Below are 72,089 nucleotides of genomic sequence, written 5' to 3' on the forward strand. Positions count from 1 at the left end.
CCCGTGATGTGGGAGGCCACAGCGGTGAGAGGCCCACGTACCACAAAAAAAAAAAAGAAAAGGAATCTTCTCTTGGGACCCAACATCCCTCCCTGAAATCTGGCTTCCACAGCTCCCTGGGATACCACCTTCGTCAGCAACATCCATGTGGGTCTGAACCCATTGTGGCGTGGGTCAGGTTTCATTCCCAGAAGAGGAGAAAAGATACAAACAGATGCTTAATGGAGAGAGTCATTGCTGAACTCCTGACCAGATGTGCTTGCCTCTTGACTCTGGCTGAGGAGCCCTGGAATATATTTTCATTTTGTTTTATGTGTTGATGCACCTGTCCACTCTGCTCAACCATGAGCCCCTTGACCATATATTCCCTGTACCCACAACCTAGTAGAGTGCCTGGCATAAAAAGATGCTAAGGAATGTTTGTTGAATGAATGCACTTGTTGAAACTGGCCTAATAATCTCAGCCTCCTCCACCAAAAACGCACAGCTCTGGATTTAACTAATCAACAGCTTCAACTTCAGTGGAAGTTCTGTTAACTGTTGAGAGAGAAGGGTTGAGTTTTATGATTGATTTTAATTCACAGAAGTTAGTAAATCTCTTCTATAATCTTTGGTTGAAAAGGAGGAGAACCCAAAATGTGGTATGCCTGGTCTAAAGAAGTGAGCTCTAAATCCTACTCATGGGTTGAATGAGTGGGATTCATAAGAGATGGAGTTTTAACCACATTTATCACTGAACACCAAAATTCAAAAACCATGACTGATGAGTGATATATTCCATTTCTCCTGCTTGACCTGGAAATGCCTAAAGAGAATATTAAAGGTTAAGAAAGGATGAACTGCTGACCACTGAGAGCCAACTGGTAAAAATAGGCCATTCACCTTTTCCCTCTTCTGGGAGAAACAACTATCTATTTAGTTTTGCTTTATTTTGATTTGTTGGGTGGGGAGCTGGCTAATGCCCATATAGAGAGGAGTGAGATCCATATTGTAGTTGATGCCTATTGTTTCAATCATCAAACATGATTTATAAAAGTTATAAAAATAGTCTATCATATATACCCACTTCTACTCTTTCCATTGTTTCTTCTTCCTTCCTGATGTTCTGATTCCTCCTTTTATCAGCTCCTTTCAGTTTAAAGAATTTCCTTTAGCTAATCTTTAAGCTAATAATTTTTTTTTAGTTTTACTTCACGTCAGAATGTTATTTTCCTTCATTCTTGAAGGATAGTTTTACAAGATATAGAGTTTGCAGTTGACAGTTCTTTTCTTTCAGCACTTGAAAAATATTGCGCCACTTCTTTCTGGCGTCCAGATGAGTAATCTGCTTCATTCAATTTGATGTGTTCCTATAAAGGTGTTGTTTTTCTCTGATTGCTTTCAAGAGCCTTCTTTTCTTTCCATGTTTTCTTTCTTTCTTTCTTCTTTCTTTCATTTTCAAAAGTTTAATTATTACATATCATAGTGTGGATTTACTTGGATTTATCTTTTGGGGGATTTTCTTGGCTTCTTGGATCTGTAGATTTGTGTCTTTCCCCCAATTTGGGAATTTTTCAGCTATTATTTCTCTGAATATTTTTTCAACCCCATTTTCTCTGTTTTGGGATTCTATTGATGCTAATGTTGGGTTATTTGTTATTGTCCCATAAGTTCCTAAGTCTCTGATTATTTTTTTAATCTATTTCCTCTTTGTTCTTTAGATTGGGTGAATTTTATTTTTCTTTCCTCACATTCATTTACTGATTCTATTCTTTGTTATCTCCACTCTTCTACTGAGCTCACCCAGCAAGTTTTTATTTCTGTGATTGTATTTTTCTGTTCCTTAATTTCCATTTGGTTCTTTTTCATAACTTCTATTTTTTTGCTGAAATTTTCTGGGGTTTTTTTTCATGTGTTTCAAGAGAGTTTGTGACTGGTTGTTAAAATATTTTTATGACAGCTAGCTACTTTAAAATCCTTGACAGAGAATGCCAACATCTGACTCATGTCAGTTATGGGTTTCTGTTGATTGTCTTTTCTCATTCAATTTGTGATTTTTGTGGTTCTTTGTATAACAGGTGGGGTTTTTAAAAATTGAATTCTGCACACTTTTGTCTATTTTCCTTGTAGACTCTGGATCCTACATAATTCTTTTATTTTAGCAGGAAGTCACTGTGTTTAGGTTCAGCACATGTGTTTATCCTACTTTTGTGTGCTGTGGTTCCAACGGCAGTTTAATTTTCAGAGCATTTGTAGTATTATTTTAGTCTTCTTAATTTATCTGGTACCACTGGGGCTTACGCTAGTCCCTGCTGGGGCTGTCTGAGGGAACAGAAAGGATATCCCAAGACCTGGCCAGTAGCATGCCTCATGATGGGGAAAATGCGATGGGATTCCCCCTACTACTGTCTCTTGGCTGCCCAGTGCCTCTTGGCAAAGGAGGAGATTCCTGTACTTATAAGGACAAAGATGCTTCCTGGGCCAGGCTGCCTTCTGTAGCTGGGTCTCTCTTGCCAGCTCCTCCCACCTTCCTCTGGATCTCTCAGTGGAAAAGGGTGTCCCAGGTCTGGCAGGGAAGGAGAGTTCTCCTTTATCCTCTTGCGTCTGGCAAGGGTCCCAATCAGTCTCTGTACTGGTGGTGTCAGGCTCACTTTATGTTGTTAGAGGGACTCCCCTTTTGATCCAGGATGGAATGAACCTAGCCTGGCTGCCTTCTGTTGCTATGTTGGAGGTTGGGAAGTGCCAGGTCCAGGTGACCTTCCTCTGTTGGGTGGTGGAGACACAAGATGCCCTGCCCCTGTGCTTTTCCTCCATTTCTGGGATCCCAAACCAGCTCATCTTCTTTTTTACCACCTTTCAGGGTTCTCCTTTGGTGGCTGTAATAGTAGGCTAGTCAGGGTTCTTGAGAGAAACAGAACAGGATGGATGGATGGATAGATAGATAGATAGACAGATAGATAGACAGACATCCTATATAAAGATATCCTCTCTCTATATATATAGATAGATAGATAGATATATTTATTTTTGTAGAGAAAGAGAGATGTATATATGTGGATAGATAGATAGGTACAGAGATAGAGATAAAAGTATAGATATCTCTATCTCTGTGTGTATGGAGAGAGAGAAAGAGATCTTAAGAAATTGACTCACATGATTGTGGAGGCTTGAAAAGTCCAAAATCTACAGGCTGGCAGGCTGGAGACTCAGGGAAAAATTGCCATTCAAATCCAAAGGCTGTCTGCTAGAAGTATTCCTTCTTGCTCAGGGGAAGTCCGTCTTTGTTCTATTAAGGCCTTCAACTGATTGTATGAGGCCTATACATAGTGGAAGACAATCTGTTTTGCTGAAAGTCCACCAATTTGTATGCAACTTCAAAAAACATTCAAAAAACAACTTCATTGAAACATCTAGAATAATGGTTGACCAAATATTTGGACACCAAAACCCAGCCAAGGTGATGCGTAAAATCAACCATCACAGTTGCCTTTTGGGCCATTTTCAAGGTTTATAGTTATAGTTAGCAGGAAAGAGCAGGGGAAAATATGTCTATACTTTCTCGGCTGGACTGGAAGTTAAGAAACACTGGAAAGGCAATTTGTAGGGAGGGGGAATGACGCTGACCCACAGAGGGAAACAGGGATGAGCACGAGTGAGGAAGTGAGTTCTTTCCTGGGAGCATCTGTGTCCCCAGCCCAGCTGCCCCTGCCTTTACTGAAACTTGGTCTTCCAATCACTACTTAGATGCTGGTAGCCTGTAAAGTGCCCCCCACTTTTTTGTTTAGTTAGTTTCACTTGGGTTTCAGTCACTTCCAATCAATTATGGAGCCTGGGAGGATCAATTAAAAAGAAGTTGCTGGCTGGCTCAAAGGTTCAGCTATCCCAGCAGCTGGTCATCTTCTCCTGATGTTAACCCTGTTTTGCTCCCTGCAGAAAATAGTGTTGAGGTGGAGAATGAGCCCTTTGCTGTGCTGGGGGTGGATTCCCCACAATCAGGCTGAATCAGGGACTTTCTCAAAGGAGGGAAGATCAATCTAGGAGAGCAGTCATTGGGGCCCTGTCTGCTGACTAAATTAGGGCTGTTCTAGGGTGCAGGATCAGGAGATGAGGATCCAAAATAGGCCAAGGTGTCACCATAAAGTGGCAATGCAGAGTGCAAATTTCTTGAGCATGGCAATTTATGGGTAGAACATCTGTCCAGACTATAAACCTGCAGGTTTATTGACAGATTCATATTACCCTCAGTGCCCCAATCCACAGCTTCAATTGTTGTGAGGCCGCACTGAATGCATCATAAGAATTTTTCAAATATCTTCAACTTTGAACCCAGGGCTATTGGATTTCCTTTGACGGAAAAGCCAATATCAATCGCTTTGCCCAGGAAAAACTGTGTATGAGAAAATATCCCCAAACCAGCTGAGTCCTTGTAACCAGACTTGCTTCTGATGAGGTGAAAAACCATTTGGAAATGGAGCCTTTCAGACTGTGCTTGACAATTGAACATTTACGTTTCAGCTGAAAACACTGAAGGGAAAAGGGGGTAAAAAAACCAGATGTCCTTCTCCAGAAGAAAAAAAAAAGGAGAGGGAGAGAGAAAAAGAAGAAACACACCATTCTAACCTCAACTTTATTTGCATATTATACATTTTCTATATTTCATTTTATAAAAACAGTCAAGCCCCAACCGCAAGATTTCATAGATAAGAGGAAAAAGCCGGACTTTGCTTAATTCAATATTTTAGAGAAATGCTCTTATAGGCAGTGAGCAAATGGCATCCCAGCCAGACCAAGACTGCTGACGACTCTGAAAAATGTGACCGTGATTCACACTGGGACACCACATCTCATAACACACTGCGTGTGCGAGAGGCTGTAATTACGAAATGTTTGTATTAAGCAACGTGGGTGCCGAAATACAGATGTTCCTCATTGACTGTAATTGGACCTGACGTGGCTTTGGCCTGCTTTATAACAGCTGCCGGAACATGCAGCCCGCTTCAGCCTGGTCCTCTGAAGGCCTCTGTTTCATATCACCTTTATAGGGGGTGGGGGCGGGCTGGGGTCGGGAGAGGACTGTACATTAGCGCTGGGCCCTCCTCTGTCCCAGAGCTTGGTGAAAATGCCTTTCAGCCTGCTTTGAGGGGCACTCTTCTCAGGGGCTGACTGTGCTATTTTATTCAGCAATTTCTCTTTTTATATAAAAGGGAAGGTCTTTTTGGATGTCCCCTCCTCCCCCACGAAGACTGAGTGAAGGTGCCATTTGTTTTCATGCTACTTCATAATGTGTCCAACATGTGCTGTCTCCTAAAACACATCAATGAAGAAAGCCCTTCTCTGAAACTTCGTGCTCTCTCTACCCACTGGCCTCCACTCCACTGCACACACTTGGAGTCCTCAGATGCAAAAGGCCATCCTCCTAGAAGTGTTAATAATTGACACACACATACTGCACACCTACTGTGTGTAAACTCTGCTGTGAATGGAAAACTAAGATAAACACATGCAGACCAGCTGTGGCTTAGTGTGTAGGAACCTATTTCCCATTATTTAGAAAGAAAGGGATGGGGGCATTGGTTGAACATCTCGTCTGCCCCAAGCAATGTTCAGAAGAAGGTCACAAAGGCCCACCTAGGCTCAAGGGGAGGAAACATCAACCCCACCACTCAGTGACGGGAGTGACATTGGCACATGGGAAGAAGAGCCTTCCAGGTGGAGGTAGTGAGGAGAGGGGTTCAAAGGGTGGGCTTTGGAATCACATTGCCTAGAGTCATCCAGCTTAACCACTGGGATACGTGACCTGGGCAATACTGACCTCAGTTTCCTTATCTGTAAAAGGAACTCTAATTGCATAAAGCTCACAAGGATTTGGGTGAAACAGGATATAAATGAGTTGCATATAAAGCCTTTACTGCAGTGTTTGCCATATAGAAAAATTACTAGTGTTCAATAAGGCCATCCTCAACCTTAAAACTATATTCCTAAAAATATTGTGAAACATCCTTAGAGGCATGGATCTATCTACCTACCTCTGTATATGTATGTATGTATATATGTATGTATGTATACATGTATGTTAGATACATGTATGTATCTAACTACCTATTTGTTGAGCTTCAAGGAAAGATCTAGTTATTCTGGTAAAAGAAGAAACCATAACCTATATATTGATTTAAAATTAATGGACCTTTAAATTAAAATGAGATTCTATTCAAGGTAACATGAAAACACATTTTTACAAAGCAAATGAACCAAGACTTTAGAGGCATACAAGAGAGATAAAAGGTTAGAGTGAAAGCAGGAATCATACAACCTAGGCTATATGGAAAGATGCAGTCAGACCTTCCTGGGTCTGGTGATTTTTTTTTCCAAGACCCGCCATCCATCCACTGAATTTCCCTGCATTCCTGCTTTCCCTACAGCTCTGCCCTTTGACCCCTCTCTTCCATTTATCTATTGTTGGGTAAAAAACCACCAAAACTTAATGATAAATCATACCAACAGTCATCTATTTTGCTCACAGTCTGAAATTTGGGCAGGGCTCAGTGGGGTCAGCTCTATTCTGCTCCTCCTGATGTCAGCTGGGGCAGCTCAAAGGCTGGAGTGATTTTGAGACTAGAGGCTGGGGTCATCTGAAGATTCACTGGCTCACTTACTCTCCCATCCTGTGGTTGGTGCTGGCCTGTCTGTGTGGCTGCCTAACTTCCTTGCATGTCGGTGACTAGATTCCTAGAGCAAGTATCACAGGAGGACAAGGAAGAAGAGCATAGCATTTTAATACCTTGCCTTGAAAGCCACAGTGTCTTGTCCACCATATTCCATTGGTTAAGATGGTCACATAGGTTCAAAGGGAGGAAACACAGAGCCCACCACTCAGTGGTAGTAGTGACAATGGCACATTGGAAGAAGAGCCTATGGGATGGGTTCTTTTGAAAATACAATTTATCATACACTTTTCTTTTAGACACACTTTTAAAAAACTTTCAATCCAAAAGCTTTAGACCTGAAGCTGCACATATTTCCAGGGCATTACTATTTTGTTTGCTTTTCAATAAGCACTTATTAGAAACCCTTGTCCTTGAGGAACTCACAGTCTAGTGGGAGAAGCAGATAAGTAAACAGATGACAAAACAGTAGGCAGCAAGTGCTTTATTGGGGGGAAGCAGAGGAAAATGATAAAGTTCTGCACACATCATTCTAGAAGTACCAACTGAGTAAATGCCCCAAGGTTACACATCTAGGAAATGGCAGAGCCAAGGTTCACAACCAGGTCTGTTTGATGTCAAAAGCTAAGGTCATTAACCCCAGAAAGTCAAGCAGGTTCCTCACCTCCATCAGCAGCTTCCAGGCTCTTTGAACACTAATGAAGTGACACAGCAAGACCACCTATGTGAAGACAGGTGAGCATCCATCCCTCTGTCTCCTACCCATTTCTACCTTCTACCCCTACTTATACATAAGGAAACCAAGCTCTAGAAGCAGTTGCCATCTGAAGATCCAAGGAAGCTTAGGCATGGAACTTTGGTTACCATGTTGCTTGTGGATAGGGAATGGTGTGTGGATTCTGTTGCTTTGCTGAAGACAAATGCTGAAAAATGACTTTGCTCATTAGGGAAAAAGCATGTTTGCTATTAAGACTCTGCCCAAACAAATGAAAAGAGACCAGACGTTGAAGCAATGAGTTGAATTATCATTGTTATTGATTCAGGGAAGGTGGGCAAATCCCTTTAACCAGTTATTACAGGCAGAAGGACTTTTGGACTTGATGATCTAGCTACTTGACTCAATCCTCCATTTTGTTTGAAATACACAGATGGTCTCTTTCTATACCCACAAGGATAAAGTTGTGGATTGAGGGAATTTTCAAGTAATTTCAGTAACAAAAAGTTTTATCCATTAGTGTATGTATTTGACAAATATTTACTAAATGTCCAATATATGCTAAGGACGGTCAGTGAGAGATGCTGAAGATGGAGCAGTAGAAAAGGCATAGACCCTTTCTTCAAATTTTCACGATTTATTGCAGATAATTATGAAAGAGGCTGGTTATCTGTTCACTAGACCTGTTTTATTTTTGTCCTGGGTGCACAGCTGGACTCTGTTTCCCATTCTGCCTTGCAACTGGGTGAGGCCACGTGACCAGGTTCTGCCAATGCAATGTGAATGAAAGAGATTTGTCCCACTTCAAATCTCACTCCATGAAATTTCCTACATGTTTCTCTATCCCACCTCTTTCACTGGCTGCTGATTGGGTGTCTACACCCAGGAAGGTCCTGGAAGCCATCAGTTGCAGAGGCAGGGCTTTTGTAAGTTGGGTCCTTGAATGGCTGATGACATGGAGCAAATCACCCTCCTAGCCCTGGCTGATGATTAGATTTTACAAGAGTGAGAAATAAATTTCTATTGTGTTAAGTCCTGAGATTGGGGATACATCTGTTGAAGCAGTTAGCACTACCTTAGTTAATACTCCAGACAGTTGCAATGCAGTTAGGAGAGTGTTGTAATGTGGGTCTATGCAAGATTTTGTAGAATAATGAGTGGAATTACCTCCTTTCAAGACCGAAAGACTTGAACAATTTTCCATCAAACTGAATGAGTTGTTGGGTGTTGGTGGAGGGGTTGTGTCAGAGAAGACTCCTCAAAAGAAAAGATGACATTTGAAGTGTCTCTTGAAGAGGGAATTGTATAGTTACAAGGAGGGAGTGAGGGCAGGACACCATAAGCAGAGGGAACAGCCTATGAACAGACTTTGGGTCTGAAAGTGCATGGCATGTTCAGGAAAAGCCAAGCTTTCCTGAAGGACTAGAATTAAATCTGCCCAGTTGAGACAGGAGGGAAAGAGGTCAGGAAAAGAGATTGAGACTCTGAAATACAGAGTCATGAATGGCATGGTAGAATCCTCCTGAAGATAATGAGAAAGTAGTGAGAATTTAAAGTAACAAAGAAGGGGATAAATAAGATTGGTTCTTTGTCTTATTAAGATAACATTAGTATCTGGGTAGTGGAAATTAAAGTAGAAAGAGGTATTTAAAGGAATTGAATTATCTTAATTCAGCACTTTACTTTTTCCATGCTTACATGTCCATAAGACAGAAAATGATTTTACAATTCAGTTAAATTGAGGAGTGGGTGGGAATGGTCAATTCAATATTTAAACCAACTACAAAAAATTGTTTGGCATAAAGTTAGCAAGACGTTTTGATTTGCGGGTGGTTAAACTTAACCCTGGAGGAATCCGTATTTTATTGACTCTTTGGCAAAGCATGTTTTTGAGAAAAATGGGCCTCGCGACTTTCACATGAAATTGGAGGATTTCTTGGCCATCTAATCGTTTCTGCTAACTTGAGTTTCAATACTTTTATGTAAAGGAATCGAAAACATTTAAATCAAATTTCCTTTTAAGGAGACATTAACTTGAAAATGATGGGAAAAGTGGATTGGCAAAATGTGTTAAGGGACTTGGTGGGCTAAAATTATTTGGGGGAAAAATAGATATTTTGAAAGGTTCATGGTGAAAGCAAAACATAAGAGAGTTCACCTAAGCCCCGATCCAAATGCCAAGAAATCCAATCCTGAGACCACTACCTTTCCTTGAATTTCAATATCATCATCTGAATCCCAAAGGTAACTCTAATGATTTTGTTCAGTTGGAACTGATTTTTCTCACCTACTCTTCACTGTGTGAGGATTAGCAGCCAAGCAAGAATCCCATTTTTTGAGATTCTCTCTGTAGTAAGCAGTGTCCAAGGTAGTCCCCAATGGTCCCTGTCTTCTGGTTCACACTCTTGTGCAGTGGCCCCTCCCATTGTACCAAGGTTAGTCTGTGTGACCAAGAGCAGATGGTGAGGATAGACTAGGTCATAAATGACAGTGGCTTCCATCTTGGGGACTGGCCGGCTGTCTTTGACTACTTACTCTGGGGGAAGCAAAAGGTCATGTTGTAGGCATGCCTATGGAGAGGGCCATGTGGCAAGGAATCCAACAGCCAGTGAGGAGCACCCAGTGAAGAACATGACTACCTGCAATAAATCATGTCAGTGAACTTGGAAGCTTCCAAGTTCAGAGCCTACAGCCCCAGTTGAGTCTTCAGATGACTGCAGCCCCAGCTAACAGCTTCATTACAACTCATGAGAAATCCTGAATCAGAACAACTTTGCTAAGATGCTCCTAGATTCCTGACTCTCAAACACTGTGAGATAATAAATGTTGGTTGTTTTATGCTGTTAAATTCTGAGGTAATTTGTTATATGGCAATAGCTAACTAACATACTCTCTGTAATGAGAGTTGTTTTTTTTTTAGCATTAGCATAGTCTAATTTCCTTTAGAGCTGTTCTAATTTTCCATCAGACCCAGCCCACTTTTCTTTGCCTAAGTCTGTTGAATGTGGGACTGCCTACCAGTGAGGCTATGTGAAATAACATATGTTCCAGGTGTGTTCCATGCTTAAATCAACAGGCGTTAATTTTCTAACTTTTGAATAAAAAGATTATTTCATTAACTTTCTTATCTGTTTTCTAACATCTATGTTTAAGGCTATAGATTTTCCTCTAAGTGCCACTTTAGCTACAATCTGTATCTTTCAGTAATAATATCTTCATATTCATTATAAGTATTTAGTAATGTTCATTATAATTTCCTCTTTGACAAATTATTTACAAGGGCTCTTTTTTAGTTTCTAAATGTGTATTTTATTGGTTTTGAATTTTATTGTATTGTGGTTAGAGGATTATCTCTGTAATATTGATTCTTTAATATTTGTTGAGGCTTCTTTTGGGCTTAATACCTGCTAAATGTTTGCAAATATTCCATGAGAGTATGAAATACATACATATTCTGTTTGTTGGATGCAAGGTTCTATATATGTTCATCAGCTCAAGCTTGCATGTGTTTTTACTGGTCAAATCTTCCATATGTTCTTAATTTTTTTCTTTTTTGGTCTTTCCATTTCCAGTAGGTATATTAAAATCTCCATTATGATCATAAGCTTGTCAATTTCCAACTACATCTCTAAGGTTTTTTTATTTTTTTCTTGGTTGAGTAAATGCATATTCATTTATTTAAATTTGACTCTGTTAAAAATCATTACTGAAGGACACATGGTTAAGCATTATGTTAAACAGAAGCCCAGAAAAATATTGAGATTTGTTATGGGGGGGAACCTCACTCCCCAAATCTTCTGGGATGAGTACACATCATTTCAGTCCTCTAAATCTCCTTATTCCGAGATCAACTTCTTCACCTGCTTCTCACCCCAGCCCCAATCTCACAGAAGTAAACGCTCATTGACTGGAATTACATAATCATTAATATTTGGAACAATGATCTAGAGGCCAAAAAAGATGATGGGTAATCATTGTGTTATTAATAGTGATTTTTACACAAAACAACAAGAAAATTCAGTTAATGGAAAACCCCATTGCTCAGGTGCTCTGGTTTCGCATGAATGTACCATACAACAGTGAAGAACAAATTTGTTTAACAAAAATAATGTTTAACAAAAATAAGGTCCTAGATATTGGTCACTTACTTTTAGCAAGATTCTAAATAACTAACTCCAGTCTAATAATGAATAGATTTGGCAAAGTCATTTAATGCTTACTTAAGTAAAACCAGACTCAATATTATTACTACGGTGATTTTATTATTATTACTCCTACTGTTGTACCCAACAATAATAATGATCAATTATTAGGGTTTCATTTACTGAACATACTTTATTGCTAAAATTACTTTCAGTTCTAGGTGAGTCAAGCCGCTCACGTCCTTTCTCTACTCCAAGACTACAATATAAGCTCCATGAGGCAGGTGTTGGTCTTCGTTTTTCTTTTTCTTTTTTTTATTTTTGTGGTACGCGGGCCTCTCACTGTTGTGGCCTCTCCTGTTGCGGAGCACAGGCTCCGGATGCGCAGGCTCAGCGGCCATGGTTCATGGGCCTAGCTGCTCCACGGCATGTAGGGTCTTCCCAGACCGGGGCATGAACCCGTGTCCCCTGCATCGGCAGGCGGACTCTCAACCACTGAGCCACCAGGGAAGCCTGGTCTTCGTTTTCTATTACTGTATCCCCAACAGCTAGAGCTGTGAATGCTGAACACGTGTCAGTTAAAGATCTGAATCGTTGAAGGTTTAAACATGCATCTTACCAGGAGCACTTGTGTCCAGTTTTAAAGGCTGTATATGTGGCAGTTGTTTTGACAACTCTTGGTAAAGGAATGACCCGGCATGCATTTCTCTATGTCACATGTCTCACTGCAGCATCCATGAGAGTCCAGGGCTGGAGAGGACAAGAGAAAACAGCAAAGGCTGTTTCAAGTAAAGAAAGTGAAGCTCTAATTATCTTGAAACAAATCGTCCAACAGTGAACAAATGGTGATTATCCCCAAATAAGAGGCCTCCTCTCCAAGCCTCTAATTTACAGGACCCATAACATAATCCGGTTTCTTCAGGGTCCTTGAAAAGAGGCTTTGTTCACCTGGGTGACCTAACCCTAAGGGAAGGGAACAGAGGAATGAAGCAAACCGCTATGAATCAAAGAACCAAAGCAGGAGAGGAAAACTGGACAGTGTCTGGAATTAACCACTGGCGTCATTCTCCCTGGATCACTAGCATCCTCAAAGCCTGGCTGTCGGCCTCGGGGGCAAGCCTCCTATTCCCTTGGAGCCCACCGACTGGCTGCCTTGCTCATTCAATATACCTGTCAGGCAACTGACCTGATGCTAGCTAACAGTCTGCTCAAGTGGGAGAATGGACACAAGGATGAATTTTATTTTTATTTATTTACTTATTTTTTCAAAGATTGATTTTAAAAAGTAATTTCAACTCTTCAGTCTATAAGCACTTCTTCAGCATATAAAATCATGATAAGGGGCCTGGATTCCAGACTCAGACAGAACTAGGCTCCTCCCATCCTGCCTCTGCTGGCCTGACTCCTTGGAAAAGTAATTCACCTCTCTGTGCCTCTGTTTCTGAGTTTTAATACAGGGAGAATAATAGGAGCAATCTCATGGTGATGGTGTAAATATTTAAGAGTTGGTGCTTGTAACTCCCTTAGCATAGTGCCCAGCACATAATTGTAAATGGTGGGTCCAGGCTGAGTTATCCAGCCAACTGTCTCTGTCTAGATACCAGTTCAATACTTCCTTGGCTCTTTAAGGGGCCCATGTGGAAGGAAAGTAGAGGAAAAGAGGATCCCCGCTCCTTCTCATGTAGAATTTTCATGGAACCTACATACCCTTTGGATCATTCAATGAAGTTTCTGAGCTCCCACCAACTGAAAGCCAAGTAATATCCACTGTAGAGGCTTTTACCCAAGGATGGAAAGATCAGCTGGCCAGAGACAAAGGATTAGAATGAATAGCAAAGGCTTTGAAGACAGGCAGATGAAGGAACTAATCCCAACTCTGTACTTTACCATATATGCCACCTTGCTCTACATAATATGCCTTTCAGAGCCTCAATTTTCTCATCTGTAGAATGGGATGATGATATTTATCTCTTGGTTTGGTAAGACTTGAACAACCTAAGGGTTGCAAGATGCCCAGGATGGTCTCTGATTCAGAATAAGTGGTCAGTGAATGGATTTCTTACCTTAAGATATAAAGAGATACAAACGTAATTCCAAATCAAGTTTTGTTTAACAAGAAGTAGGAGCATACAGGATTCCTAGCCTATAGGAAAGCGGTCTTTTACTTGTCATTTGTAGCCCAGGTGCCCTAGCACATAATAAGAGTTAGTAAGCATTTATCCAGTCAACAGTTGGCTCACCTAGTAACTTGGGCTTACCCAACTCCTCCCTGGGCCTCATTTTCCCAACTTGCAGCAAGGTGGTGACCTCTATAAGGACTCATCAGTTCCAAGTGACTTTGCTCTAGTGACTTGACTGATCTGTAGCTGTGTGGATGCACGTAACCATGGTGTGACTATTAGAAAATTCAACACCAGAGCCCTCTCTCACAGCTACAAAACAGAGAGCAGTTCATATTCTCCTGAAATGCAGATCTTACTGCTGATAACAACTAGATTCTAAATGGAGCCTTCTAGACCCAAATTCTTTATAGAATGCTCCAGGGGAAATGGATGTGATATACCTGAACAGGGGGTGGGGTGGGCATGTGAGGATCTGTTAGAATTTTGTAAAATGCAAATCAGACTGTCAGTGTCTAAGCTCCCAAATCAAGTTGCAACAGCTTCCAACACTCCCTTTCTGGCTCTCATCTCCCGGGCTCCCTAACTATGACTGTGACATGATAATTCAGTGGCAACTGCCACCAAACTTATCAGAGAACTTAGCAACAGGGAGCCTTCCCGAAAGACAGATGATGATGGCCCTTCTCTCCTACTTCTTGTGGCACGCACAATGCCATGCATCCTACACACTGACAGAGCCCATGCTGCACGCTCTTTCTTTAAATCCTCCTGGAATCTCTTACGACTGGGCCATGGGATTCATGAGGCACCTGTTAAGTGCTTGGCACTAATGAGTAATGCCAATATGAAGATGTGGGGAAATAAGCCTAACTCCCCAAAATGTAGAAAGTGGCATACTATGGTGAAAAATAGATGAGGAATGTTAGAGGGGAATGTGAATTCCATCTTGGCTCCTGTCTCAGCTCTGGCTGCTATAACAAAATACCATAGACTGGGTGGCTGAAACAGCAGAATTTATTTCTCACAGTTCTGGAGGCTGGAATTCTAAGATCAAGATGCTGGCTGATTTCATTCCTGGTGAGAGATCTCTTCCAGGCTTGCAGACAGCCGTCTTCTTGCTGTGTCACCACTTGATGGCAAGAGAGAGAACACATTCTTCAGTCTCTTCTTCTAAGGGCACTAATCCCTTCATGAGAACCCCACCTTCATGGCTTAATTACCCCCCTACAGTCCTCAGTTGCAAACACCGTCATCTTGGGAGTTAGGGCCTTGGTGTATGAATTGGGGGTGGGGTGCACAATTCAGTCCATAGCAGCTCCTAATTTAATCCCTGCCCACATTCTCCCCACTTTCATTTCATTCTCCTGGGCACCCAGAGAAATGTTTTAAATTCATTCCCCAGTTTAAAACCCATCAATGACCCTACTACCTTTAGGATCAAGTGCAAATTCCTTAGCCTGGCCCATAAGGCCCTCCATAATCTGCCCACCCCTGACTCCCCAGCCTCCTCTCTGAATACCACCCTCCCAAGCTCACAGTCCAGACCCTCTTTCAACTTCCACGTCTGTGTGACCTGCTTATGTTGCCTGTTCTCCGCATCCCACCTCTTATCACATGTTCCTGCAGTGACTTACTTCATCGCCTGCTTTCTCCACCAGACAAGGAGCTCCTTAAGGCCAAGGGACTGGTCTCATTCATTATCAGAGCCTCAGCACCTAGTAAAGTGCCAAGTTAATGGTGATGCTCAATAAATCATTGTTGAATGAATGAATAAAATGTGGTCCTTAGCAGGCTACTTAACCTCCCTCTGGGCCCCAGATTCTTCTTCTGTAAAACAAGAAATGTGGTGAGGATGAAATGAGGGGATGGATTCAAGCCACCAGCCCCATGCCTGACACACGACATCCTTTTTGCCCTAAGTTCTCATTGGAAAGCCCAGACTCACACATGTGACATGAATGCAAGACAGCATAAAGCTGGAGATCATATAATCTAGTCACGAAGAGGTTTAGGGAAGGTTTTCTGGGGTTGGTTGAACCTGTAGGAGGCAAACTCATTACTGGTGTCTATTGGATTACTACCCCACATCATTTCTCATATTTAATATTTTTTTATTATGGCAAATTATACAGAAAGTTTACCATTTTAGCCCTTGGTACAGTTCAGTGGCATTAAGTACATTCACAGTGTTGTGCAACCATCACCACCATCCATCTCCAGAACTTTTTCATCTTCTCAAATGGAAACACCGTCCCCATTCAACAATAACTCCCCATCCTCCTCTCCCACAGCCCCTGGTAACCACCATTCCACTGTTTGTCTCTATGAATTTCACTACTCTAGGTACCTCATGTAAGTGAAATCATACAATATTTGTCTTTTTATGACTAGCTTATTTCACTTAGAATGATGTCGTTGAAGTTTATCCATATTGTAGCATGTGGCAGAATGTCTGTCCTTTTTAAACACTGAGTAATATTCCATTGTATGTATATACCACATTTTGTTTATCCACGTACCCATCAATGGACATTTGGGTTGCTTCCAGTTTTGGCTTTTGTGCATAATGCTGTCATGAACATGGGTGCACAAGTATCTTTTTGAGAACATGCTTTCAGTTCTTTGGGGAGTATACCCAAGAGTGGAATGACTGGATCATATGGCAAGTCTACGTTTAATTGTTTGAGGAACCATTATACTGTTTTCCACAGCAGCTACACCATTTTACATCACCACCAGCAATGCACAAAGGGTTCCAATTTCCCCACAGGCTCAAAAACATTTGTTATTTTCGTTTTTCGGTTTTAGAATAGCCATCCTAAGTGCATCTCCCAAATGTTAAAGCATTACTTTAGCAGTCCTCAAAACCACTGTCTAAATTCACCCAGCAAGTATTTCTTTAGAACTTCCAATGCGTGGACACCATTGTAGTTGGGATAAAGTAGTGAACAAAACAAATTCTCTTTGCTTGGGAAGCTGACACTCTCACTGAGAGAGAGAACATTAGCAAATCTGAACAAATAACATGTCAGATGCTGATATGTTCTTTGAAGAACAATAAATCCCAGGGCAAGGGGACAGCATGACCACAGGATGGGGGAGGAGGCGAGGGCATAGGATTTCAGATTTGTTTGTAATGAAAGCCTGACTCTCTGAGAGACTGGTTTTTAACTCCATTTGAGAATTAATGAAACTAAAGCTCGGAAGGGGTATGTGACTTGGCAAGTTTGGGCAGCGAGGGTGGGAATTCAACGTCAGATGTGCCTTCGAGACAACTCAGTGAACTGCACACCTATGATTTGTGGACTTCTATGTATGTGTGCTATTCTTCCAAAAAAAGTTTAAAAATTACCATGTGCTCGACTTCAGAATTCGTTATCTTCAAGGACACCACCCTGTCGTTAATCGAGAGGAATTGAGGAAGTGATGTTTGGGGTTCAATAGGCAGAAAGATTGAAATCAAAATGGTTTGGAATCACTGGGTGACTCAGTGAATGGCTTCCTGGAAGGGAGCCATGGGTGGGGCTGCAGTGAACTTGGCTATTCCCTTTGATTGCCTGCTGGGCTGTGTCCAGGGTCCAGCTCCTTGCCATAACTGCTGAGTCCAGCAAAAGAAATCTTGTTCTCACAGACCACTCAGGGGACTGCAAACGGTGAAGGGCTTTCCTCCTCTCTCCAATCCCACTCCCAGCTGGCATATCTGGCCCCATATCACTGGGCAAACCCAGGGGAGACACGGTTTCCTGAAGAGATGAATCATTGTTAGGGCTGTGAGGTTACCAGTGGGGTCAAGTCAGTCACTCAGAAGTTGCAATAAAGTTTGGAATCTGAAATAAAGACCTCCTCGTGCTCAGGAAATCAAATGGCTGCCCACAAAGGTGTCTGCAGACAAACTCTCTGCGGGTCACCAGCCCGTGCAGGCGATGACCAAATGACTGGTTCTCTAAAGCACTTCTGGCTGCTGCAAATGATTTACCAGGGGGTCCCCAGGGTTCATGTCCCACTGAAAGATTGACACAGCGACAGAGGCAGATGTCTAGATAAGATCTCATGGTCGAGATTGGCGCAGGAGCAGGGACAAAATATTTCAGAGCCTTTCCTCGTGGTAGAGCCAAGTGGAGTGTCAGACTCTGTACTTGTTCATTCATTCAGGAAGGCTTATTTGTACCAGCTATGTGCCAGACACAGAATACAATATTGCAGAAGATACTGCCCTCAAGCTCAGGGGCCCACACCTTCCAGAAGGGGGTTCAACGTGTTCACGGGCCCCTGTAACAGTGGGACAAGTATTACAGTGGAGGGAAGCATTTGGGGCTGGGGACACAAGAGATGTCTTGGGTGTATGTGAGGCGTGGAAGCAAGGTGTCCCAGCAGAGGTGAGGACTGGCGTAAGTTTGGAGGAAACATTACTTTCAAGACACCGTGACATGAGCTCTTGGTGCGTTTGGTAGGGAGGATGGAAGGGGGGGAGAAAAACAGGGCCCCCCAACATGGAAAGCTGTGATGCCAGGCTGAAGATGAGACAGGAGAGCACTGTGAGTGTGGAAGTGACACGGTGAGATTAACGTTTTAGGGTGATTGATGCCAAGGGTGGATGGAGGGGGAGAGACTGGAGTCAGGGAGACCAGAGAGGAGGCTGGTCCAGGAGGGGTCCAGGGGCTTGAATGGTGGGAACAGAGATGGATGAAGAGATAATGAATTTGAAGAGCTATAGTTGACATTCTTCGATAATGACTGAGAGGGGTCCAGGATGTGTGGGGAGTTAGCAAAGCCACCTTTGGAACCTGGAGCAAGAGTGGGTTTGGGGAAAGCAGATGATGAACCTGGGTATGGACACCTGGATGACAGGTGAGGCCTGTTTGCAGCAGCAAGATGATATTGTGTGTCATGGAACCTGTCAGGGGCCTGTGACAGTCATAAGATGGGGCACCGGTGGGGACCCAGCACCTGTGCTTGAAATGACCACATCATTACGGCACGGTGATGAACGAGAAATTACAAAGCCAAGGTGATTAAGGTGAGATCTGATTTGTGTTTCTTCTCCCGCGATCTGGACCATGTTTTCATGGCCTAGAAAGAGAAGGGACCATCCTGAGGATACAGACTTCCTGCTTTCCTTGGGCATGGAAAGGGTAGGGTGGCTGTAACTGCCTGTTCCCATGTCTGGCTCCCTCACTGAACTCTTTGCCAGTCAAGAAGCTTGTCTGTTTCACTTGAATCCAGAGCACATGACAATACCTGCACTGGTAGGCATGCCATAAATACCTGCTGAATGAACCGATGGATGAGGGTGGAGCATCCAGAAGGGAGGTTGGTGGATACGTGGACCTACTCCCGACATCAGGAGAAAACCCTGGAGTTATGAGTGCAGGAGTCATCAGCATACAGTGGTCAGCACCCAGTACGTGTATATGAAATCAAATCTGCTCTGAATTCTTCCCGCAGATTTCTGGCCATGAGGGTGTCTGCCTGTTCACAGCATTCCCTCCTCTCCCTACAAGGCCATGCCTTCCCTCTAGCGTTGGCCAGCACTGGACTTCTCCTAAAGGTAAAATCTGATTCCAGTTCCCTTGAGACAACAGATGAGTTTTTATGTCTCTTGCTTCTCCCCAGAAAGGCAACATCAGGTGGAGAAAAGGACATAGATTTTGGAGGTGAGCAGATGTGGGCTGGGACCTGGCTCCACCTCTACCAGCTAAGTCTTTGAATAGGTGTATTTACCACTCTGAGCCTTGGGTCTCCTCCTTATAGAATGGAGATATGAATGATCACCTGTAGGCTTGGTAGCAAAGTGGGGAAGCATGCAGGGTCTGGAGTACATGGTCCTTCCTCGACCTCAGGTAAGTAACTCCTAGCTCTGTGTTGGCTTCCTCGGTGGGAATGTTAACAGCAGCACCTTCATTGGTTATTATGAGATTTTGATGAGTCTGTGCCCCACTCCTAGTCAATATCACTACATGTCAACTACTGTTACCATTTAGACCATTTAATGGGATTATATATGTAGATTCCATGGTACTTAGTAAGTGCCCAATAAATCATAGAATTCCCTTCTTATTATTAATGGTGAATGTTATCTTCTGATACAATTGACTGTCCACTCCCTTCACCAACACACCTAACCATACAAGAATTTATCAGTGCATGCCAAGGCTGTTGGAAAATTTAGAAGCCAAATTACTGCGGAATGTGGAAGGCTGCTGGGGACAGTGGAATATGTAGTAAACTTGGGGTGGGAGGAGCTGAATTCAAATCCCAATTCCACAACATCCTCCCTTCAAGATGTTTATCCTCTCACTTAAGGAGTTTTGCTCCTCTGAGGTGTCAGTCTCCTCATCTGTTAAATGGGGATAGTAATTCCTACCCCACAAAATGGTACAGGATGGTATAGACTTGGTTCTCCTGAAACAGACTGAGATGGAGGACTCTTAGAGCACAAGGTATTTGTGCTCTAAAGATCAATGCCTTTGAAAGGAAGACAATGCAGCAGTCTAGGGTACAGGGAGAAGACACATTGTGATTCAGGTCTGACAGAGCCTTGGTCAACATAGCAGGGGCCTGAGATGAGGGCCATCCAGTGTTCTGAGTCAGCATGCCTAGGTCTTCACTCCCCTGCCCTGCTCAGTCACCATGGACACAGAGGGGAAGGGTGTGACGTCGGGTCAGACCCTGAACAAGCCGACAGCAAAGGATCTGCTGACCACCATCCCCACAACTGGGCAGCAAGTCCTGCCTTGAAGGGGGATCTGTGTGGCACCTCTCCTTGTCCACCACCCGAGGTGAGCTCTTGGCACAGGGTAGGTATCAGTTAAGGTCAATGAATCTTAATCTACATGGATTGTGTTTTGGTGAATATTAGCAACTGATATCACCCTTTAGAGCCCAAAAGCTATTAAAACCATTGTCTGTTTATTCCCTATTGAGTTTCAGCAGAAGACCTATTAACGATCTCCATTCCCACATCCAAGTACTGCTGCTCCCCCTGGAAGATGTGGTTTTATGCCCCAGCTTACGTGCCAGAGAAGCTGTGTTCCACCCACTGCTGGTCTCTGTTGGGCCCTGATGGTTTCAGTGGTCAAACCCTTCTTGGTAACAAACAACCTGGAATAAACCATGGAAGAGGGCAATGTAGAGTATTCCTTCACCCTAATCTCCACCACCACCACCACTACACACCCACCACACCACAAACTCCACAACATCCCACCCCAAATGAACCAGTGCCCCCAAGTCAAAAAACACATCGTTCTAAACTCACATCTCAAGCACGCCCACCCAAACTATAATCCCCCAAACAGGCCCAGTTTGGGGTTCGTCAAAAATACTAACTTTTTTCAAGAACAGTTTGGGTTTGAGAAAACCCCAAGCCAGTTTTGCCAAACCATTCGAATTATTTGGTTCATGCATAATTTAAAGGAAATTCAATCCATGTGTTACAGATTTGCCATTAGATCGTCAGAGTACTGCCGTTCAAGGAACATTTTCTATCTTCAACGCTGTATCTGATGCAGATGCTTTCCAGACAACACAAAGTAGCAGTTCTTCTATTTTGGAGGGGGTGGTAGAACTGGGAGTCATCCTTTTAGAAAAAGCACATGCATGTCAAGCTCTGGATCTAATTCCAAAAGGCTTACAGGCTTTCCCAAAGCCAGGTGAAGAGGTCAAACTCTAGAAGCCAGGGTTTGGAGAACAATATTTGTCTTAGAAAATCAAGGGGGAAATCACAGGAAAACGAGGTTTGAATTGTCATCCCACTGCTGACGAGGTGCACTACCCCAATCATAAAACACCTCTGCACCCACCTGCTCCCCCACGGTCTCTGAGGTTGTTTCCTCATTTTTAAATTATGGCTAATAATACCCTGTACAGCTGCTGTGAGGATTAAATACAGTAATGACAACTGTAAAGTGGGGTATGTTCATCAGTCAGGATTGGGAACATCCAACTCATATCAAAACATTTATGACTCTTCAGTGCTGGGACATCACCTGGTCAGCTTTCCTGGATCTGAACATCCTCCAGACTCCTCCGTCACACCTTTGGAAGTCAGTTCCCCAGGTCACTCGTGAAAATGTCTGACCTCATCAATCATGTATTTTTAAAATAATATAACTTAGACTTTCTTATTATGAATGTAGTATCTGTTCCTTTTAGAAACAAAAATGACAAAAGATAAAAACTATCCAGGGTTTCCCTGGTGGCGCAGTGGTTGAGAGTCCGCCTGCCGATGCAGGGGACACGGGTTCATGCCCCGGTCCGGGAAGATCTCACATGCCGCAGAGCGGCTGGGCCCGTGAGCCATGGCCGCTGAGCCTGCGCGTCGGAGCCTGTGCTCCGCAACGGGAGAGGCCACAACAGTGAGAGGCCCGCGTACCGCAAAAAACAAACAAACAAAAACTATCCAGCAGAAATTGAAAGTCTTCTACTGTTCTACCACCCAAAGAAACTGTTCATATTTTGATATATTTATAATGGGTGATATCAAGGCAAATATATCCTCCAAGTTTCCCTACTAGGCTCTGTGTCCAAATGAGGTCACAGTCACTAAATTAACTGCCAGTTCCTCCATCTGCCAGCCTCCTTCAGTTATCCCAGGGAGCCCCAGGGGGGTCTCATGTGAGCTCAAGATTAGAGCCCTCATGTTCTGCTCTCCTGTGCCCACCACTCTGTGCCCTGTTGAAAAACACCTCTAAGGCAGTGCCCATCTTGGTCACTGCTCTCCATATCAATGTCCACTGAGACAATGGTGACATCTGGGCCAAAAGCCCACCTCCTGATGCCCTTGAGAAAACCAAAGGGATCCTGAGTTTCTAGGTCCTTCTCTAGACCTGGGCCAGGGTACTGAGCAAAGAAGTGGGAAATGTTCTCTCCTCCACTCCTTGTCCCATCTTGCCATCTGGGGCTGCCACTGACCTGCCGAAGGTCACACAGAGTCCTTGAGCACAGCTTTTTCAGCTTCTGCCTGAGGCCCCCTGTCTCACGAGAGCCCATGGGGCTGGCCAGGGGGCCGCAGGTACCTTGCTGTCTGCCCCATGCCCCTCCCCCCATTTCTTTCCCACATCTCCCCTTTGATGTTTCCTTTCCTCCACTGAGATAAACTCATGCCATTAGACACTTGTTTAATGAGTACGTTGAACACACAGACATGTCTAGGGGTTCGGGCTCAGCTGGGACACAGGGGCTTTTTATGAAATTGGAATCGTATTTCATATGCACGTTTCTGCCTGTTATCAAAAATTCTTCTAAAACATGATTTTTTAATTTGTCACTTAGTATAGTTGTATCTAGTTCCTTTTCCACAATTTATTTAAGCAATATCGTATTTTTGGATTTTCAGGGCTTTTTGTGTGTGTTTATAAAAAGGGTTGCAATAAATGCTTTTTGTATGTTTTTGTATGTTTTCATGCAGGCATTCAAGAGTCCAGTAGTTCTACCAGCTCTCTCTGGGACTGGCAAGACATGTATCTTCCACATGGGTTGGCTTTCTAATTCAAAAGTGGGTTTTTTCAAAAGTCTCTTCCACTTTTCCAACTCTTAAAATGAAAATCAGATTTTTTTAAAGCTCTTATAACAAAATTTTATCTAAGAAGGAAAGACATGCCCTCAATGAATTGTCTGGTCAAGCCCTTATAACAAGGATTGCAAACTAGTGGCCCTTTGGCTGAATCTGGCTCAGAAATTGGTTTTGTTTGGACAAGATTACCCTTTGAAGTTAGATTTGAATCCTTTAGCCATGCATGCTCCAGTCTGCCCCATCACCACCACGGCCCTATGTTTTACATTGTGTTTCCATTATGTTACAGGACTTGGCTCCCAAAGTCTTTTGAGTTGCCTGCCCCTACTTTATATCTCAGCCAATTACTCTTGTCTTTCTCATTTGGACATCTAATCAATTAATCAGTTAATCAAGCTGATCAGGTGTTTATTGAACCCTCCTATGTGCTGACTTCTGTGTGTGGTGCTGAGGACGCAGCTGTGAACAGCAGATCTGGGATTTCATGGAGTTTATATACAGGAGGGAAAGCCAGACAATTAACACACAGACACACATATGCCTCCACAAACAAAAAAACATTGGGTAGTGATAAGGGCTGTGATGAAAATAAAGCAGGGTGACATGCTAGAAAAACATGGAGAGGGGTGTGTGCCTTTAGAAAGGGAACTTAGGGAGGGCTTCTCTTAGGATGTGACGTAAATTGGGACCTGAATGATGAGAAGGAGGCAGCTAGTGAAAACCTGCAGCAGTGATTCTCAAACTTTGGTGACCATCACACTCACCTGAGGGCTGGTTAAAACAAAGACTCTGGGTCCCACCTTCAGAGTTTCAGAGTCAGAAGGTCTGGGCTGGGACCTGAAAATGTGTATTTCTAACAAGGTCCCTGCTGACGTTGATGGTCCAGGGACCACACTTTGAGAACTACTGGACTAGAGAAAGTGTGTTCTTAGTAAAAGGAGCAGTTGGTACACAAGGTCTAAGGTACAAATGGGCTCAGTGAATTGAGAGAATAGATGGGAGGTCGGTGTGTCTGGAACATGGTGGGCAGCAGGGAAAGAGGCGTGGTCAGAACACTGGGCAGCGGGCAGAGCAAAGAGGCCACTGGAGGCCGGGGTAAGGTAATGAGTTTGGATTTTATTCTAAGTGCAAAACAAACTCTTTGGAGAATTTTAAACAGTGAGTGCTATGTTCTGTAGAATGGGGAGAATAGTAGTACCAGCTTCATAATGTTGTTCTGAGGATTAAAAGAGTCAATGCATGTGGAGTGTTTATAACAATGCCTAGGACATAGAGTACTCAGTAAAAGTTAGGTATCATCACCACTATCATCCCCATCACCACCACTGTCATCATCACCATCTCCATCCCTGTCATCATTATTATCACCACTACCATCATCATCATCACCACCATTATCATCACCTCCATCTCCATCACCACCACCATCATCATCACCACCATTAACATCACCACTACCATCATCATCACTATCAATCACCATCACTACCATCATTATCACCACCATCATTATCACCACCATCTCCATCACCACCACCACCATTATCATCATCACCATCTCCATCACCACCACCATCATTATCATCACCATCATTATCATCAGCATCAGCACCACCACCACCAGATGGTGACCCATCTGATGCATGATTCAGGAAGGATACTTTTGCCACTGTGTAGATAATAGAAGATGAGGTGAGGGTGGAATCAGGGAGACAAGTCAGAACTATTCCAGTTTTTCAGGTGAGGGATGATGGTGGCGTGGAAGGTGGCAGTGGACACAGAAAACTGGAAACATTCAGGATGTTTTGGAGGTAGAGCCAAGTGGACTTGCTAAGGAATTAGATGTTCTGGTTGGGGACAAGTGACGGAAATCAGACTGAAGGATGACCCCTTCTCACCTAGGAATGTGGCAGGCTCTTGGGATATACAAAAATAACATAGATAGGTGAAGCTTCAAGCTCCACCATCTTCCATTCCCTTCCCTCCTCTCCCTGTAATCCATCTCTTTTCCCCATGGGCCCTAGTCTCTCAATGATGGATTATACCAAAAAAAAAAAAAAAAAACCCACCCAGAATTGCTGGAGATGAGGAAGACTGGGCCCAAAGCCTCACTTTCCCAAACCAACGCATTACCTTTCCCTGGGGCCACACACCCTGTCAAAGTCATGCGTAGAAACTCTGTTCTTGTTCCTCTCTTGTTTTCAAGCAGCACAGAGTCAGGCTCCTAGGGATATGAGCAGGAGACAGGTTTCCCATGCCCACAAGTAGGCCCAGCAGGTGGTTTACCAGGCCCACCACCGGGTTCCCTAGGTGGTGCAGCACAGAATTGCAGAAGTCCTTGCTCATGCGGGGACCATTACCAGCCTGTCTGAAAAACAGAGACAAACTTGGGGGGTTCTCTTTGCTCTTGCCAGCGATGCCCCAGAGAACATCCTTGTGCCTGTTTCCTTGAGCATGCAGGCTGATGCTTCTCTATGGTAGGTGCTTAAGAGAGGAATCACTAGGCTACAAGGTGTGCCCATTTTTTATTTTCTACCTCTGAATGTTTTCCTGCAATCCCTGGCCATTGTCACCTTAGCAACAGCCCAGATTCCATCAGCACTAGGAGAATTCTGGGAGATAGCAACCCGGGTGATGGCTTCTCCGGCAAAGGATGCACACTCTCGTTTCAAAGGCTCTCTGATGGGATGCTGGGTTCCTGATCATTCCCTAGAGAGACTCTGGCTTTGGCATCACTTAGGCCCAGTCCCTCTTCTACCTGGCTGGGTGATCCTAGATTGCTCCTTAGCCCCCAAGAGCTTGATTTTCTCCCCTGTAAAATGGGGATGGGAATCACTAGATCTGAGCCCGAGAGGGGCTAGAATGAGATCATGTGTGTAAAGAAATCATCAAAAGGTCAGGCACAGAGGAGAAAACAGAGTCTTCCTGCAAACTCTTAGGGAAGGTCTCCAGGGTACCAGGCCCAATGCTAGGCATTGGGACCACAGCAGTTGCCAGGACTCCAAGGCCCCTCCTTTTGTGGTCTTTATACTCTGGGCAGCTGCATTTTCCTGCCTGCTAACAAGGTCAGTTAAGCATCATTTTGATGGGTTTTTATACCATCTTGCCTCCTCCCAGCTTGCACTCCCGATGAATGAGTGTGGGACTTCACATGAGCTTTGAAGAATATCTCTACAGAAAACTCTCATTGTAAATTAAATTTTATTTTCCACATTTATTGTTTCCTAATTCATTCATTTTTTATAACTCTTATGATGGTCAACCTAAAAATAATTTTTCTGATCTGTGCTTTCTTTATGATCCATCTGGAACTCTTCTTAGAGGGGTGTCACTCTTCCAATCTGTCAATTGGTTGTGATAATCGCTCACACTTACTGAGTGGGTACTAGAAGCTAGGCATGGTACTCAACCCTTTTTATTCATTCTCTCCTTCCCCGCCCCCTCTTTTACAGACAAGGAAATTGAAGCTGCAAGAGGTTATGTGAAAGACGCAGATGTAGGGCTTCCCTGGTGGCGCAGTGGTTGAGAGTCCGCCTGCCAATGCAGGGGACACCGGTTCATGTCCCGGTCCAGGAAGATCCCACATGCCGTGGAGTGGCTGGGCCCGTGAGCCATGGCTGCTGAGCCTGCGCGTCCGGAGCCTGTGCTCCGCAACGGGAGAGGCCACAACAGGGAGAGGCTTGCGTACCGCAAAAAAAAAAAAAAAAAAGATGCAGATGAAGAGAATGGACTTGAGGACACGGGGAGGGGGAAGGGTAAGCTGGGACGAAGTGAGAGAGTGGCATGGACATATATACACTAGCAAATGTAAAATAGATAGCTAGTGGGAAGCAGCCACATAGCCCAGGGAGATCAACTAAGTGCTTTGTGACCACCTAGAGGGGTGGGATAGGGAAGGTGGGAGGGAGATGCAAGAGGGAAGAGATATGGGGATATATGTATATGTATAATTGATTCACTTTGTTATAAAGCAGAAACTAACACACCATTGTAAAGCAATTATACTCCAATAAAGATGTTAAAAAAAAAGAGGTTATGATCCAGGGTCACAGGAATTCAAATCCCAGCAGGCTGCTTTTAGAATAGGCACTCTTAACCATTATTGGCCACAGACTTCTGGATGAAATGCAAGTTATAAGTAATTCTTTTATTTTGTAACAGCTTCGTCAACATATCCCCTTTAAACTGTAGTGTGCAATTCAATGGCTTTTGGTATATTCACCATGCTTTTAGTGCATCCATCAGCACAGCCAATTTGAGAACACTTTCATTTCCCTAAAAAATAAACTTTGCACTTCGTAGGTATCACTCTCCCAATCTCCTCATCACTCCCTGCCCCTGACAATCACTAATTTACTTTCTGTCTGCATGGATTTTTCTGTTGTGGTCTTTCCCATAAATGGAATCATACAATATATGATAATTTGTTGGTTTCTTTCATGTAGCATAATGCTTTCAAGGTGCATCCATGTTGTTGCCTGTATCAGTATTTCACTCCTTTTTAGGCTGAATAATATTTCACTATATGGCCATACCACACTGTGCTTATTCATTTGTTTGTTGGTAGACATTTGGGTTGTTTTCACTCTTTGTCTCTTATGAATAAAGCTGCTATGAACATTCCTGTACAAGTTTTCATTGGGACATATGTTTTCATTTCTACTGGGTATATACGTAGGAGCAGAATTGCCAGGTCATGTGTTAACTCTATATTTAACTTTCTTTTTAGAAATAACCAGACTGTGTTTCCAAAGTGGCTGTACCATTTTTCAATCTCACCAGCAGTATATAAAGGTTCCAATTTCTGCACAACCTCACCAACATTTTGTTATTATCTATCTTTTGATTATAGCCATACTAGTAGATAAACAGTGGTATCTTGTGGCCTCCTGGGTACCTAGCATGGGGCCTGGTACCTGGGAGGCCTTCCCTAAGAGTGGTATTTTTGATGGCTAATGATGTTGACCATCTTTTCATGTGCTATTGGCAATTTGTGCATCTTCTTTGAGAAATGTCTATTCAGGTCTTTTGTCCATTTTAAGTTATTTGTTATTTTTCTTTTTATCATTGAGTTATAATAGTTCTTTATAGTCTAGATAACAATCCCTTGTCAGATACATTATTTGCAAAAATTTTCTTCCATTCCATGGGTTGTCTTTTCACTTTCTTGATGGTGTCCTTTGAAGCACAATTTTTAAAATCTTGACCATATCCAGTTTATCTATTTTTTCTTCTGTTGCTTGTGCTTTTGATGTCATTTCTATTTTTTCATTTTTTCCCCTTTGCTTTTAGGCACATTTTCCCCTTCCCGCTTTCACCTCCTACTCATCCTTCGGAAACTCAGTGTCAAAATCCCTCCTCCAAGAAACACTGTCTGGTCTCCAAGACAGAGCTAGGCTCTCTTCATGACCTCACAACCCCCGGCACCACCCCTGCTGTACTTACCTGTCCACTTGCCTGTCTCTCCCGGTAGACTGGAGTTCCTCGAGGAAAGGACTGTGTTTTCTTTTCTGCTGAGTCCCAGGACAGGGACAGAGTAGCTCTCAATAGTATTGAAAGAAAGAAGGAAGAAAAAATATAAAGAACAGCTTGAGCAGAGTGTGGGGACCAGACAGGACAGAGTGTGCCTGGGGGTGAGAGAGGAGCAGAGCCCTTTAGCTAGATGGTCATATTGGTCCAGATCCCTGATTGAGTTAAACATTAAGCACATCGGGCTTCCCTGGTGGTGCAGTGGTTGAGAATCTGCCTGCTAATGCAGGGGACACGGGTTCGAGCCCTGGTCTGGGAAGATCCCACGTGCCGTGGAGAAGCTAGGCCCATGAGCCACAACTACTGAGCCTGCGCATCTGGAGCCTGTGCTCCTCAACAAGAGAGGCCACGACAGTGAGAGGCCCACACACCGCGATGAAGAGTGGCCCCCGCTCGCCGCAACTAGAGAAAGCCCTTGCACAGAAACGAAAACCCAACACAGCCATAAATAAATAAATTAATTAATTAATTAAAGTACGCTTAATTAAAAAAAAACTAGGCATGTGATGGTTATTAATTCCCTTTGTTCTATTCTCTCTTCATTTCCATACTCCATAAACATTTTAAACTCTGTAAGCTGTTAATGAAGAACAAATAACATGGGTAACTGCATAATCTCAGCCTCCAACTCACCTCTGGCCCAGTCCCAAGGTCCTGTGAACTAGTCATTTTCAGGCCATTTGGAAGCTGGAGCCCCAGGAAAGACATTAAATAAGATGGGGCATTTTGATAGGGAACAGTTTTTGGTTACTCATTTTTTACAACACAGTTTTGGAAATACTCTGGCCTGCTTTGATATCTGTATTTTTCTAAACCTTTGTGTCCCAAAACAGTTGGCTGAAAACAAGCCAGCTACTATTTGCACACCTCCTGCCTATGATTTGCCAAAACTACCTCTGTATGTCACACTATATTTAACAATCTTACAAAAGAGTGAAAAACTGAATCAGAGCATTCTTTAAACAAATTAAACTTTCATGACATCAAGATGCTCCCCTAGATCAGATCAGTAGTCTAGGGTGTTGGGCAGACACAAGCTTCTTGAGACAAACTACTTCAAAGAAAGCCATGCATGTCCTTATAAAACTGAAATCCCGGGCTTCCCTGGTGGTGCAGTGGTTGAGAGTCCGCCTGCCGATGCGGGGGACACGGGTTCGTGGCCCGCTCTGGGAAGATCCCACATGCCGCGGAGCGGCTAGGCCCGTGAGCCATGGCCGGAGCCTGTGCTCCGCAACGGGAGAGGCCACAACAGTGAGAGGCCCGTGTACCACAAAAAAAAAAAAAAAAAAAAAAAAAAAAAAAAAAAAACTGAAATCCCATGGAATTCATCCAAGCCTGCTGCTTCTTTCATGGATCTGAGTCATTTCAGTTGACAATTGAGTATGTTTGTGCTAATTAACTAAATATTAGCTATTTCTTAATTGCATTTACTATTTTTTTAAGAACAAATGTATCTAGGGGAAATACTTAACAAAATATATTTGCTCTGGTCAAATCTGATCTGCACGGACTGTTAATCCTGGACAGAGACACAAACATCAGTGGCCAGATCTCTGTAGAAATCAGCACAACTCTCTCTATAGAGATGGGGCTGTTGAAATTGCATACAGGGTCCACTAGTATTTTTTCTCCAATTGCAATATAATCACCATCAACCCTTTCTTTTCATAGAGACTCTTCATTGACCTCATTTCACAGAATGGCCTTTTAAAGCTAGAAGGAATTGTTTAAGGCATTGAACTCCAGTGCCCACCAATGACCTTGTTCTCCCCTTCTCAGTGCCCACATCTGAGCTCTGTCTTTGAGCCACGCTTCTCATCTGTGGTATGATGTCTCCCCTTTCTGGATAATCCTTGCTCTCTTTCCCATCTGCCATTCCAAGTGATAGAAATCTGAGGACCCAGAGGGAGATGCACCAAGATGGAAGGAGCCTGGGTCCCTGAGAGACTCTGTGGAGGAGGTGATTGTGAGCGGCTGAGTCCAAGCTGAATCGTTACAGTAGCTGACACTATTCACTCCGCCTAAAAGCCTGTCGTCCCTGTGAGTGACTTACATGTACGGATTTATCCATCCTTACGAGCCTTTTCATCTTCACATGACAGATGAGGAAGTTGAAGCACAGAGAGGTTAAGTGACATGCCCAGGTTCTCACAGCTGGGACAGGGCAGAGTTCAGCCCCAGGTGGTCTGGCCTCAGAGCGTGCCCTTCACAGCACTCTGGAGATTTTGGCAATAAAGAACTACACCCTTTCTCTATTTCTTTGGGAGGATCCACCCTTCCCCCTTCTGCCTTCACTCTCTCTTCCTTACTGACTTTTTTTTTTTCATATTTACTAAATGTCTACTGTGTGAAAGGAACTGGACCATGTTGTAGCCTGAGGCTGTTATGATGAATAAGACGTGGTCCCTGCCTCATAACAGTCACGGCCTTGTGCGGAGACAGACACGAGGATAGATAATTACCATGTTGTGTGATGAGTGCTCTGATAGGATAAGCAAAGATGGCTGTGAGGGCACAGGTAAGGGATGCAGTGACTCACATCCAGTTGGGGCCATGAAGAGGTGGTAGGTCTGGGAAGGGGTAAAGCTTAAACTGGATCTTGAGGGCAAAGGGAAGATGGCAAGGCCAAGGAGGTGGGGAAAGGTATTCCAGGTGGAGGGTACACTGTAAACAAGGGTGTGGGGCATAAAATGCTATGTCAGATTTGCAGGCCTGGTGAGGATTCAGAGGAGGAGAGGGCACGGAGGATGGAGAGGTCAGAAGGAGCTGGGGGGGTGATGTGGTGAGATTAACTTCCTACAGAGTTGCTCCTGGAGTGGCCCAGCATCCAGAGGGCTGGACCGGGGGTCAGGAGACCAGTGCTGATGTAGAACCAGCAGTGCCTCCAAGATCCCAGCTCCCCCTGTCACCTGATTCAGGCAGCTAGGCACCTTCTCATCCTGTTATCATGAACCGGGGCACCAAGCAGTTTATCTCTTCTCTTCAAGAGCCTTCTAAAAACAGACTGAGGGGATGTAACAACTTCAGAGGGCAGCGACCCCATCAAGCTTCAGACAGCCTCTCCAAGGTGGCTCATCTCCCTTGCCAGAACGGGGCCAGGAAGCTGGCAGTATCCTAGTAACTGCTATCAGGGAACATTTAAAAATAAAGCCTTCTCCAAGAAAAGAGAGCTGTCTCCAAAATCCAAGAGCCCAGTCCTCGGGATCCAAGCCACCTCAAGTAGCTCCTACTTCAGTTTAGAAGCTGAAGGCCAAGGTTATGTGTTTGGGGATTGGCTTCTAAGTCCACAGGATGGATAGGGGTCATGTGATCACCTTCAGGGAGTTCCACCAAAGGATAGGGAGCCTGGTGGTTTCAAGAAGCAGTGTTCCCTGATCAACTCAGAAATGATTCATTTTCTGTAATCCTCAGAATCCATGAATATCACATCTGGAAGGGAGGTCAGAAAACAGTTGTATTCTACTGGAGGTGAATTCAGGCTGCTCAGGGCTTGCCCATCCTGAAATCTTCTATGGAAAGCCTCCCTGCCTGGTTCTTTATGCCTGAAATTGCTGGGTTTTCTGCCCTGTGCAGTGGAGTCCACCCTGGGTGTCTCCGATTAGTCCTGGGTAACTGGATATTGAGTAGTTGTAGAAGCAAGGGCCCCTGGAGCTGGGCCATCAAAGTTTACCTCTCAGCTCAGACTCTGAGTGTCTTCTTGTGCTGTGTAATTGGGCAGGTTAGCCCCTCTCTCTGAACCTCTCTTTCTTCCTCTGTGACAAAGAGAAAATAACATTGCCTCATCTTACTGTCATTCTGAGAATGAAATGAGATATGGTCTGTGAAATGACCCAGCTGAATGCCTACATGTAAATGTGAGTTTTTCCCTCTCATTCGTGGAATGCAATTGTATCTTGCAGGCCTCATGTTTAATTAGGTCTGTAATTCTTTTTAAAATCAGCACTGACAGGGTACTGAACTATATTCAGAATACATTTTCATCCCACGTGGGTCTCATGCACACCTCCCTGCAGCTGTGTGATGTTGGCAGGGCCATGTGTGGTCTTTATTTTAGGGATCAAGAGATTGAGGTTCTCACAGGGTGCTGTCTTTGCCTAAGTCAATGGCTTGGGCCATTGACTATTATTGTTGGGTTTTTTCCCCTTCTTATTTGTAATGGATCCAGAAGAGCTGTTTGTCAGAGAACATTCCCTCCTAAGTAGACGCTGGGTGCTGGCTACTGAATTCACACACATCATCACGTCTGGGGCATCTGGGGGAATCCAGGCCCACAGGTCCAGGACTCCACAGGTTCATCACTGCTTCCCTCTCTGTCTTGGGTTCAGTTTCAATTGTCAGCAAAGCTCTCTTATCTCCCCAGTGTGTCTGGAAGAAGAGGGTCATCCCATCTGTCCCTACAGACAGAAACCAAGGCCAGGAATAGAATCCAGTGTTTCCCAGAATGGCCAGCTTGAATCAAATTTAGCACATGGGAAGAGTCATTCAGAGGGTATAAAACAGGCTCTTTTCCTATTCCTTGCAGACCTCGAGGGACACAATCTGAAAGTGGGATGAGGGTAGATGCATGCAATCAGGTAATAAATCGCTACTCAAAAGAATAACAGAAAGTACTGACTTCATGGAGAAAGAGGCATTGTACAAATTATTTGGTGATTAGGAAACATTTTCTCTTCCTCTTTGACTTGAGACTCCATTTTCTCTGAGGATCCATGTTTTCTCACGGGGTTCATGTGTATGCATGTGGATGGGTGCATTTGTGTGCGTATATGTACACACATGCTAATAGCTCATGTTCAATACAACTTAGGTCCATCCATGTTGCATACTAAGTGAGGTAAGGCAGACAGAGAAAGACAAATATCATATGATATTGCTTATATGATATTGCTTATATCTAAAAAAAGATGCAAATTAACTTATATACAAAACAGAAACAGACCCACAGGCGTGGAAAACAAACTTATGGTTACCAAAGGGGAAAAGAGGGGGGAAGGATAAATTGGGAGTTTGGGATTAACATATACACATTATTGTATATAAAATGTAATACATAAACAACAAGGACCTACTGTATAACACAGGGAAACATACTCAGTATTTTGTAATAACCTATAAGGGAAAAGAATCTGAAAAAATACATATATATGTATGTATAACTGAATCACTTTGCTGTACACCTGAAAGTAACACAACATTATAAATCAACTATACTTCAATAAAAAATAAATCAATTAACAACAACAAAAAGAAGACAAGTTACCCTCTGAACAATGGGAAAGTAGAAAGGAGGCCTGAAACCCATGGGGAGGAAGACCACAAAGGCTCTGAATGGTGACTTCAGACCCAACTTGGCCCATGCCTTGACACCTTGAGGATCAGATACCTGCTCTTCCTAAGAAGACCCACATTTACTTATCCTTGGAAGCCATGGAGAGAGGAGATTTTCCTAAAGAGGAAACAGTATTCAGGGGTGGCAACAGGTCATCAAAGGTAAATGAGAAGTGTCAGGGAAACACACAGATGGCATGCTGGAGAGCAGATAGAAAAAGGATCCTTCCTGAGATCAATTAGGACAGTGGTTTTCAAACCATAGAACAAAACTGATAAGGTAGTGAAATCAGTTCCATTGCTCATGACAAGCTTTAAATAAAAGGAAAAATAGTAATGAAAGAAAGAAACAGAATAAATTAGAATGTATTGAATGAAATAAGGAAAACTTCTCTCCTTGAAACTTTTGTTTGACACAAACTATATTTTGAAAACCCATAACTAAAAGAAGCTGACCCTTGAAAGAGAATAAGGTAGATGTATTAGTGATATCAAGGCAATGAGTCCAATGCTGTTTTTATTTTGGAAAGTGACTGGCTGTTTAAGCATTTACATATGTGTTTCTCTTTAAAAGTCTTTGATTCAATAATTGAGAGTCTACATGTTCTGGAACCTGTGGTAGAATGTGAGCTAAATAAAATACAGCCCATGACCTAGAGGAGCTCACCAATTGCTGAGGAAGACTGACTTGGAAACAGATGTAACAGGAAGAACAATAATTATTGCATGAGTATTCATGAGCTTTCACTTTCTCCCATGACTGTCATGGGAAAGATCTTTGCTTGTTGAGTCAGCATCCAGAGACTGGCTAAGGGAGAGTGTAGAGAAAATAAAATAAGCCAGAGATACTAAGTTGATCTACATAAAATAGAGCTGAGAGAAAGATAAGGAGCATATTTACTTACTACAAAACTGCAGGGAGCATCATTCACATCATATTCTATGAAAGTAGCATCCTTAGATGCATTACTCTGAAGACTAGAGTAAGAATGGTGCCCTTGATGTGTGCAACTTGGGGGCCTTGATGAGGAGTCAGAAATAAACATATAAGTTAGAGGTCAGGGCTGGCTTCAGGGAGTTAGAATTTGAGAGGGAGAAAGAATGAGTGAGTTAGTTTTAAAACAACTGTTGACAGAAGGATATTGAGATAGCCAACAACTGGGAGAGAATTTCTAAGGTGTGTGCTAGTAAGAATCCATCCTCCTCTTTGCCTTTTCCATAGGGGAGCTCGACAAAGACTTTCAATACTTTTCATCACTTGCAGATTGCAAGACTCTGCCTTTTGAGGACCTGAACCTATGTTGAAGTTGGACCAGTGTATCCCCCAAGAGAGGTTTTCTTGAGTTGTACAAGCCATCATGGAATCACAGTTTAGTATGTTAAGGATTGGAGACAGAACAATAGTGTTTGAAAACACCAATGGAGAACCAATTATTTTATCCTACCTGGATGGGAGGGATGTGTTGGGGTAGAGAAAGCGGAAGCTCTTTGAGCTAAGTCCTAAAAAAGTAAGAGGAAATTAGCCTGGTTACACAGGTGAAAAAAAATTCCAGGGAGAAAGAACAGGATAGAAAATATGAAAGCTCTGATGTGTTTAGGAATTGGGATGGCTTGCCAAACCTGGGTGATTGGGAAAGTAAAGGAAATTGGAGATTATTCTATAAAGTTAATTTATTAACAAATCTTTTTAAAAATTTGTTAAATTCTTAATCTTGAGGAAAATGGGAACCAGTGAACAACTCTACAACAAGTGGTATAGTCAGATTTTCATTTCTGAATGACCAGCAATTACAGTTTGGGGAATGGATAAAACGAAGCATGATGAAGGCAAGGTAACAAGTCTGGAGCTTGCTACAGCACCCCCATGAAAGGTGAGGGAGTGTAAACTAAAAGGGCTGCAATTGGGATGTAAATAAGATATTGGATTGGAGAGTCATCGAGGATGCTTTTATTTATTTTTTTTTTTTTATTTTTTTTTTTTGCGGTACGCGGACCTCTCACTGCTGTGGCCTCTCCCATTGTGGAGCACAGGCTCCAGACGCGCAGGCTCAGCGGCCATGGCTCACGGGCCCAGCCGCTCCGCAGCATGTGGGATCTTCCCGTACCGGGGCACGAACCCGTGTCCCATGCATCGGCAGGCGGACTCTCAACCACTGCGCCACCAGGGAAGCCCGAGGATGCTTTTAAATGTGGCTTTGAGGGAGACGGAAGAATCAGGATGATCAAAGTTTCTCACTGGCATGGTGGAGAGCGTACTGAACTATTACGACAACCCTTGACAAGAGCAAGCTTTGGAGAGAAGATGGTAAATTTCATTTTGGACATGTTTTGCATCTGGTTTGGTGGCTAGGAAGGAATTAGTTGGGCTGGCTTTTCTGATTCTCCAGCAAAAGTTCCTCCACTTCACACCATACTCCACACTCTCACACCCCTGTGGTCTCAGAAACTGTCCAAGCTCCCTGCCACCTCTGTGCTTGCACTCACTGTTCTCTCTTCCTAGAGGGCTCTTCTAGCCTTTGTCCAGCTGGCAAACTCCTACTAATCTTGCACACTCTACATGATGTCTGTCTTCCTTAACTAACCACTATCCACTCCCCCAGTCAAGGTTGGCTTCACTCTCTTCCCAGAAAAATCCTTGGTTGCCCAATATTTTGTGTTTAACATTAGCCCAACACTTACCACATATGTTGCGTTGGCTGATCTCCCTGTCTGTCTCACCCATAAGACTGTATAGTCTTTGAAAGCAGGAATCACATTCCTTGAATCTAGAAAAAGACCTGGGGCAGAATAGATGCTGAACCCTTGTGGAATGAATGAATGAGTGAATAAACGAATGAGTAATAGAATTTTGGGCTGTCTTAGCTGGGGTTCAGACTAACTAATTATTTTTTCTTTCCACAGCTACTCTGCTCCTGACCTTTTCCCAAGTAACTATTTACACTTATTCATGTGTGGGGGGAGCTTTGGGGACACTAAGAAATGAACATTTTTGTTAGGAGATGGGCCAGGAGAATAAGGTGGATAAAGGTAGAGCAGTGTTTGCTTTTCCCCGGGGTTCTCTGTACTGGCTTAGAGACCTTTGGGAGGAAGGTCATAAAAGAAACTGAAAGATGTATTCCAGAACTATTCTGTGCAACTCTGGGTTCAAGCAGAACTGCTTTGGAGTCCAGCTGACCAAATGTGTTGGGGTGTTGACGAAGGGTGCCCCACACCTCTGCACAGAAACCACCAGCACTCCAGCACCCTGTGGACTGGAAACTCTGGGATCTTCCATAGATGACCTTCTTGGAGTGAACATTCATGTTCTTCTGATGCACAAGAGCCATGGGGAGACTCTACCAGGTAGTTTTAGGTGGTGGATGGGAACTGGTGGGAACAGAGAAAAGAGAGGAAGAATGGAGGGCACGTTACATAGTGACTGTCACTGACACCACATGAGTGTCAGTGACAGTCACTGGGAACTCCCAGAAATGACAGCCGACCACTTCCAAGATTCCCATGATGCCATAATATCACAGTAACTATGAACTTTATAGACAAAGGTGGATGATGTGTGGGATATTAAAATTAATTTAACCTGTTTCTTTTTACTTTGTGGCTACAAGAAAATTAAAAATTATAAATGTGACCAGTATTATATTTCTATTTCATTGTTCTACTGTAGACTATTATGTAACCATTAAATGAATGAAGTCCATCTATAGGTACTGTCAAGGATGATCTCTAATATAAATGTACTGTTAAGTGAAGAAAGCAAGTTGTATCGCTAAATGCATAACCCAATTTATAAAAATATTTTTAAAACTATGTATACATTGCAAAGAAATATAAGGAGAAGTATCTGAAAAGGTCCCTGGAGGATGGGACCAAATGTTGTACCCAAATGGAACAACTGAGCTGAGACTCTTGAAAGGCATGAACAGGGTTAGAAGAAACCAATGGAATGGTAAACCATCCTGGGAAGGGGTATGGCCTTCGGGGAAGGAGGATGTAGAAATTTGATATTTTTCTGTACTTATTTCTGTAGATTTTAAGAAAATAAGCACTATGCATTCTGTAACTTCTTAAATAGAAATTGATTATAGGACAGGTCATCATTGCTGATGGGCTGACACGGGTTCTGGAATCTTCATCAGGACCATGTCAACTGTTGGCCCATCTCACTGGACTCCCAAGCTCTGCCTTCTCTAGAGCATTATTCCATGGAGGCAGCTCCCTGCCCTGTTTGATAAATGCATTGTCAATAGCTCAAGCCAACTGAAATAATAATGGGAGAAACGTCTGCTTCTGCCAAGAACTGAGAACTGGAATGACGCTGGTGAGTATTTCCTGAAGCCAAAGGAAGGTTTCCTATAATTAGAAGCAATTTGCTAGAAAGTTTACCAGGCTCTTCCAAAGCATACAATATGGCAAATTGTTAAAGCTTTCTTTATTTTTCCTTTCCTTTCATGACACACTGCAGATGGAGAGCATAGAATACTCCCTTTTCCTGGGCTGGGGCTGTTATTTTAGAGGATCATGTCTTTGCCGAGTCAGTGGAGTAAGAAGAAGAAAAACGATTTTTGTATCATTGTGGGAAATGGGAGTGAATTCAGAATCATATTCTAAACATTTTGAAGCCTTTTCCAACTGTCTCCACTGAGAGAATTCAGGTTTAGTCAAGCAGGATCTAGCAAGTGAAATATACACCAAGACCAAACTCACTGAATTCCCATTCCAGTGTGTAAGAAAATAGGAGACTCAGAATGCAGTTACACAAAGAGCTATTCCCATTTCTATATTCCAGAAGTCAGCCACAAAGACCAGAGATTCAGAGATGGGTATACTAACATCGACTGAGCACCTACCTAGTATTTCCCCAGCACTGTACCAGGCAACTTGCCCGTTCCCTGCAGTGCAGCCCTCACCATCGCTCACAGCCGACCCCCAAGCCCAGCAGCCCTGTTGTAGGTACTATCACTATCCTCTATTTATAGATGAAACTGAGACCCAGCAAGGCTAAGAAATTTTCCCAGGATTTTTTCTTGCACAATGCAAGTCTTGTCTGACTCCTAAACCAGTGCTCTTTCCTCTACACCCATCTATCCTACTTTTGGAGCCAGTCTTAAACTGATGGAAGGCTGGCTCTTAATACCCAGGCCGCCTCTATAGGATTCACAGGTCCTCCTAACTTGTGACTCTATAAGATTCACAGGTCTCTAACAGAGGGAGTAGGAACAAGCTTCCCTCTTCCCTGGTCCAGGAGCAGTAGCTCTACAGCATTTGGAATAGCCGTCTTCCTGGGAGCCTTCTTATCCAGCTTTAGCTGTCTACTTTATTTTATGACATAAGAAGTTATGCAGCCAAGCAGTTCTGAGTGAGCTCTGACTCAGGACGCAACTGTTCTCAGCCCTCCTTTCTAACCTCAGGCACGTTGTGTCCCAGAACACTGGCAAGATGGCCTCCTCAATCCTGATTTACTGTCAGTCTCTTGGAGGGAGAATGGAGGTGGGTGCTGGGGGACATGCAGCGTGTGTGTAAATTATGGCTCGAATGAGAGGTGGCTTAGATCAGAAAAAGTCCTGGATGCAAAGGAAATAAAATTAATTAATTAGCACATCCATCCATCCATCCATCCATCACGCATTGATCCATCCATATGTCACTCATCCATCTATAATCCATCCATACATTCATCCATCTACCCATCCATTCATCTATTCATCCATCCATCCATCCCCCATCCATCCATCACCCTCCCATTCAATTATTCAACTAGTGCTATATCTGAGACAGAACAAATGAAAAGAGATTGTGTTAGGGTGGTGGGATCTTTACTTTCACATTTTAATTAAATGTTTTAATGATTTTTAAAAATTTGGCTGAAGCTTTAAAGAAACTGAGGAAGATCAGTAGAAAAAGCATGGAGACAGAGAAAGACAAATATTGCACCATCTCACTTATATGTGGAATCTAAAAAAGTCAGACTCCTAGAAGTAGAGAGCAGAATGGTGATTGCCAGGAGCTGGGGTGGGGGTGTGGAGGTGTTGGTCAAAGAGTATAAACTTTCCATTATAAACTGAATAAGTTTTGGAGATCTGAGGTACAGCATGGTGACAATAGATAATAATAAACTATTGTATACTTGAAATTTGCTTAAAGAGTAGATCTTAAATGTTCTTACAACTCACCAAAAAAAATGTAACTATGTGAGGAGATGGAAAGGTTAATTAGCTGGATTAGGGACATCATTTCACAGTGGATTCATATATCAAAACTTCATGTAGTGCATCTTAAATATATATAATGATTATCTATAAATCATACCTCAGTAAAGCTGAAGAAAAAAGGCAAAAGCGTGGGCTTTGGCCATAGAGAGGAAGTCTGACTCTGTCTCTGCCCTTTACCAGGTTACCAGCAAACCTTGACCATGGTTCTCAGCTTGGTTCCTCGTCTGCTTTATGAAGGAACCAAGCTTAATTTCCTTGGTTATGGTGAGGAATGAATGGTGTACCTGGACCAGAAAGTGCTTGGCCAGGGCTACACGTAGGAGGATTTAGGGCACATTTGTTGAATAGATGAAGAAGCAGGGGCCTGCATTACGGTTTATGGGGCCTCCGTTACCCTGAGTGACAAATCCTAATTGGTTCTGTAACCAAAAGATGCCTTTTCTGGGGGGGATTAGGTAACAAGTGGATTACGCACTGGATGGAGATTGTTAGAAGCCGGCCTTTTGGAGCGCAAGAGGGGAAGGAGAAGGATGGTATTCCATCGCCTTGCCTTAAACCTCTTTATCAAAGTGGGCACATTTTCAGCCTGATTTGCCTTTGAAACTCAGCAAGTTCACTTGACCCGGGGGTTAAGTGCTGCTGAGGCCCCAGCCGAACACTTTGTCCTAGGAATGGAAAAGTTGAGCAGGCTGTGCCTTCCTGCCAGAGGCTTAATTTGCTTATAAGATCTCCTACCCTTTGACAGGCTGGAGAGTGGCCTCTTTGGGTGCACAGGGAAGGACATCTCTCCAGGATTTTGCCGAGCCTCTCAGCCAGGAGGGTAGGATCCATATCTCCCCTTTGTTCATACCCCTCCAACTGACAGGCACTTAGTAGGTCCCCAGCACAGCCTTTCAGAGGCAGAGTGATGGTGTCAAAAGGCCTTGGAATTTGCTTTCTGGTTAGAAGGCCTTGGGGTGACCTGGGGTCACACGGAGGTCTTGATGATTTCTAAGGGTTATTTCACCTCTCGGAGTCTCATTTTCTCAGCTGTAAAATGAGCCCATAATTCCTCCTTCTTATGATTGTTGGGAGGACTTAAATTAGATCTCGCATTTGAAAAGTACCTTCAAAAGTAAGTGCTGGGCTTCCCTGGTGGCGCAGTGGTTGAGAGTCCGCCTGCCAATGCAGGGGACACGGGTTCGTGCCCCGGTCCGGGAAGATCCCACATGCCGTGAGCCATGGCTGCTGAGCCTGCACGTCGGAGCCTGTGCTCTGCAACGGGAGAGGCCACAAAGTGAGAGGCCCGTGTACCGCAAAAAAAAAAAAAAAAAAAAAAAGTAAGTGCTTATTAAGTCTTCCTTTTTCTTTGCCCTTCTTCTTTCTCTTCTTTCTTCCTCACTTTCTGAGCTTCAGACTCCTCACCTATAAAAGAGGGTGAATCACACGGCCCATTTCCCTGGGTCATTGTAAATGACAATGAAAGCCTTACTTAGCACTGGACACATCAATCAAAGCTGAATTGAAAGAAAACATCTCAAAGCACAAAAATCATTTGAATCTCCTGCCAGAGAGGATTGAGTCCATTCCCCACCTACCTCAGCTCAGAGAGGCCAGAGGCCCAGGGATGTAGTGCTTTCTTGGCAAGAAAAGGACAAAGCCCTGCAGAATGAAGAAAATTTGAACACACCTTTCCAGATTATTATATCAAGAGAGAAACGGTTTCAGCTGAAGCTGTCTGAATAAATTACTGGCAGTCAGAGGGTGAGGAAATTGAGCTGTGAATGCATTTATTTAATATATTTATATGTCAAACTTAGCTCCTGCTCTGTATATTTTTGTGGCTTTTAGACATAATATATTTTACCAGATTCTCCTTCCCTCAGGAGGCAGTTGTGCAGGTTAGGAAAAGGTCCCAGACAAACCTCCAAGTGAGATATAAATTCTTCCCTCTTCCACAATTTTTTGTAAGGAAAAGAAAAAAAAAAAGACCCTTTTCAGTGAGGTACACATTTGGGGACATAATTCTTGAACTTGAATTGGAAAATATTCGAATGCAGCCTTAGGATGCTCTTCTTCTCTCTCTACTTAGTAAACTCATACATACACGTCAAAGCCTGGATCAAAGTTGCTGTGTTTTATGAACCCTCCTGACCTGCTGCTAATCGTAGTGGACCCCCCAGCTGTGCTTGGACCACCCTTTATAGATCTCTCTGTCAAAGCACATGATACCCTGTATATTTCCTTGTCTTTGTCTCACTAGAGGTTATGAGCTCCTGGAGGTCAGGAGCCACTTCTGATCTATGTTGGGGTCATGGAAGCCAGTACAGGACTGCCATGTAGCAGGTGCTTAGCTGATGGCTTAACGAGTGATGTACCTACATTCACTGTAATAGACAAGTGAACACAAGTTTATAGAGAAACATGGGCAGGAGATTGTTCTGAAGGAGAGTATATGGGCCAAGAGGTAGCTCACAGTATTTCCTGAAAAGTCATCAGCGACTAGTTTTACTGACCAAACAATATTAAGAAACAACCTGTTACTTAGTGTGGAGGTTGATTTTATTGGGTGTGAAGTCAGAAAGTAAGTTAAGAGCAGGAAAGGTCAACACTGCCCTCAAAGATCCCTTAAATCCCCATAAATAATAATTTAAAATGTTTTTGTATACCCAACCTCATAGATGATTTTCTCCATCCATCTGCTTTTGTGTTCGTGGCCTTCAATTTTCCCTTTAGTTTTCTGTTTGAAGAAGTAGGATTCCATCACCCCTCAAGAACGTTGTCTTCAGAAAACTGGATTCCACTTGGCCGTGGCAGCTGAGAAAATCTGATGTCACCCCACATTCTTTCCATTAGTTTTGGGCACATACATAGACCATGTCAGGTGAGAGGACGTATTCACGGAGGGGAAGGCGTGAGCTAAGTGCTATATGATCTTATGCCACTGGGTCAGGTTTTGAGCAGCATTTCATATTTATTTATTTATCTTCTTATATAAAAGTACTGTTTACACTCTAATTCATTAAAATGTATACATATCCCACAATGTATATGTACACATCACACACTAGCATTTGCAAGTGACAGAACCTCTCAAAAAGTAGTCTAAGAGGCTTCCCTGGTGGCGCAGTGGTTGAGAGTCCCCCTGCCGATGCAGGGGACACGGGTTCGTGCCCCGGTCCGGGAAGATCCCACATGTCGCGGAGCGGCTGGGCCCGTGAGCCATGGCCGCTGAGCCTGCGCGTCCGGAGCCTGTGCTCCGCAACGGGAGAGGCCACAACAGTGAGAGGCCCGCATACCGCAAAAAAAAAAAAAAAAAAAAAAAAGTAGTCTAAGAGTAAGAGGGGAATTTGTCTCATTTCATCAAACTTCAACAAGTGTAAGGGTTCAGTGAAACTTGGGATGGCTGGATGTCCTCTCTCTCTCTCTCTTTTTCTCTTTCTCTCTCTTTCTTTTTCTCTTTCTCTCCCCACCCCCCCTCCTGCAGGAGACGGGCTTTCCACATGTGCTGGGAAACACAGTTGCTGCTCATCATAGATTCACAATTTTCCAGCTCTATGACTGGAAGAACAAAGAAAACTCTTCCACATGATTCCAGGAGAAATCTCCCAGGGAATAACTCCAATTGCATCAACTTAGGTGACACTCCTCCCTAAGAGGGTGGATGATTGGGTCCTGGACAGACATGATATTAGCCATGACAGTGTGTGATCTGGTAGGCTTCAGGGAGGATCTGTATTTTTAAAAATTTCCTATGTGACTCTAATGTTCACACTCGATTTAGAAACACTGATCTATATTTATTAAATATGGTATATGGGTACAAAACACCCAGGGATATATTTGAAGATCCCAAGATGGCTGAAATAAATGAGCTGCTATCTACCCTCCACTACTACTTAGCTGTCTACATTGTGCCAAGTTGAAGGATATGCAGACAAATGAGATTTGGACTCCATAATTAAGGAGCTACTATTTAGTGAGAGATACAGATACAAACAAAAGGTGACAATTGGGGATACAGAGTTTGTTATCTAAGTGCACAGGGAAGGAAGCACTAATATACTTGGAATAATTTGGGAAGTCTTTCCTGAGGAGGGGAGATTTGGACTGGGTCTTTAGGGATGAATAGAAGCTTGCTGCTTAGGTTGAGCAAAGGGCATTTAGCCTCAAGGGAATGATGTTCAAGGATCCGGTGGGGCTTTAGAGCCTAGTCCTTGAGTATGTCACTTTCAAGTTAGGCTTCCTGAGTTCAAATCCCATCCTTCCCACTCAGCAGACATATGACCTCAGGAGAGATGCCCAAGTTACATACCATTTTTTGCCTAATCATCTCATTTATCAAATGGAATTAGCAACTTGATCCTCACGGGTTGTTATGAAGATCACATTAGTTGATATTGAAAAGTTGGTTAGGATTTTGAGTCATACGTAGCTGGGTGTGCATGTCTGCCTCATTGCTTGTTAACTGGGATCCCAGGAAATTTATTCTCTCTGTATCTTCACCTAAAACATTGTGGGCAGCAATAGTATAGATCTCAGGGTAATTCTGAACCTTGAATGAGATATAATGCATGGAAAATATTTGCCTCAAGATCTGGTCCATGGTATGTGCTAAATAGGCATTGCCTATCATTATGTAATCATCACTCTGCAAAGTGCTTAGTGCAGTGCTCAACACATGGTAGGTGTTCAGTTTCTTCCTCCCATTACAAAGAAGACTGCCCCGTGGCTAGGAATTGTCCTTGAACATCTCACCAACCTACAAGTCTTTGCTGAGATGCTGAGAAGGGGCAGGGAAGGTGGCCCGGAATCCACCCGGGTCAGGGCTGCGTGTCAGGCAGGGTGGTTGTCTCCATTCAGTCCAGCTGAACTTTCCTAAGCAGAGGCCCACAGTCTAATGAATGAGAGAGCTGACACACCAGGGAGTTCATTCTGGAAGAGAATGAAAGCCCATTTGAAGAAAATACTTCCATCAGCTTGCCCATACCACGGAGTGGCGTTCTGGCATATGTAACGGAATTACTGAATGGTGGGGACTGCAGTCTTGCTTTCCTCTGGGTGTTTGGGAAACAGAAAGAATGTTCACATGGCCTGTACAAATAGGCAGCTGAATTATGCTAATGAGCCGCCAGGCCTGCTGGGAGGGAGCAAGCATTAAGTCAGGATGGGATCAGAGTCTGGGCATCTCTATGCCCACAGGCCTGAACAATTTGTTCTATTTTCCAAGGCAGGATTCAGACCCAGGGGAGGAAAGGGAACATCACAGGGCCCAGGCAGGGCCTGCAGGACCCAAGAACAGGCAAGCTTTGCCCCTGAGCCAAACCTCATCAAGGAGAGGGCAGGGGTACCTTCACTTTACCAGGCTCCTGATTACCGTGGCCCCTCCAAACCCTGAGATGGGCAGGAAAGTGACCTGTCCAAAGTCAGACTCAGTTTCCAGCCAGGGTCTGCCGGGTGTCGAGGCCTGGGTCGTTTCACTGGTGACCTTGTGAAGCTGGTTGTGGTGGGGAGACTTTGAGTCATTCAGACGTGGGTCCCGCAATTTACTAGCCCTAGGTCCTGGAGAGGCATCTTCTTCCCTCAGAGCCCTGATTATCCCCATCTGTAAAATGGGAACAGTAATGCCTATTTCAAGGGATCATGGTAGGAATTCTGTTGCAACATGGGCTATGGAAATATTCTGAAAACTATGAATGCTATGTACACATGTGCAGATTCTTTTATTCTGAGTTCCAGAGGGACCCTGAAACCAAGAAAGAGGGTAGCAAGGAGGGTGAGGAATTAACCCTTAAAGGTGGCAGGCTAGAAATCCAACAGGGCAGAGTCTTGGCACATGGGGATGGGAAAGAAATTCAAGACAGGGAGCCTCTAAAGTACCTTGTGAGCCCTTCAAACATGGTGCCCGGCAGACCAGGACCTCTCTGTGTTCCCAGCTCCTGGACCTACATGGTGATGCTTTAACATGTAAATGACTGCATGAATGACAAATCAGGCTAAAGCTTTCCACCAAAGCCACAGACCTTCATGCAGTGTGGAGCGTGGCTGATGAGACTTCCCTCAACTTCGACATGGCTTTGAGACATCACATGTGTTTTTGTTTTTGTTTTGTTTTGGTGAATTATTCTCTTAAGGTTTCCTTAAATGTGTCCCATTTTTTGAGAGTCCAAGGCAGGTTCTTTGTCGCCTATCTGCTCAGGATATTTCATTCTCACATGTGCCTTTATCCTCTTTGTAAACCAAAGAGGAAAGAAATGTGCGAGGGTGGGGTGTATGTATTTCTAAATGTAAAACCTTTTTTTGTGCCTTCAGGTGAAGAGAAAGTTCCAAAGCTGTGGGGCCTGAGAGCAGGCGGAGGCTGGAGTCCTGGACAGCCTCACCCAGGACAACCTCTGCACTGGGCTCCAGGAAAACTGGGAGCGGTGGGTGGGGAAGCCTGCAGAGTTGTAGACCAGTCAGGACACAATCGCCCATCACAGGCTGGAGGTGGGAGAGTTTAATCTTCTTCAGGAAATCCTCAAGGTGTAAAAAGTCAGGCCTGATATTATAAAAAAACCCTGCAGAGAGGTTTTAATGGGAGCGGACATATCAGGAGCGCTCTCTAGCTCCAATTTTCTCATTATAAAACTGACCGAAGTGTAAAAAACATGCAATGCACATTGAATATCTCTAATATGTGGCTGCCTTTTAGCCTCCGGAGAAGGACGGGTATTCATTTTCATAAATTACTTTTTAACTATTTTTTTTTTCAAAGGACAGGGGGTGGTGAAAGAAAACAGAGACAAAACAGATGCCTTCAGCCCTTTGATCAGCCTCACTGCAGACAAGCAGGCTGCCTGCTAGCACCTTTTTAACTAGAGCTTGCCAGGAGGAAAATGGGTGGTTTTAACTGCAATTACAGTGCCTGCTGAAGGCCTGTCATCACAGCCAGAGGGGCCTGATCCCAAGCAGCTCGGGTACCTCCAGAATTACAACCAGTGGGGCAGAAAGCTAAATACCCCCTCTGTGGCCAGTGTCTTCCACAGGCCCAGAAGCTCTGGGCCAGTCCCCCATCCCCCTGCCATGTCCCCCACCCCTGTTGCTAGAAATATAGAAAACTAAGATCCTATACGCTAGCTCGGCCGGGTCAGACAGAAGAGAAAGGGGCGGAAGACAGCAGCCTTATCTCACACCCAGGAGCCGGGGAATGCGGCTAGAAGGGAGGGGAGGATGGAAGAGGCAGAGGTCAGATTTCTGGAGCATCCTGAGCAGAACAGGAGCAGCCTACCCGGACTAGAGCCACTTGCCAAAGAGGCTGAGAGAATTCAGGGCTGGCCTTTGGGATATTAAGCATTAAATAGCCACCGACTCGGAAGAGGAGATGATAATATTTTCTCAGGCCCCCATCCTCAGGCTCTGCCCTAAGCAATTTATGTGTTTTGTCTCTGATATTCAGCTGGTCTCTGCGCATGCCCAGGGCCGGGCATGGAGCCAGGCACACGGTAGACCCTTGAAAAAAATCAATTAGGTCTAAATGAGGGACTGCCAAACTTTTAGAAAGAGAAAATTGAAGCTCAGAGAAGTTCAGTGGCCAGCCCATGGTAACCCAAGTAGGGTTTGGGGGTGATGCTAGAGGTGGGATTGGGGTCCAGGTGGACCCACCCACAAAGCCAGTTCCTCCCAGAAGTCTGAGCTGCCTGTCTGAGACAGGGTGGTGTGCTTCCCCACAGGGAATACGGGTCCAAGATGCTACCCTGACTCTCTACCCTGACTCCCTCGCTGGGGTGAGACACTTGCCTCTGGAGAGGAATTTAAAGGGATGTCCAAAAAACTCAGCAATCAAGATAAGTAATGTTATGATGCAATGTTTTCCAGTGTCAAAGTTAATGCAAAAATCATGATGAACAAAATACCAAATTTTACAATACAAGCAGCATAGGTTTTACAGATGTCTCCTTTTGCCTTAGACTCCACTGTGACTTGGCATGACATGGCTGACTTAAATTGGTGAGTGACCTTGGGCATCCAGTTTCCCTCTCTGGGCCTCAGTTTTCCAGTCTGCTTAAAGGGGGCATATTGTGGGCTTCTGGGGACCTTTCCAACTCTGACATGTTGGAGTAGGGTTCAAGTCCCAGCTTGGCCCATTGGTGGCTTCGACTGTGTGCGCGGGCCCTGCAGAGGCCTACTGGTCGGCAGCTGTGACATTGGGGAAGGTATGTGGGGGAGCACCCACCTTCTCGTCCTTTTGCAGCATCTGGGTTGAGTTTCAAAAGCGCATCCCCAAGAATGCACAGGAAGGTACTGGGAACCGAAGTCAACTACAGACATGACGTTGGTGCGTTTTTGGCTCCGTGGGACAGGGGTGGCTTGAGGGGAGCTCTGTCTGCTTTTTGTGGCGCTGGAGGCATGGACAACCCATCACAGCCCAGATGGACAACCATCACTGATGGTTCTGACCTGTCTTCCTGGGAAGCCAGCTCTTGGGGTCACTGCTCTTCATTTATGTGGCTTTTAAAATTTATCCCCAACCCCCATCAGCAGAAATTCCTTTATTTTAAGAACAATGAGGAGAACAGCTGGGGAACTGTTGCAGTGATTTGCTTAAATTTTTTTGACATTTGCTTATTGCTTTGTAATTTCATTTCTGATTCTGTCTTCTCCCACAAATGAGTGCAATAGATTAGTTCCAGCCATTCACTAGCTCATTCATTCATTAATTCATTTAAATAAACAGTTACTAATACTGACTGAGAGGACTGACAGTCCTTGAATGCCCTCCTGGCATATAGCACCACGCTGGGCAATCATCTATTGACCCACCCCTTGATTCACCCAGTCCCAGTGTGTATCATATACCTACTACATGCCAGGTGCTGGGCTAAGCTCTGAATTTACACTATGGAACAAACCAGACTCATTGCTAGTCTTACAAAACTGAGGACAATCTGGGGAGCCTGACAGTAACCAAACAGTAATAAGTAAACTGTAGCTCCTACCTCTGTGATGGTTAATGTTATGTGCCCACTTGACCTGGCCACAGGAAGCCCAGATATTTGGTCAACCATTATTTCTAGGTGTGTCTGTGTGGTTGCTTCTGGATGGTATTAGCATTTGAATCAGTAGACTGAGTAAAGCAGATTGCCCTCCCAATTGAGGGTGGGCCTCATCCAATCAGTTGAGGGTCTAAATAAAATACAAAGTCAGAGGAAGGAGAATTTGCTCTCTCTCTGCCTGGCTGCTGAGTGGGGACAGCAATCTTCTCTTGTCCTCTGACTGGGACTTACACTGTTGGTTCTCAGGCCTCAGGATTCAGACTGGAATTATACCACCGGCTTTTCTGTGTCTCCAGCTTGCAGATGACAGATTATAGGACTTCTCAGCCTCCATAACTGTGTGAGGCAATTCCTTATAATATATCTCTCTCGAGATAAGTAATGTTTTAATGCAATATTTTCCAACGTGGTGTGTGTGTGTGTGTGCATGTACGTGTGTGTATTCTGTTTCTGCTAGTCTGTTCTCTGGAGAACCCTGACTAATAACACCTCTGAGAAGAGCTGAAAAGAAAAGGCACACAGTGCTCAGAAAGCATGCAACAAGAGGATCCAGCCTGGTCCGGAGGGTCAGGAGAGGCTTATCCCAGGAAATGCTAAGGGGGCTGGAATCTGAGAAATAGCTAGCAGTTAACGAAGTTAGGAGGGAGAGAGAAGAACATCTGGCACAGAGGATAGTATATGCAAAGGTGCTGAGGTAAGGAGACAGGTGACTCTGAGAACTTGGAATAGGGCTTAGGTGGCTGGCGTGCAGAGAGCCACGGGACTTGGTATGGAATGAGGCTGCAGAGTACCTGGCGTCCAGATCATGCAGAGCCTCATAGGCTGTGAAGAAGAGTTGGGTTTCGACATTACCACACTGAATGCAGTAGCTGTTACTGTTACTATTGTTACCACAATTTTTCAGATGAAGAAAATAAGGCTCAGAGAGGTTTACTCATTGATCCAGCAAACGTTTATTGAACACTTGCTATGTGTCAGGTGCTATACTGGGTGCTGGAGAAATAGCTGTGAGCAGGGAGCTTTCACCTGTACAAGTGACAAAGAAGGAATGGGGACTTGGGTCTGCATGTCCCAAAGGCTTTGCTGCTTGCATATGTCGCAGCTTCCTGGGCCCAGATCTGGGATGAAAGGTGACCACCGTCCTCACCCTCAAGTGCTCAGAGTCTGGCGGCCAAATGCCTTGCTTCTGTGGTTTGTTCGCCAGACCCAGCACCTCAGCCCCCTCAAGATGTCACAGCAACACCCCAAATTTCCAAAGAAAAAGGCTGAAACTGAGGAGCAGGGTTGCGGACCTGGCCAGGAAAGTGGCACAGGAAATTTCCACAGACTTTCAGCTGTTAAGGTAAATCTAGACACCGCCTCCCCAGGCCAATCTCATTTTCATTTTTGTGGATTAAAAATAGATTCTTTGCTGCTCCTTTTTTTCAAGAGGTGGAAGCTGTTTCCCCTCCTCCTCACTCTAGACTGTCCTTGTGACCTACTTGGACCAATGCCATCAGTGTGGTACAAGTGACAGCCTTGTCCTCCCTGCTGGGGGAAGATCACCTGAGGTGAAGCAGCTGAAGGTAGCTGCTGAAGGATGGGAGAGTGCGTGGCGGGTAGAGGGCAGGTGGAGGACGCTGAGGATAAGAGGAGACAGCTAATGCAGTCCCATGAGCAACCCCAGGTGAGACCAGCAGAGGGACTGCCCAAAGGCCCCACAGACTCATGAGAAGTTATAGATCACTGTATTTTAAGCCACTAAGTTTTGGGGTGGTTTGTTGTCTATCAGGAGATAGCTGAAAGACCCCTGGGTGTGCTTCCAGGAATAATGTAAAGAATGATCTACGGAAGGAGGACGCCTGTTGTTTTTACTCAGCATCCCTTTCCCGTCCTTCCACTAAATGCACCCCAGTTTTTCCCAGGGTTCCTCAGGGAACCACCCCTTCCCCCAGTCTCAGGTGTCATAGAGGAAACTGATCCTCCTTTAGCTCCAGGGGTGGCAGTTAACTCAGAGGACCGGTCAGTCAGAGCAAGGCTTTCCCCCTCGGCCACACTGATTGGTTCAGAGATGGGCACACGATCCAGTCAGAGCCAATCAGAACTATTATTTCTGGGACATTTGCTCAAAATATCAGGAAAGAAACAGGTAGGTTCTTTCTGGCTGGAGTTGAAACTGAGAGAAGGTGAGCCTGAAGTTGCTCATGGTGATTTTGCCATGACATGGGGAGAACCTGTTGGAAAATTGAGCTCATACTGAGGAAGCAGGACCACGAAGTGAAGCAATATTGTGGAGATGTCATTTGGACACCTAGATATAGCCACACCTGAAGCAATGCTGATTCTGAACTTTCGGGTTGTGTGACCCCGCAGGTTTTTCCTTGCAGTGGCCACGAAAATGTGCCACCCAAACCTGCCGCCGTGCAAGCATAGATGACTGACAGAACCTCTGCATCTTCCACTGCATTTGCTCCTAGGCTGGCTTCCTGCCTTTCCCTGCAACACTGGGCTGCTTCTAGCCAAAGGCTGAGCATCTGGGAGCACTAGTACTGTCCCATGCGCCACCGTCCCTGGTGACTTTGGTTCTAAGATTCCCCACTGGGAAACTTTGTTAGAAATTGCACTGAAGTCTGAAACTCTACCGAGCCTTCCCTCCTTCCTTCTCTCCTTCACAGGATCAGAGCTGAATCAGCCTGCTCCCTCCCCTTGAACCTTCCCAAGTGTATCTGCCATTAAATCTCTTGCATGTCTGTTTCCATCTTGGCATCTGCTGCCTTGGAAGACCTGAACTGACTCCCCTATCCCTTTTTATTACTTTCTTAATCCAGTTTGACCTGGGTTTCTGACCCTTTCAATTGGACCATTTCTGACAAACACAATTCTCTGCTAAGGCACTGGGTCTTGACAGAAGGTGGCAAAGACCACTGGAGGGTGTGGTTAGATCTCTGTGGTGGAGCCCCACTCCCTCCAGGTGCATGGTGAGGGGTGGACTGGAAGGGGAGACTGGAGGAGGGAGACCGGTCAGGGCCCCTGAATAGTCCAGGGGACATTATGTGTGAACCAAGCCAGGCAGTTTAAGTGTGGATGGAAAGGAGAGGATGGATTTGGAAGGTATTTTCAAAGAAATCTTAATAGGATTTGAGGACTGGTTGGAAAGAAGAATGGGATGGGTGGACAGGGAAAAGCAGAAAGATCTCTGAGGCATCAACTTTGTAAATGACAATGATGATGAGGCCTCTCTATGGAGCGCTCCCTGCGGGTGCTTATCTTACCTAATATTACAACTGCCCTAGGAGGCATGACATTACTATCATTAGCATTTTAAGCCCATTTTGCAGATGAGAAAACTGAGACTTACTGAAGTTTAAAAAACTTTCCCTATGTCTGACAGCTAGCAGGTGATGTTGCTAGGATTTAAACCCAGGTCCATCTGGCTGTAAAACTCAGTGTTCTCAGCTGCTACCCTGTGCTTCACCATCTGAGCTGCCACTTACCAGGACAACCTCAGATTCACTCTCTCTGAATGGACAGAGAGACAGCCCAGATTTCCTCACCACCATTCATCTTTGTTCTTTCTTCTGTGTCATCAGTTGGATTCTTTATGTAGCTGGTTCATTGGCTGGAGGGAGAAACAGAGTAAAAACAGACCTTGACAAAATGTTCTTTACTTCCCTGTGATATTATTATTGTGTTTACATGTTGCACACATTGTATCTTAACAAGTATTAGCAACATTGAAATGAATACCAGCCCCTCCATTCCAGTGCCCTCACTTCCCCTTGTGTCCACCAGGTCTCATCCTTATGTGGATGTGCCATCACCTGGCACAGGCAGCTGACTTTTTAAAATAAACTGCTATGCAATTTTGCTGCCTTCTTGGAAAGGAAAGGGATTTTGCAGAGAACGCCATCCCCCTCTCATCCTTTGGCAGTGAGGGATGTAAACATCTCTGATCACACCTTTTGACAAACATGGAAGCTCACTTCTTTCTACCTGTCCCATCTTTCCCAGGTAGATCCCTCGTGGATCATATTCTGTCTTCTTTCTTCCTCGTCTCCCACCAGCAAACACACACCACACTGCATCCCTTTTCGGTGGGAAACGCTGACTTCTCTTCTGTTCAGATATTCGCTGGCCTCTCCTTGAAACAGGTATGTGAAAACCAGAGACGAGAAAGCAAATTATCATGGTCAGCAGTGATCAAAAATAAATGGGGCAAAACTGTCTCGTGGAGAACTGATGAAAACCAGCTGTGTCCAGGGAGATGTCTGGCCTATCTTGTTTTTGTAAGGGAACAGTGGGTTGCATTGGAACTTCATCCCCCAGATGCACTGGGATGATCAGTTCTCAGGTGCTCACTGGATGGTCATCGTCACAGTGGCTATGAATTGGCTTGACAGAGAGTAAGGGCACTTGGACCCTGAGCAGAGCCAAAATGACTACATAGGGCATTACGGGTGATTTTTTTAAATGTATTTTATTGAAGTATAGTTGATTTACAATGTTGTGTTAATTTCTATGGGACAGCAAAGTGATTCAGTTATGCGTATATATACACATTCCTTTCATGCTCTTTTCCATTATGGTTTATCACAGGATATTGAATACAGTTCCCCGTGCTATACAGTAGGACCTCGTTGTTTTTTCACCTTATATATACTAGTTTGCATCAGCTAATCCCAAACTCCCAATCCATCCCTCCCTCACTGCCTCTCCCCCTTGGCAAACACAAGTCTGTTCTCTTCGTCCATTACAGTTTATTCTGAATGAATGAAGAAAGGAAAGAAACGGAAAGAGAGGGAGAGGGAAGGAAAGAGGGAGGGAGGGAAGGAGAAAGAAAATGGGGGAAAGAAAAGAAGAGTGAGTGCCACCTGATAAGTCAGGCACATCACACTGTGTGTCACTAAGTAGCCCCAGTGCCCTAGGAAGGAGTGGTCTTTACCTGCATTTTGCAGGTGAGGGAAGCTGCCCTCAGAGGTGAGACCATCTTGTTTGTAAAGGTGGAGCAAAGGGTTCAATTCAGAACTGGGCCACAGGCAAAGACTTTCATTTAATTAGTGATGTGCGACAGTCTAAAGACCTGGCCAGAAAATTACCTCCCATTTCTGAATGAACTCCTGGAAATGACACACAGGTCAACCCGTCGCTGCAGACCTTTAAAGCTGAACCTCAGATTTCCCCAGCCTGACCGTGACAGTGACAGTGGCTGGGCCTTGGCTGTGGTGCCTCCGGGGTACAGGCCTGCCCACACCAGGCACAGGCATCTAGGAGACCCGGAGGGTCCTCCAGGAGCTCAGGCACGGTCTTCTCATCTTCTACCTCAGCTGCCCCTCCAGGGTCACTGTCACTAAGTCACTTTGTGCCCTGGTCCCACGTTGGCTCCGTGAGGGCTCCGGGGGTGCTCAGGGACCCCCGGCAAAGCAGGCCCTCAGATCTGTTGCCAGTCCCTTGGTGTGTAGGGCTCAGACTGGGGTGCCCCCAAGCTGAGAGTGCAGGACAATATTCAAGACAGGCCCAAGGGACCCTGGCCACCGCCTTCCCCGGGCTCGGCGTGCAAAGCCACTTCCTCATTCTCCTTCAGTCACAAACCACCCCAAGTCTCACTAAATTGACTCCTGGGGGGTGTCTGGCCTGGCCTTTCCCAAACAGGCCCAGGCTTGTCTGAATTCCAGAGTGGGCTCAGCTTGAATCCTCACCCTCTGATTCAGTTTAGGAAACAATTTCCTACCTACTCTCTCAAATAAGCTTCAGAGTAATCCCATGAACCTGGCAGCAAATAGGGAGGCCAAAGCTCAGAAGGTCACATGGATTGGGGGCTCAGGATCAGACCCCTGTCTTCTGAGAGCAGAGTTCCCCCTCCTATCCTGCAGGGCCCCCGACCCCGAGACCCACACCCCTGCCCTGCCCTTCTTGGAGGCTGATGGCTGCATGCGTGAGTCTGGAGTCAGGGAATCTGCATTCCATCCTCGGCCTCAGTCTCTTTTTCTGTAAAACAAAGGTAGAAACCATGCCTATCCCTTAAGGCTGCTGTGAGGATCAAATAGAAGAATTCCTACAAAGAACCGTCCTGAGCTCCTGACACAGAGAAACCACTCGCCGGCCATCGAGAGTCCACACAGATGAGTCCCAGACAATGATGTCCTGACAGAAACATCCAGCTTTAAACAGGCCATTCACCCTTCATTGGAGGAAATGCCCCATTCATGACCTCAACTGGACACGTTTGCTAGAATGTGGGTATAACAATACATCTTATTCCACAGCGTTCTTGTAAAGATTAAACAACAACGAATGTGATGACTTCTTTGGAAACTATGACAGGCAAATCAATTCTTGTTTTCATCACCGGCCTAGAGCCTTCTTTGCATGGACTCTTAGGGAAGATTCTCCTGAGTCTGAAGAAGAAACAAAGACATGCCCCGTTGACTGAGCCCCCAGGTGTTAGCAGTGTGGGGCGAGCACATTGCTAACGCCAGCTCCTCCCGGCCTTGGGTGCAACCTTTCCCTTTTCACAGATGAGGCAACTGAGGCTTGGAGGGGATGGCCCAACATGCCCAAGGTCCCATGGCATGTGAGTGGAGCACCAGGGATTCAAACCCAGTTCCATCCATCTCTCCCAAGCCTAAAGATCCTGGAGAAAGATCAACGGAGCCTCCTCTGATTAGTCTCCATGGAGCTTTTTTTTTTTTTTTTTTTTTTTTTTTTGCGGTACGCGGGCCTCTCACTGTTGTGGCCTCTCCCGTTGCGGAGCACAGGCTCCGGACGCGCAGGCTCAGCGGCCATGGCTCACGGGCCCAGCCACTCCGCAGCATGTGGGATCTTCCCAGACCGGGGCACGAACCCGTGTGCCCTGCATCGGCAGGCGGACTCCCAACCACTGCGCCACCAGGGAAGCCCTCCATGGAGCTTTTTATCAAAAACTGAGACATGGGTCGGTAAGAGGTGAAAGAAATAAATGGTCCAGAGGTGGCCTTGTTAGAAAACTCCTCCAAATGAGGTGCCAGACAGGGGCTCCTTGGATGGGACTGCACTGGTGAGGAGGCAGTGACAGGTCTGAGGTCTGAGGCAGTACAAGCTGAGTTATAACCTGGGGCCCAGAGGCTACCACCCCTCCCTCCCCTGTGCGCCGCAGGCCAAGTGGAGCAACCTGATCCCAGATGTATCTTTTTTTTTTTTTTTTTAAGTTTATTTATTTATTTTTTAAATTAGTTTCTGCTTTATAACAAAGTGAATCAGTCATACATATACATCTGTTCCCACATCCCTTCCCTCATGCATCTCCCTCCCTCCCACCCTCCCCATCCCACCCCTCCAGGCGGTCACAAAGCACCGAGCTGATCTCCCTGTGCTCTGCGGCTGCTTCCCACTATCTATCTACCTTACGTTTGGTAGTGTACACACGTCCATGCCTCTCTTTCGCCTTGTCACAGCCCACCCTTCCCCCTCCCCATATCCTCAAGTCCATTCTCAAGTAGGTCTGCGTCTTCATTCCCGTTTTGCCCCTAGGTTCTTCATGACATTTTTTTTTTTTAATTCCGTATATATGTGTTAGCATACGGTATTTGTCTTTCTCTTTCTGACTAACTTCACTCTGTATGACAGACTCTAGGTCTATCCACCTCATTACAAATAGCTCAGTTTCGTTTCTTTTTATGGCTGAGTAATATTCCATTGTATATATGTGCCACATCTTCTTTATCCATTCATCCGATGATGGACACTTAGGTTGTTTCCAGCTCCGGGCTATTGTGAATAGAGCTGCAATGAACATTTTGGTACATGTCTCTTTTTGAATTATGGTTTTCTCAGCGTATATGCCCAGTAGTGGGATTGCTGGGTCATATGGTAGTTCTATTTGTAGTTTTTTAAGGAACCTCCATACCGTTCTCCATAGTGGCTGTACCAATTCACATTCCCACCAGCAGTGCAAGAGTGTTCCCTTTTCTCCACACCCTCTCCAGCATTTATTGTTTCTAGATTTCTTTTTTTTTTTTTTTAATTAGTTTCTGCTTTATAACAAAGTGAATCAGTCATACATATACATCTGTTCCCACATCCCTTGTATCTTTAAAGTGGCTACAGGCCGGCTGGTGGCCTCTGTGTCAGACAATGGCGCCCTCTGCTGGCAGCACAAAAAGAAGCGGCTTCAAGGAGAGGCCTTTCTCCAGCAGGCCTCAAGGCCTTTAATGTTAATAATAAACAAGGCATTTAATGCTAATAATAGAAACAATAACAGTGATGATAACACACACAGAGTAACCTCAAAATGACATTACAAGGAGGAGGAGGAAGAAAAGAGGCTTTTATGGAGCACTTAGTGCCAGGTAGGGAGCTAAGCACTTTACAGATCTGATCTCATTTGGTCTTAAGTACCAGTATTTTTTTGTCAGCTTGCAGAAAAATAAGCGCAATCCAGAGAGGTTAATGAACTTGCCCCAGGTAAAGCTGGATCATAAGATCATACGCCTGCCACTGCCCTACACTGTCTAGTCGAGCCCAGTTCATTTCCATCCCAGTTAGAACATTGATCACACCGTCCAATTTTGTCCCTTGTTTATTTAGGTGGCTGGCATGCTGGGTGAACTCAGCACAGCAACTTTGCAGTGGGACACAAAATCAAGGTCCCCAGCTCTATAGGGTTGCCAGATTTAGCAAATAAACATACAGGATGCCCAGTAAAAACTGAATTTCAGGTAAATAACACATTTTTTAATATAAGTAGATCCCAAATATTGAATGGGACATAGTTATACTTTTTAAAAAATGTCGTTTATCTGAAATTCAAGCTTAAATAGGTGTCCTGTATTTCATCTAGACCCTCTCCCCAGCTTTGAAGACCTGGGTTGGAATCTCTGTCCCATCACTTTCTAGCTGTGTGGTCTTCAGCAAATTATATAACCTCTGAGTTTCAGCTGCTGCATCATAGAAATAATATCTGCTTCCCAGAGTAATCACGATGACCGTGATCTCCTCCTACTAGCCCTGATTCCCTGGACACATCACGTAATCTCTCGTAGCCTTGGGATCCTCAGGAGTCAAGTGGGCACAGGCTTGGTTAATTTAGCAGATCAATGTCAGGCTCTGGGTCAGCTACTGCTTGATTCTTTTCATGTTTCCCCCTGATGTTCACCCCTGCTCCCAACACCATGTCCTCCCAACACTCCAAAAGCAGGAAAAAGTGGAATTTCCATGCCAGCCAACTTTCCCTCAGATCTCATTGTCTAGAATTGAGCCAAGAGAGGCTGGGGGAAATGAATAACTGGCATTTTCGGCCTTAGGAGTGGCAGACAGGCTCTGCCTGCAAAGAAAAGGAAAGAAAAACAGTCGTTGGTCGAGAGTACACACATCACACTCATTCTATGCCAGGCATTGTCTTAATAGTGCTATAGATGTTCATGCATTTAACCCTCACCAGATAAGTATCATTATCCCATTTTACAGATGACAAAAGTGAGGTCCAGAGAAGTTAAGGTTGCTACTTGGATAGATTGTCAGAATAGCAAGTGGCAGAATGGGGATCTGAACCAGGGCATCCAGCACCAACATCTAGGAGCCTGACCACTCAGCCCTCCTGTCTCTATGGAGGCAGCCAACAGGGGCTGCCCCACCCACTCTGACTCACCTTTCCATTCTTGGTGCTACACGAGGCCTGGCACTGTGTGTCCCTAACTCAGCTGCTGAGTCCAAGGGCTGGCTTCACAGTAGCCACCTGGTAAGTGTCAACAATTATTGTGACTTCATACTTCCTTTCCACCCTCCCTCTCTCCCTTCCTTGTGTGTGACGACATCGCTAGTTACCTGTGCAAACACCTAACTCCCGTGGAGGGGGATGGGGGCCGGGCTGTGCCTGTGGAATGAGTTCTCCCTTGTGATCTGGACCTTATCCCTGCCTGCTTTGTTCTCATCAGTTACTGGGACATGCGTTTCTGATGAGACAATGCAATAGCAATCACAATTAGAATGCAGAAGTGTGGTCCAGAGAATGCCAGATGTAGTACATTAATCGTTCTTAGACTTTGGGGTCTCATTCCTGAAAATTATTTATTATTTTACTAATTATTTATACATATTTATGTTTATTATTCATTAGCACTTATTAAATGTATAGTTTTAATTATCATTGTTGTTTATGTGGGTTAAATTTATAAGTGTTTATTGGATTCAAAATTAAAATGGAGAAATTTATAAAACACTTATTTTAACTCATTTGTAAGCCCATTACATTTAACATACCTATTTTTATAAAAAATAGTTGTGTTTTTCAAAATAAAAAATTTAGTGGAAGAGTGGCATCAATTTTTGTGCAAATCTCTTTAATGTCTGGCTTAATAAAAGACAGCTGGATTCTCACATCTGCTCAGCACTCAATCTGTTGAGATATATTGGCCGAAGAATAGAAAGAAGATCTGGTCTCACACAAACATGCAGTTGGAAAAAAGAAGCGTATTTTAATAGCCTTTCTCGATAATTGTGAATGTTCTTCTTTGATATTATACCCCATATTGACAAATGGTGTTTTCTCTAAGGTTAGCTGCAACCTGAAATCTGAAACCATATCATTGCATTTCTTTCTCCTCTGCTACATTAAAATCCATTGTTCTTTCTTGGATGGCTCTTCCCTTGTGCACAATTTTGTAACATCCTGCATTCATCATTTGGGAATCATTGGTTCACTAAGTCGTGCAGATCTTCCAAATCTAGGCGCATTTCATTTTAAAATATCAAAGGATCACACTCGCTAACATTACCACATGTCTTATCAGAAGAGTGTTTAATTATTGGAAAACCGTCCAGCTCACGGTGATGGACATGGATTTTCCCAAATTCAAACTTTCACTTGCAAGTTCAAATTTCATCATTGGTAACAAATGTTGTCATTTTTCCCCCTTGACATGACAAGCTCACTTCATTTACTTTCAAGAAAATGTCTACCAAATACTTCAGTCTGGTTAGTTTGTCAGTTGTGCTTTCAAGCGAAATGGTTGTCAATGAAAAAGTGGCTAGTTTAGCTCAAAAAAATTAACAAACTGCTTTTCTTCAAGGCAACTATCATACTTGAGTCTGCAACAAAAGTGCTTCATCCATACTTCCTATTTTGTCAGGCAGAATAATAAAAAGTTGTATATGCAAGGGTTGAGATTTAATAAAATTAATGATTTATACAGCTTCAACCAGACATTCTTCAGTGAAACTGGCTTTTCTTTGTTTTTTGGGTTTTTTTTTTTTTTTCGTTTTTAGTTTTTTTTTACCATGAGTGCCTGGTGGTGGAGAATACAATGATGGTGACAACAGTTTGGGCCACTCCCTTTGATTTCTGCAAAAGCTCCAGGAGTTGTACCTCTATTGCTTTTGCATCCTTGGTACAAATATCAACACAGTGAAACAGCCAAACAACATCTCCGTATTCTCATGAAAAGAGTTTTAATCTTGCAACCCCCCTGAAAGGAAGTTGGGGTGCCTCAGGGTCTGAAGATCACACTTCCAGAACTGTTATCATGGTAGTAGCTTGGGCAGGAGGTGATGTGTCCTGCCCAGCAGAAGAACAGAAAGAAGGGAGGGATAAGGAAGGAGACTGGACAGGAGCTGGTGGCTGGTGAGGTTTCTGGATGGAGGAGAGGGAGGGGATGAGTCAGGGATGGCACACAGGTATCTGGCTGGGGATGGGGAGGTTGGCCCCGGGAATGTTAGCAAAAGGCCAGGCTGTGGCAGGATGGTGGTAGATAATGACTTCATTTCTTACTTATTTACAGTGGGATGTCACTGAGACACCACTGAGGAGGGAGCTGGAGGCTGGCACTGGCTTTCAGAATCATCTGTGCAGAGGGTATGCATTGATTCCTAAGAACACTGAGATTTTGCCAAGAAGGAAAACCCATTTGTCTTCTTATTAATAGAATGCTGAACAAGATTAAATGGCCTTAATTCAAGGCAAGGAATAGTGTGGTTCGTGTTAACTTCTTGCCCACCAGGCAAAATGCTTAGAACTTTGCAGTCATAGTGTCAGTAATAGTAATGTCTGGCATTCACTGGGTACTCACAGTGAAGCTTGCTGTGGCCTCAGTCGTGCAGTCCTCTCCAGCACCCTAAGACTGGCTTGTGGGGAGCAGTCAGAGAGGGGATGAAGGTAGAGCACACAGCATGGTGCCAGGGCGAGTTCTCAGTGAGCCTCGCAAGCTTTGTTTTAACATGGTCCATTCAGCATCTGCTCCATGACAGGTACCCTAGAAATGATTGTGGAATGAATGGGCAGGTGATTGCGGGGCTGGGTTCCGGCTTGAGCTGTGCAAACCCACAGAGAGAAACAGGAGCAGGAAAATAAGGGGGTGGCTGGACGAATCATTTCCAAGCTGAACCCAGAAAAGGTTGTGATTTGGGGGGAGCGTGGAACATCCCTGCCAGCCAGGTCACTACAGATGTTCTCTTTCTCTCTCCAGCTGCTTTTTTGGGGAGCAGCCACCTTGCATGAGGAAGAGCCAAACCAACAGCCAAAATACGTGACAGGAAGGGTTCATTTAATCAGTAAACATATACATATATATATTTCAAGTCCCATCGATTTCTCCAAACTGGTTGCTCTCGTGGTCAAGTCTGTAATATGTCCCTTTATCCCAGGTCTTAGTCCTTTTCCCAAAGAGCTGGCTGGTGACGAGTCCAGAAGACACCCGATCTGGGCTCCAGAAGCTTGATGAGACTCTGAGCACACACTTGTCAGCAGCCTGCCCAGTGCAATGTCTTCCCGTAAATAACTCAAGACCTCTGTCCTCATGGTTACATGCAGGCAGCCTGCAGGTTATTCCTTTGTCTTTCTTTGACCCAACTGGAAAAAAAAAAAAAGAAAATTACATAAACATCTTCCCCATCACCAGAAGATTGCTCAAATAATTATGTCTGCATCATTCAATGGAAAACTATGCAGTTGGTAAAATGAATGTATCTGATCTAGCTGCAAATTTGGAATGATCTGCAAGATATATTGTTCAGTGGAAACAAAGCAAATATATAGCATGATATCACTGCTGTTTAAAAAAAGATATGCTTATGTATTTGTACTTTTACACGTATGAGTGCATATACACATATTATACGTATAATGGAAGAATGTACTAGAAACTGAAGACACTGGTATTCTTAGCAAAGGGACCGGAGGATGGGAGGGAAAATTAACCTTTATTGTAAACCTCTGTGTTCTGTTTCAATTTTTTGAATAATGTGTAGGTGTTGGTTAAATAATAAATGGTAACATTTATTAAGCGCTCATTATGTGCCAGGCATGGTCCTAAGTGTTCTACATGTGTTATCCTCCCCACACGGAGAGTTACAGGGGTGGTGTTGTTCCTGGGGAGGCCCCTACCCAGCCAGGGACTACATTTCCCAGTCTGCCTTGCATCCACTGGTGGCCGTATGACTCATTCTCATCAGTGAAATGTGGGCGGAAGTGAGGTGTGACATCACAGGGGTGGAGCTCTTCAAAATCTTTGCACCCTCTTCCAGCTCCACCACCAGAGGCAGAGGATTTTGAGGCCCTGGAGGAGGGTGGAGACACAAGATAAAGGCACCTAGTCTCCTCGTGGACGGAAGTCTCCTGCCAACCACATTGGACAATGACTTAAGACATAAATAGAATTCTATGGAATTAATTCTATAGGTGAAGACATAGAATTAGAGTTTATTTCTTACTGCAGCTAGTGTTGCTCTAACTTGTCTCCCAAAGCTTAAAGGGTTGTATTGGCTGCCAGGAGCAGAGTGAACTAGCTGGGAGCAACAGTGGGTGTGGGGAAGCCCAGTTAAAAGATTCCCTGGATGTGAATGGTGGTGTCAGATTTGGAAAGAAGTAGACAGATTTTAGACATCAGTAGGCAGAGGAGTGAAAGGAGTACAGAGGTGTGAAGAAGAGGGAGAAGATGCTCAGATCTCTTCCCTTCTCAACTGCGTGGGCCATGACGCTGGTACTGGCCCAAAGAGCACCAAGGGAGAACCAGTGTACCTGTTAATATCCAAGCAGAAAGCCTGGACCGCTTATTCAGTATGAATTTCTGTCACTTAAGGACTTTTAAAAAGTACATCCAACAAAATAACTAGTATGTACTAAATATCATCTATGTTCATTTTTCCCCACTTGTCTTCACAATCTCATTCTACAGTTGGTTTATTAGCATCCGTATCTAAATAAAGGATCCAACACTGCATTTTTTGATACCTCTCTTAATTCTCTTTTAGTCTTCAGTGTTGCTCTCCCCCTGCTACCTGCCTGCCATTCATTTCTTGAAGAAACAGGGTCATTTTTCCTGTAGAATTTCTCACATTATGGTTTTGGCAGATTGATTGATGATGCTTATAAGTTCCCCTCTCCCACATATATTCTAAAAACTTAGTTCTAGAAGCTTGATGAAATTCCAGGTGAGAAATTTGGGCAAGAATACCTTACAGGTGGTGCTGTGTACTTCTTACCCTGTCAGGGGACACCTCGTGTCTGGGGGCCCCCACTTTGGTGATGTTAAATTGCCCAGTGAGTTAAGGCAGTGGCAGCCTGATTGCCCCATCCAGTGTCAGTTACCACCTCAATCTGTCCCTTGAGTATTTTAGCAGAAGTGAATGAACATTGCTGAGATGGAGTGTTTTATCTGCAAAAAGTTGGTTTTCTAACTCTATCATTCCTCCTGCATTTGTTAGCTTTGATTCTTCTCAAAAACAGAATATTGCTTCATCAACCATCTGCTTATCCTGAAATATAGTCTATAGAGGAAAGGCAAGATAAATGTTTTATTCTTTCCCTTTATTTATCAATTTTCAAAATAATAAACTGGTACCCTAGAAACCCTACCAATCTAGTAAGAGGTGGTATTGTTATCAACGTAAAGATGTTATGCATTTGCTGTATTTCAATCCACTGAAGCCATTATCCTTTCTGAAGCGAATATTATCCCATCCTTATACAGGGGGGAAACCCTTCAAATCAGCTCCTCTCCTGTTCTAAAAGTCTTTGATAGCTTCTTACTTTTAGGCGTGACAAGATATGCCAGATTCTTCTTGTACATTTCCTGCTCCAGGCTTGGACAAACACACATGCACACACACACAGTCCTGAACCAGATCTTTTCCACACAATACTTTATAGATAAGAAAACAGTGAGGGGCTGATGGAGCCTGAGGCCACGGCTCTTACTCCCAAACCCATGCCATTGTTAAAAAAAGAAAAAGAAAAGAAAATTATTCATGACACTTGTTGAAATTGGTAAGGAAGATTTTATTCAAGGGGGGCCATCGTGAAGGGTATGGGGCACAGCACTGGGGTCTTGCAGCTGGGGAGAGAGATTGGGCTCAACTCCGAACTCAGTGTGGGCAGGTGGGAATTTATAGCCAAGGGGCAGGGTGGGGTCAGTGCATGGAAAATTACCAAGAGGAAACTTCAGGGCAAGGAGGGTATTAGGACACTATTAAATGAACACTTGTTAACACCTGAACAGGGTGCCAGAAGATGAGCCGAGGTTCAATCACAGACCACAAGAGAAATTAAAAGAGAAGTTGATCACTCACAGGCCCTGGAGGACGTACACAGCATACCTTGAGGGGCCACACGGGGAGGTGAAGGGAGAGTGCAGACAGAGAGAGGAGGGACTTGGGGCACATGCTTTATGGGGGTCTGTGAGTAGGGTCCTGGGGCCAAGGCCAGATCGGTCAATTTTAACCGAAATAGCAAGGTTTCAGCAAGCGTCACAGGGTCACGTCTAAGGGGTGTTTAAGACATAGACACTGGGAGGCAGGGAAGACAGCTGACCTCAAAGGCTGACGGGTGTCACCCCAGGATTTCCATTGGCTGTGACCCTGGAGTCTAGGACACATGCTCCAAGTCCACCCGGCTGCCCAGAGCTGGCACAGAGGGAAGGCATCCTCCCTCCAAACACAGAGGTCTCTGCATACGACCAGAGGACTCCAACTGATGGAGAAGGCAAACTGTAGAAGGTCCGATATGCGTGTCAATGAATAATCAGGTGTAGTCGGATTTCAAGAGGCGAGAGAGAAAGAGAACATTGTTAGACCCTTCAATGTGCGAAGCTCTGGGAGTCAAGCCTTGTTATTTCTAGTTTATAGATGAGAAAACAGAGGCCCAGTGAGGTGATGACCTTGGCCAAGGGCACCCAGCTCATAGGAAAAAGTTAGGATGTGGACCCTGCTCTGTCTGATGCCTGAGACCTTGCCATTCCCTTGGCCACAGCTGCCTCCTGCACAGGCCCTGCTGGGCTCCTGGCCGGGGAGGCCTGCCTGTCGCAGCAAAGCCCGGGAGCCAGCATTGACCTCCACTCCCCGAGCCTGCTGGACCCAGTGGAAGCCCGGCCCTCCTCTTATTAACTTGAACTAGGGTCTGGGAAACAGCAGTGTCCCCATTTATGCTCTCCTTTAAAGGTATTGATGAGCTTATTATCTTCTCTCTGCATTCCCACTAACCAGTTAGAAGTAAAATGGAAAAAAATAAAATTACTTACATCAAAGGCAAATTATAAAATACCTAGCAAGCGAGTTAACACAAAAGATACAGCACCTATATGAATGAAGCTGTACAGTCTTATTGAAGACACAAAATATGTCTTAAATGAGCAGAAAGAAATTTTAGGTTCCTGAATAGGAAAGTGACATACCATAAATTCCTACCATTCCAGTTAAGATCTCAATAGTTTGTGAAAAGGACAAAGTTATTTTAAAGTTCTTATGAAAGAACAAATGTCAAGAAAATGCAAAATATTCTTGAGAAGGGAAAATATTTAATCTGACTATAAAGCTAGCATAATAAACACAGTGTGGCATTACCACAGAAACCAAAAGACAAACAAAAAACTAATTTAAGAAACTGCAAAGGTACAATAAGGCAATGACCAGCAAGAGAACAATGAGGGCTTCCCTGGTGGCGCAGTGGTTGAGAGTCTGCCTGCCGATGCAGGGGATACGGGTTCGTGCCCTGGTCCGGGAAGATCCCACATGCCGCGGAGCAGCTGGGCCCGTGAGCCATGGCCACTGAGCCTGCGCGTCCAGAGCCTGTGCTCAGCAACGGGAGAGGCCACAGCAGTGAGAGGCCCGCGTACCGCAAAAAAAAAAAAAAAAAAAAAAAGAGGACAAAGATACAGGACAAAGTATTTAGAAACACACCCAAGTTCACAGAGAAATTTAATATTTAAAATGGTGGCCTTTCATTTCAATGAGAAATATATGGTAACTTACACCTGGTGGACAACAATATCTGGGCCATATTGATTGTACATTAAAAAAAAAAGAAGATTCAAGGTGAATTAAGAATCTAAATGTAAAAAACAAAATAAAAATAATAGAAGACATCTTAGGAAAATATCTTTGAATGGAGGTGATCTAAAACAAGTCAGGATAATATACACACAACTGTATACACAATATATAATCAACAAGGACCTACTGTATAGCACAGGGAACTGTACGCAATATCTTATAATAAGCTATAATAGAAAAGAATTCTAAAAATATACATATATACACATATATATATATATCTGAATCACTTTGCTGTACACCTAAAACTAATACAACATTGTAAATCAAATATATTTCAATAAAATTTTTTAAAAAAATAAAACAAGTCAGGAAACGCAGGTGCTTCAACAGGTAGGAGAAACAAAGCTGACTGTACAATATGCTTAAATTTTTAAAAAGCAAAAGATAGCATACTTAAAATCAAAAGGTTTGGGAAAAACATTATGTATGTGACAGTCGATTTTTCCCAGTATAAGAAGAATGCCTACATAAATGAGGCAAACAATGAACCTAAAAATGAGCAAAGAATATGAAAAAACAAATCCACTTTTTTTGTCATCAGGGAAACGCAAAAAAAAAATAAAATGCAATATTGTTCTCACCCATTAGATTTGCAACATTCAAAAAGAGTGGTCAATCTGATTCTGATGTGGGGAGATAGTCTCATACAACGGTATGGGAGCATTAATTGCTACAGTCACTTTGGAAAGAATTCTTGAAAAAGATATTGTAGGTTCATAAACACTTACCTTTTGGCCCAGGAACCCCACTCTTGAAAATCTATCCACTAGATGTAAAAACACACATACGAAGATGCACTGAATGTGGAGACAGAAGAGGAGGAAGCCCCCTGGATGTTCTTGGGGTTGGTGCGAGTGTAGTGGTGAAATAGATCAAGGTAATCCCTCCAGGGCATGGCTGTGCCCCTGCTACAGAGCAGATGGCCTAGGGAGATGGCCAAGCTCCTTAAGCAAAAATAACAAATAATGGAAGAGAAATGTAGGAGGTACCATCTCATTTGTAGTCAACAAAAAGCCCCCAAAGACATGAATGTATGTATGAGCACAGAGGAATACTAGGAAGCAAAACCTCAAGCCTGCTCAGACCTGAAGACCCCACAGCCCCAAGCACAAGGGTTGCGTCTGCACCACGGAAACTGGCAAATGCTGCACATTCTGGTTTTATGCCCTGGAAGCCAGTCGTTAAACCTTTACCAGTGTGTCACTGCCACAAAGGGTTGAAAAGGAGAACAGAAAACGGGCACTGTCTCCAGAAGCTCCCACTCAAAGACCTGCCTACTCCTCACACCGGGAAATGCATGAACACGGATTCATATTATATCACACAGGAAACTTATCCAGGCTCCGTCCAAGGAGCACCATTCTTTCCGGAGGATTCTGTGGTCTGTGCAGCTTGAGCCACTGCACTAGGGGCTATGCTGCATTCTCACCACTCGGGGGCAGTGTAGCCACAGCCAGTTCGCTTGCACAGCCTGGTTGGGGCTCCCAGCCCCTGCTTGAAGCCAGCGGCTCCTCAGCCCTTCAGGGCCCTGGGACCCTCCCCTGGAGGTGGAGGAGGGAAGAGGGGAAAGGACTCAAACCTTAGTTACCATTTAAACCACGTGGTTCCACTTACAAGCAGGGTGGCAGCCAGAGCACTGCCGTGAGCCTCAGTTTCCGTATCTGTAAACCACAGAGGATGATAGGATTGACTTCAGAGGGCTTTGTGATGATTCAGTGATATGATACATAAAGAGTTTTCTATGAAGCCCTCAGTGACATCAGCCACTCTCATTATTACAGTTTACATGGAATACTGATGGTCTCATCCCATTCTCCAGCCCATCCTCTGAGGTATGTACTATTACCTTCCATGTTACAGAGTAAAACACTGAGTGACATAGAAGGGAAGTGACTGACCAAGGCTGCACAGTGAGTGGGGATTAGCAGGGACTTGATCTGGTCTGGATGACGCCCTAAGTCTCTCCTCCTCGACTCAGCACAGCAGAGGTGATGGAGAGAGAAGAGGGTCTGCAGGCTGCTCTGGGGCCTGAGCCACCCCCTCCTTCTCCCACCCCCATCCCTGCCTCCACCGGGTGGGCCACTCAGCATTCCCCTCTCAGAGTGCAACTCCTTCCTTGTCAAATGAGTCACTGCAATTACAGAGTCATTGTAAGATCCAAGGACACGAGCGAAGGACGCTTCATAACAGAGACGCCGTCCCTTCATCTCTTCATTCATCTCACATGTGCTCCAAATGCACATAAGGCCCACAACAGTGTGGGGTGAACCCCCTGGGCTTTGCCCTAATGGGCTCCCAGTCTGGGGAGGGAGAAACGATCGAGCCTGTTTCCTCCTCTGGGCACGGGCATTGCCACATGGTGGGGTCTGGCATTTAGGGGGGTAGGCAAGGCACCTGTCAACACCCTCCTCCTCCATCCTCCCCACCAAATGCTCATACGTATACACGGATACGTATGCACACACATGCATGCACACACATGCACGCACACGTATGTGTGCACACGCACACCCACACAGGAGGGGTTGGGTCTTCATTTGTGGGGCAATGTCTTTCCCTGTTACTGAGCAACAGAGGGGGGTGCCTGGCAACCTGGAGCAGCTCAGCAAGACAAGCACTGTACCACGCCCGGCTCTAGCAGGGGCACGGAGAGGAGGGCTCGTCCAAGCCTCACCCAGACTTAGGAGGTTGTCTTGCCTGTGCCCAGCCCTGGGTATCCCATGCTGCCCACCCAGAGAGGCCACCCAGCTCAGAGGTTCACAGTCACATAGCCACATGCAGTTTCTGAGCTCGGCTGTCTGATCCACAAGCTGGGGGCAGCGGCAGCCCCTGCACCACAGTGCAAGGCCTGACAGGGTTCTCTGCACGGAAAACACTAAGCAGGGAGCCTGGGCGAGTGAGCACCGGTGGGAGGGTCAATGCTGACGTTCCCACAGCAGATCCTCACACCTCAGCTCTAGGTTCCCGCTCCAAGCTGAGGATTGCCTCTCCCTTGCAGTGTCTCACCATAAATGAGTGTCAGGGACCTCCCCCCCGCCACCAGGTGCTATCCTGAGGGCTGACTGGGACAGAGACACACTGACTGGCAGCACAAAGCCTGGACCAGACCCTCCTCCCACGTGCTCCTCCCCCACCATCTCCATCCTTTCAGGTGCTGCGGCCCAAACCTTGCCTCACCCTCGACTCTCTCTGCTCCCCCACATCCAGTCAGTCAGCAAATGCAGCTGCTCAAACTCCAGCCTGACCCCTGCTCACCCAGCACTACAGACAACAGCCCGGTGCAAGCGGGGGTCATTTCAGCTGCTTCTAGCTTCTCGGGGACCAGAGTGGTCCTTTTAAAATAAACGTCAGATCCTGCATTTCCCCTGAGTGGAGCCTTCCAGTGGCTGCCATCTCACTCGGAATAAAACCCAAAGTCCTTCCCTGGCCTCACCATTTGCCCCTGATAACCCCCACTCCAATCTCCCCCTCCCCCTGCCTCAGGTACTGGCCTCACATCCCCTCCTCAAACACTTTGCACCTTCTGTTCCCTCTGCCTGGCATGCACTTTCCCTGAGAGCCACTTCCGGTTTCTGCTGACTCTCCAGAGACAGAGCTGCCCCCTTCTGTCCACGTTATGAGGACACCATCCTCCCCGCCTCCTGGGGACCGCCATCCCTTTACCCTTCTGTCTCGTTTTTTGTCCTTCTCACTGCTACACGGCGGTTTAACACTTTATGTTTGTGACTGACTGCGTCCCTGTCACGTGTGCAAGCTCCGCGAAGGCAGGGACCTGGTTCTCCGCTCAGCCCCCAGTCGGTAGCCCTCAGCCATAACTCAACAAATAGATCCTGAACAAATGAATGAAGAGGAAATGGAAGGAGGGCTGAATGAATGAGTGAGTGAGTGAAAGTTTCCCCATTAACTCTGGTGTACACTCTAAGGGGTTGGTTCAGAATCAAAGGATGTGTCAAATGCTCGTACGCACTGGCTTCCTCTCTGCACCCAAATTCCTCCAAAATCCCACACAACTTTTCTCATGGACACACATAGAATCCTTATTCCTGAACTCATTCCAAAAATACCGGTAATTGGAGTTGAGTCAAAGAAATTTCGACCTAGAAGAATCCAATTGACCACCCAGAAATGGCACCCTGGGCTAGTTCTCTTTCCCCTCTGAAGACAGCCTGGTCAAAGGGAAATTAAAGACCCTGCAGGGACAATCCTGGGCTCAAATTCTGAATCTTCTTCAATCTATAAGACTTGGGCATGACCATTCACCTGTCTGTGCCTCAGTTTCCACCTATGTATAATGGGCACAATCCCCCCACACAAAGATGGATTGCTCTGATGGTTAGGCAAGAGCAGAGCCCTTTGGGGGGCAACTTGGTAGAAGCTGGGTATACACAGAGCACCCAGCACTTAGGGGACACACAGTTCCTTTTCCCTACTGCAGGCCCCCAACTCCGGTGCCCCTGCCACCTTCCATTCCTCTGTGGAGCTCTTGAGAGCAGGAGAATAAAACAACTTGCGAAGCTGGAGCTGGATGAATCTCAAATCCTTGACTCCCAGCCCAGGACTCACCCACTGCCACTCACAGAAAATGTTCATTTTAAAGGCTGTCTGAAAATACGATTCCCCAGGTAGCACTGGGGGTGATAGTGAAGAAAGGAACCCAAGTGAGTGCCACACTCGAAATCTTCTGAGCTGTGTGTTTATTGAAGGCCTTCTGTGTGCCAGACACTTTGGCATATATTACTTCTTTTGATTCAATCAAGTCCTAACACAGCCCTGGGAAGTAGGACATTACTATACTCATTTCACAGAGAGGGAAACTGAGGTTCCAAAAGAGGTAGCCACTTGTCCAAAGTCTCAAGCAGCTTACAGGTAACAGAACTTGGATTCAGACCCAGGAGGTCTGTCTAACCCCAACTTTCCCCACCGTGCCCATCTGCCTTCCTGAGTCCCCTGAAGGCCTAGCCTCTCCAGCCACACCCACCAGGGCTGTGAGCTGCTTTCCCCACACAAAGACCTCCAACCCAGCCCCCTGAAGACCTTGAGCAGGTAATGTGAGTGAGGTGGGCAGGTGGGCAGCGTGGGGAACCACAAGGCTAAGGCCCTGCAGGATATGGGCTCCCCTCACTCCTTCAGAATGCAGAGCAGGACACATCATTCAAGAGAAAACGAAATCCAGGTTCTCACGGGAAATCGCCTGACTTTTCAATGTTGTCAGTCACAGCTGCAGGTTGTGTTTGGTCCTCATCTGTGAGCCACTGTCACTGCATCACATAAACTCCAGTGACAGCAAGAAAGCAAAAGGCAGTATGGACAAACTGTCTCCTTTCATTCTTTTCCCTTCCTTTCTTCCTTCCTCTCCTTCCTCCCTCCCTCCCTTTTCCTCCTCTTTCTTACTTTCTCTCTGTTATGGTATGAGTCATATACCCCCCAAATTTATAGATTGAAGCTGTAGCCCCCAGTACCTCAGAATGGGACTGTAGTTGGAAATAGGGTCTTTAAAGAGGGGATTAAATTAAAGCAAGGCCATTAAGGTGGGCCCTAATCTAATACGATGTGTGTCCTTATAAGAAGAGGAGATTAGGACACAGACCCACAGAAGGAAGGCC

This window comes from Mesoplodon bidens (assembly GCF_964165515.1).
Source record: "Mesoplodon bidens genome assembly, chromosome: 4".
NCBI classification, from domain to species: domain Eukaryota; kingdom Metazoa; phylum Chordata; class Mammalia; order Artiodactyla; family Ziphiidae; genus Mesoplodon; species Mesoplodon bidens.